Here is a 60,948-nt window from a genome sequence, read left to right as displayed (position 1 = left end):
GATTTTACCCGTTTAAATATAATGCACTAAAAACGGGGCGGGACCTCCGTTGTAACGCGTTTCAATGTCAAACTCTCCATCTTCGGCTCCTCAGCCGTCGTTCTACATTTTTCCTGCTCGCTCCCCCTTTGCGCGTTCTCGCAATTAGCGGGCATGTCCATGTGAATCGGGCGGGTGGGCGGGACGACCATAAGGTTCTGTTGGGGAGGCTCGGCCATATGGAACCAATGAGACACCCTGTAATATATAAATATTTACGTAGTAGACTCCATTTGCGCATGCGCACGGAGGTTTGGCAGAGCCAGCCATTCATGTCGTAAACTGGGAAGCCATAAATATTTATAAATTACCGTTTTTCTAACTAAATCTATAATACCTATAATTTTTCAGCTTCCAGAGGAGACAAGATGTAAACATATGATAAATTTATGACTTAACACAAACAAACAAAAAAAACATTCCCAGTTTTGTCATGTTTTTCTTTTTTTATTTGAGGTGCAACTGTCTAGTGCAATTGTAACGTCACATTTGTGATGGGCTGAGGAACATGCACAAAACATCAACATACTTCTGCTGCTGGGCATTTTCCTTTTCTTTCTTTTTTTTAAGCCAGATGTCTCATTATTGTGTTCAGCGCTCCAGTTGCACTGAGCAACTCAAACACTTGGCTGTACAAAAAAAATAATAATAATAATAAAAAAAAATGCTAAGATTTATTTAAAAAAAACAACAACAAAAAAACAAAAAAACTAAAACTACACACGTCTCCAAATGGTTAAAGAGTCCAGATCATTTGAGCGAGTGAGTCTGAAGCAACGGCAGATACAGTACAAGGCCGTGTGTCACCACAGGAGAGACAGCATCTTAGTGTGGAGGTAAAAGGTCCTCTTCTGTTGCCACCCTGAGTAATGACATCACAGGTAGATCAGAGAAAAACCTGGCCATACCATAGATATATATACACAAAAGAGTAGAACAACAACAACAACAACAAAAAGGCTTCTATATATGTATCTATGGTTGGAAACCAGGCACTTGGCAGAGTTGAACTGGAAAATTTTCACCTATACAAAGATCACTAGCTAGAAACAGTCATGTCCTATCGAACTGCCTTCCTGCCATTTATTTTTACAGATCACTTGGACATTATTACATTAACAAGAGCAAAAACAAAACAAAACAAAATTAATAGGACAGACAAAACAAGCTTCTCCCAGCCCTCCTTAAAAAAAACCCAAAAAACATTGATCCCCTGCATAAATCTTTAATGCGCTGTCTGAGAAAGAACAGGGAGGGGGTGTCAAGGGTGGGCAACGTGGACCTCAAACTCAGTTCTCAAAGTGAACAATGAGAAGCAGCTGATATTTAATTCATAGATTTTATGACCATCCTCCCCTTGAAGAATGTCAAGACTGGTGATCCTCAGAGACCTGGGACTTTCCCGGATTGAGGGTGGGTTGTATGAATCTTCTGTCATCCGTTAAAAGTCCGCTTGGAAAAAAAAAAGTGCAACAGGAAAACAGGAAGATGTTGAATTAAAAAAAACAAAACAAAAAAAAAAAAACACTGTGCGCTGATGGACAGTCAGGGTGCGGTAAGGCAGGGTAGGGGGCGATGGCACACGTTTTCAGTGGGGAGGGGGTCACACCGCAACGTATTCAACAGCCTGCTTCTTTGATTGGCCGGGCCCTTGGTTAACTCCTCCCGCCCTCCTTTTTTTTTTTTTAGTGGCCCTTAAGATGGCGGCAGGGTCGGTTCCTGTTAGCTCTGTCCCTTTCCCCGCATTGTTGTTGTCACCATGATGATGATTACAACAACAACCAGCATGACAATGAGGATTGTCTGAAGCGGGTGGTTAAAAGTCAGAAACGAGGCAAAGACACGCACACAGACGCACACACACTTACACATCGGTGTGACTCCAAAGTCAGTTAAATAAAATGTGCAACAAAAGAGAGTGGTTCATCCTCCGGTTGAGCCCGAGTGTGTGCTCCTCCAAACACTGGCAGAGTCTTAATGCTAGAGTCTGTTCACAGTATGACGAGACTCCTTTCTCCTCCTCCTCATCTTCTTTCTTCCATCCCCCCAGTCTCTCATCGTCAAAGGGCTCTCCAATGTCTGGGTTACGCAGATGTGCCGGAGCTCTGCGTGGAGGGGCCAGCCGGGACCGGAGGTTGGGCAGTGCCGGTCGGGGAGCCACCAGTCTGGACTTGAGCCTGGAACTGAGCCATCTGCTCGGGGCTGGCCAGGGTCTTGAGCAGATTGTTCTCCTGCTCCAGCTGAGTGTTGCGCTCGATCAGCTCTTTGATCTGCTCCTTCAACACCTCCACCTCCTCGCGCACGGCGTACATCAGGTGGCTCTTCACCAGATCCTGGAGGAAGAAGGTGGGGGATAAAAAATGAGTAAATAATACAGCGGCACTGGGCTCCTTACACAACAACGACAACAATTACAAATGTGCTTCTTTCAACTTTATATTTCCAGTCAGAAGTGAAATTATTGAATGTTTACTGGCTGGTTGTTCAACAGAGAGCTAAGCTAGCAACAATTATCGTCATTTTAAGCTAAATTAAAACTCAAACTGTACTATTTGAGGCTCCTTAACCCCTTTCAAAATCATGTGTTACACACAGTTTGAGACTTCTACATCAGTGTGATACGGATGTGTCAGAGGTGCACGGCCACAATAAACTGAATAATTTGCACAATACAGTTTGAAGCAATAGATTGCAAAAAAATGGATGTAACAAATATGACAAATTAAAATCCATATATGTAAATTAATATTTAATTAATGAAAATAAACTGTCAGAAGGTTCAGTAAACAAATTTTCTGGCAATTATTTTTCAGGCTTTAAATGGTTAAATTTTGATTTTCCCTACAGTCAGGTTTCGTATTTTTGCTGACATTTTATAAAACATACTAAAAGAAGAAACCCATGAGGGGACTACAAATGTAAAGTTTTTCCTCCATGCACCTGCCACGAGTCTGCAGCTGTACTTCAGGTCATTACTTGCACTAAATAGAAGCGTAAGTAATGCACAAGTGTTTACATTGAGACATTTAGTGGCTTGGGGTGGCTATTTTGGTGAATTGCAGCTTCACCATTTCATTTTTTCCCCCTGTTCTGTAAGCAAACACATTGAACACATTTGTAGGATTTGGCATTTCCAATATGACTAAACGCCATTTTCCTCTACTTTACATCACTGTGAGGTAAATATTTATGCATGTTTTGTTCAATATTTAAGACTTTTTATAAGCAAAAGGGTTAGAAATTAGTCGGCATGCTTGCACAATGCACTTGTTTTAATGTAATTTGAGTAATTCCTGCAGAATAAAAACAAGCAGACATTGGCAGGCTGCTGGGGGAAATGTGTAACACAGCAAAGGCTAAATTCGCATGAGCCTTGCAGGGGCATGCCAGCTGTCTCAGCAGCATGAGGAAAACAAGGGCGACATGAACTCCTGCAGAAACAGCTTCACAGATTATTCCCATGACGACGATGACGGTGATGATGAAGGCAGAACAGAGCTAAAGGGGGATTTGGGTTTAATAATCTGAGCATCCTTGGTGGACCTTCCTTCCTCCTCCTCCCTGCCCTGATATGTAGCAACTAGGGAACAAAATGTTCCTGCACCGGAGTGGGAGGAGCCAATCAGCGGCCGAGTTATTTATACCGCGCGGAGGGGAGGCTCCTGCTTGCCTAGCAACACTTGGAAACTAGAGAAAGAAGGGGCGTATGTAGACGTATGGGGGGGGGCGCGTGTGAATCCTTCGACTGACTCAAACTGAGCTACCAGAGAGCTCCAGGGTCATCGGGACAAATCGCCACAGAGCAGAAAGCTTCCCCGCAAACCCGCAGGTGCACTAGTGCGCAAAAAACAAAACAAAACAAAAAAACCTTCCGACGCATATGCAGCTTAATTTCTAGAAAGCTCTTTCCAGTTTCCAGTGCTCTGTGCACACTACACTGCATGCAGTGCAAGAAAACGCGAAAATAAAAAGGCAGGAGGGGCACAGTTTACCACTGTAGGTGCTCGGGTTACATAACACCACAGGGCTGCAAGTACGTGCTGAAAGCATACTGCAGATGGCTTAAAAATAAATACATTTTTTTAAAGGGGTACAAAGTGTCACCTACCATTGCTTGCTCGATCTTGTTGTCGATGGCCACCACACTTGCACCCGAGGAGCTGCAAGACAGAGAGAGGAAAACCTGTTTGATGATGATGATGCAACATTAGCTGTGACCACTGCGGCTGTTGTTTTTCTCCTTCTCCCTTTAAAGACAGCGCTGAGAGGGATTTTAAGAAGTCTGCAAAGGCACCTCCCCCCCCCCTTCTAATCTTCTGCTTACAGCCTCAAAGACAGAGTGCTGACATTTACCTATTGTCAACCCTGACTGATGCACTCTCCTTCCCAAGCGCAGAGGACAGAAACGAAATCGAGAAATTCCTCAGTTGACAAACGCCAAGGTCCATCGCCACCGGGTAGCACTGGGAGCTCATGCTATCCCGTCCATTAAAAGCCCCGCAGGCGACGCATCGTGTGTACAAAGTTGGACTCCGGCGGTATAAAAGTAGAAAAAACAGCGCATTATTGAGAGCCGGGTGCTGCCATAGCTCTCCGGGCGACCGGCCGGGAGAGAGCACACAAAGACTGAAAGCGGCGGGCTGCAGCTCCGCTCCCTCTCTCCCTGATGCATGCGGGAAAACAGCTCCAGCACCCCTCTGATTGGAGGACGAGATAGCTCATTTGCATAACACATGCGGCTGGCTGGCGCCTGATTGGCGGAGAGGAAGCTGCTTATAACAATATATGCGACATATTTATTATTATTATTATTTTTTTTAGCCATCTCAGGGGGTGTCAAACATGAGGCCCGGGGGCCCAGAATCGGCCCGACAAAGACTCCAATACGGCCTAACGGATGGTTTTGGATAACGTGAAGTAGGACAGACATATTTGGACTTTTAATGTTTTTTGTTTTGTATTGTTGTTGTTGTTTTTTTACAGCTTCTCTTGCTGATAAAGACCTCCCCCATGGCTATTTATGCTACGACAGAGTAATTACTTAATATATTAAAAAACATAATGACAGAAAATTACTGCGTCCCCCACCCCCACTATTTACAGTAGAAATGTAGATGGGACATTTTTCTGTCCTTTTAAAACAAAAACCTTGTGTTTTATAATTTAAAAAAAATAGTCCATCAGAACCTTTTCTCTAATTTTACCCATATCTTACAATATAAGCCCAGAGTCACGCTGACTCATGTCTCCTATTTACTCCAGCAGAATTTCTTTATCATATTAAAAAACTGGGGCGTGATGTTTAAACTGCACTACTTTATCTTACATTGAGATATCTTGGAGATTAAATGTGTAATTGAATGTTTGTACACTGACAGTTCTTTTTTTTTCTTTTTTTTTTTTACTGGTCCGGCTCCCATTGATATCAAACTGGGCTGTATGTGGCTCACTAAATAAAACAAGAACATCCCTGTTTTACCTGTCACACCTCAGAGTTATTACAGTTGTGTTTTCTAATTAGCTTTTATTTTTTATTTTACTTTGACTGATTATGACTTCTTATTGTACGGAAGAAATATGTCCCACGTAAGTTTTAGGAAAATCAGCGCAAATATTACAATAAAAACAAACTTCTTGAAAGCAGTTGACTCAGTAAAGCAGACATCCAAATTGTTATTAATCATGTTTGTCAATCATCAGGCAAGTTGTAACATTTTTTTTTTTAAACAGACTAACAAATACTAAAACGAGTATTTCATCCATATTTTGTTTTATTTTCGTTAGTTTTCCAAGTTCACAAAATCATTTTAGTAAATGTAACTTGACCAGTTCAACTTAGTTTTTCTACATGATAAAGAAACACTGTTATATTTAATGGCAGAAGTGTGTCAGCATGACTCTTGGCTTAAACTGAAGGAAATAAATATTTTAAAATGACAGTAAAGGCTCTGTTAGCTTATTGTGCAGACTGTCCTGTGATCATAAAATACATAAAATAATAAAAAAAAAACTGAAAAAACCCATGCATTTTTACAATAGATGAAAAATTTAGTGGAAAAAAGTGTAGAGAAAAAGCAAAAACTTTCCATCATCTACTTGTTTATCTACTTAGTTGTTATTTATGTACTTTATTTTCTTTAGTGTAGTATGACTGACCATGGGGAAGGTCTTTATCAGTAGTAAAAGCTGCAAAAGTTGTAAAAATACAGTTAAAGATCCAAGATTTATGCCCCTTCTTCACATTTTCCAAAACTGACCAGTGGGCCAGATTGGAGTCACTAGTGGGCAGATTCTTGCACCGGAGCCTTATGTTTGCCACCGCTAAAAGAGGGTCACACAATAGGGCAGCTTTTCAGACACAACCTTTTTTTTTGCTTTCTCACATCATACACAGGATAAAAATGTAATGCAGGTATGGCAAACCTTCAGAAGCTGTTATGTAAAACACTGTCGCCCCCTATTGGGTGTAAGTCGTGTATTAAAGCCACTCATACATCTGAATGCATTACTGGCCCTACCATGGGCTTTGAGCAAATGTTATCAAACTGACCAGGAGTTGACCCTAAAAGCAGGTAAAAGCCAACCTTGGCACTGGCCAGATGTCAAAGATAAATATAAACACAAACACTGAAAGTCTGCCGAGTGGTTTTCATGTTTCATACCAAACAGTGCAGCAGCTTTTTCTCCTCTCCAGGCCTGTTTGATATGTGGATGCACTCTGCTGTACAGTCACACTGGACCACCCTCTCTTCTTTGTTAGCGAGGAGGCGTTGTTGCAGATTATTTATAAACTCCCTCTTGCTCTTCTTTAGCCAGAACAACAATTCAGCTGGAGGAAAGCTCAGCACTGAATTTCATTAACTGTTAATCATTAAACAGAAACGAATGGGTGTTAACCCAAATTCGGCACTTTGCTGTTTGTTGGTGCCACAGATTTTCTAATTTTTTTTTCTTCATAGAGCCAAGACAAGATTTCAGGTCATTGTCTTAAAAATTTGACTTATTTCTTTGTTTTGTTTTTTTAATTTGTTTAGGGTTTTTTTTTCCAGTGGCGGAAACAAACTTCCATAGTTTTCTGATTAATTTCGTTCTAATTTCATTTAAACAACTGGATGGTTTGATTTTTTTTTAAACACATTTTTTATGTAATTATTGGGAAATACAATGTGTAATCACATTAAATATATATTATTCCAGTTTAAATTAATAAAGCAACTCTACCTGAAACATGTCAATTACAACTGTGTAATACTACTACTATTACGAGTAAAACAAAACATTAAATGAGGCATAGGAAAACTACAAAGCTGACGTCTTTTCTCTCATTAATTAAGGAGTTATTTATTTTTGTCCAGCCCCCAGATTTACTTTTTTAAATTATAAATTAATTAACCATTATTTGCTTTCAGCACTGGTGGAACAAGATTAGTGGAAAAAAATGGCAATGACTCTCAAATTAACCCTCCATACATCATCATCTATATATGATGATGGATTTTTTTTTCCTTTAAAAAAAACCCAAAAAAACAAACCACCATACTGTCATAATTATATTTCAGATCACTACAAAAGCACAAACCTCTCCAATAGGATCAATATTTTCCTTAAATGGTCAATCAGATTATTTAACCGTGTGATTTTTACGGTATGGAGGAGTGGACATAAAATAAAGGAAGTAAATTTACTGGAAACAAAGCATGAAAAAAAGAAGCCGTTACTGTCCTGGCGTTCGTGTTGTGGTTTTCGGTTTGAGCTTTCATTGACTGACTGCACGCATGTAAGAGACTAATCAGAGCATGGAACAATCTGCACCTTTTAAGCACTTTAGTTGGGTTATATCTGTCCCTGGCTGGGATATTCATTAAAAAAATAGCCGTGTTTAAACAAGGGAGTGTTGAGGGTTGGAGATCAGACACCTCTCTGGAGAGGAGGACGACGACGACAAGGCCTGTGGCCTGCTAATATCTTTGTGTTTCACTTCCTCTGGCTCCAGCATTGACTGTGGTGGCTCTGATGAAGGAACTTTGATAGGATCTAGTGATATTAGAGAAGTGGAAAAATAACATCTCCAGTTAATTCTGCTTTCCCCCCTTTAGCACACTTCACATCCAAAGAAGCATCATCACATGCTGCGGTGATATCTGCTTATAAAAAGAAAACAATGGGGAGGTGATGGGGCTGCACGCCCACTATAAAAAGTAAGGCAATTTATCTACTAAAAAAGATTGTTATGCAAATATTTTATTGGGGTCTGATCGTGTTGAGTGGCTCATTAGAGTGACTTTAACACAGTGCTTATCACTGACAGTTTGGACTGGAGGGAAAAATGACAAAGACAAAGCAGCTACAGCCAGTCACGCCCTCGTGCTCTCACAGTCGAGGGGAACGTGCACATGTAGAAGCAAGACCGCGTTGTCACTGAACAAATTGGCAGCTGGAGTTTAAGCGGCCTTTGCTGCAGGTAGAGGTGGGAAACACATTCACACGCTGATGCACGTTTATACTGGAAACTGCACCACAAGATCAACAAGAGCACACAGACACATCGCCGCACAGCCCCACTGCCATCTGCCTGGATTTAACCCCACCTAGCCGCTGCAAGTCCCCTGACAACGTGACAAAACCACAGCCATCGTTACCTCTTCAGATGCTTCTCCAGCTCCCAGAAGAGCAGCTTCAGGGCCATGCCGTCCCTGTCCTGCTCTGCTGCTCCTGCCCTGGCCAGCCCCTTGTCTCTCATTGATGCAAACCTGCTTCCCCACCAAAGTGTCCCCAAAACAAACACCACTGCCACCAACACTACAACCGCACCCCCTCCTCTGTCCTCCTGACCTATGTCCTTTGGGCCCGACCCCCTCACTCCCTTCAGCTGTGGGAGCTTCACATAGGGGCGTCTGACCAGCAGCGGAGACTAGGAGAGGAGTGTGTGCGCGTACACAACAGGAGTGCACCTTAGTGTGTTACGTCCTCCTGATTTGCCTCCTAACTAGGCCTGAATTACAAGTAGAGGCTGAGATGATTGGGTACGTGGAGCAAAAGCATAGGAGGGTGGGCACTGATGTCACTGCGTAAGGAGTCACGTCACCTCCTCTTCTGTTGTTATGTAAACTGTCAGCAGAGATCAGGGTGATCCGTCCAATAGGATGAGCCACTTTTGACCACACACCCCCCATCAGCACTCTCCTGGCTGCCTTTAAATCACTCCCTTTGCCCTACACCTCGTCTCCCTTTCATCTTTTCTGTAACAGCCTGTCTTTGATGATAAGAGAGGTAAGCCCTGAATACACCAGGCACTTCCCCGCACACCGCAAAGACTCTTCAACTCATTTCGCGGAGAACGTGCACATTTTTAGCCATGCTGCCACCTCTCATCAGTGGTCGCACACGTGCCCTGAGTGTGGGTCTCAGCTACAGCACGCCTCACGTGTACCTCCATACTAGCAAAATTTAAAAAAAAAAAAAAAAAAAAAAGAGATGGGGAAATACTTCAACAAACACAAGCACATACAAAGTCTACACTAGTGTCTGAACAAAGGCCACAATAACAACAAACAGAGCTGATTCGTCGTTGCCAACATCGTCAATCAGGTCAATCAGCAGTACAGAGAGCAGCATCGGTTGCTGACTTGAAGAAAAGTAGAGAACAAAGAGGGAAAAGGGCAACTCTGTAGAGTGAAGATGGCGAGGAGCCGTGGGCGCCACAAAATGGCGGAAAAAGGGCACACTTGGGGAGTTTGTTGGTGGGATTCAACTCGATGCACGCAGTGAAATTATTAACCCCATTAGGTGGAAGTCACATCATCTTTTCTTTCCTCAACTGCCAGTGCCACTAATCCTAGTAACAGCTGGAAGTTGGCTGGTATCGGAAATAATCAGTGCAATTACTTTTGACTTGAAGCACCGATGCAAGACGGCCAGCGTTACTGCTCACGCTGTATATCTGTACATTGTGTGCTCGCAGGTCTGGGGTCAGTGTACGCATGCTCGCTTGGAACAAAAGGTCTGAGTTAAGCCTTCACTGATGTTCAGGCAGTTTTACTTTCAGCCAATCGCTGGTGCCGCAACAGACTTGGCTCAGCCAATCGTGGCAGACCTTGACGTCATGACATCGCATATGGGCTGCTTTCATTCATTATGCATCCAAGTCCTTCTAAAGCTTCTGTATGTGGCCTGTACAAAAGTCTGACCTGTATGTTACTGTAGATATTGGACCCTGAAGACTACAGCCTATAAGAACTAATGTAGTAACACTGATGTGACCCTGATGTTTCAGGGACTTTAATAGCAAATTAAAATCCTCTTAGTTTTGGCGGTGATACCTTGTTGTGAAACTGCATCAAGCTATGAGACTGACTTAGTTAGGTAACGTCCCAAACGCTGCACAAAACAACAAGCAGGAGGCGGTGCTCAATTTAACGCTTTAGCAGCGCACCTTTGCAACAGCTTCACCCTTCTCTTCATTCAATACAAGCAGAACTGGACCAACACTGTTGTCCACCTTTTTGTACAGCTCCGAGCAGAAGGCAAAACAGTGGTGGGGTACATCGTTTGCCACACCCTGTGGAGCTTACATAAGAGTGGATGCGCTGCCACAATGTGGTAGCAGATGATGCAGGGTTTATGTTGTTCACCTAGTTAAATATATTAGTCTAAATATAATGTTTTGCTTCTTTTGGGGGGGTTAAATTAATTTGAATGCATTTTCTCCCATTTTTATTTTCATTTAGTTCCCACACTGGGTTTGATTATTTCAATTTACATGTAGTTTAAAAAGTATTTCGTTTTAAATAGTTACATTTTTCATGTTACCATCTCACGCCTACACTCTGTATTGCTTCAGTTACTTAATATATTTCTCTTAGCCCTAGTTTAAATTCATATTTCAGTTAACTAAAATGTTTTGTTTTACACCTTGCTTCAGTTTGATTGTTAACGCACCCAGTTTGTGGCTCCTAGCTTCAGAATTGAGTGTTAGGGCTTTTCTGTTCAACACTGGGAACTGCACAGTCAGGCAGTATCAATTTAATCTGCAGGATAGGGACCATTAAAAATAAAAATCGTGGACCGTTAAATATTCTGTAAATCTAGAGGAGCAGCACTGTTCTGTGTCTGAAGAGTGTACAGGAATAGGAAGAGAGAAATGGAGATAAATGCCAAAACAAGCGAAGCAGAGGATGTCTTTAGGCTTTAGTAGCTTTATGCTGTAGAAAAGTGAGAAACCAACTGCACCAACAGCAATGTAAATGCCCTTTAGTGTATTTTACTTCCGTTTATCTATGTTCTGCCTCATAAAAGCATCCAGCTGAGAGTAACTAGCACTTCCACCTCATTTTTATTATGTGGTTTGAGAGGAAGCAGAGCTGGGCGACCAAACACCAGGGCTTTAGAGTGTGACCAATTTGGTCGCATATGCAAAAAAAAAAAAAAAAAAAGAAAAAAAGGTCTCCGCAACTCTGGAAGTCTCTGCGTTATCAACAACAGACACATTATGCCCATATCACGATCTAAACCAATCAGAGATAGTCAGGGCCAGGACCTCTCTGACTGGTCGTGGTCCAGATATTCTTGTAGTCCTTCCCGTGTGTACATTTGAAAGTGCAGGTGGATAGAGAGAGGTGAGTAGCTTGAATAACGCGATATCAATTCATTAAATCCTGAATCGACTTTTAAATGTAATTGTATTTTGTCAGAAACCCCAGAATCTCAGGTTAAACCTCACAAAACTATTTCAACAACCACCAAGTAACTAAAACAGTAAATGAGAGCAGATAAACGGATTCCACACAAAGATGTAAACGCAGGGCGCGAACCTGGCGCATCAGAATCGTTGAGATGTCGGCTTTCTCACCCGACGGCACGTACACGAACACGCAATCGGTGCTGAAAGCCGACAGCTCACAGATTCTGATGCATCAGCTCCGCGCCCTGCGTTTACGTCTTTTTTTGTGCTATATTCTGAGCTGCAGGTTTTGTCTCTCTCCAACCAAAATTGACTGAACCAGCAGCAAAAGAAGATCAAAACTAAGCTTCACATTTAGCTTCACATAAACATCGTCATGAATTTCCTCTAACTTGTGCTGTTTTGCTTCCACCACGATAAAAATCACACTTGCTGCACAGCTCTTTCTCTCAATGTTCTTCAAGAACAGTTTTCTATCTCAAATCTCTGTTTTCTGCATTATTCATTCGCTTATTATGCACAAGTCATGTACAGTGCTGTCGGCCACTGTTTTCTTTGTTGTTGGTTTTTTTTTTTGGGGGGGGGGTCTCAAAAATGACCAGAGAGAGCAGCAGCATTCAGGAAAGCTCAAATTGAATTATTCACACACTTCGGTATTCAGCTTATCCCTTAAGTAAGATTCCTCTGCTTCCATTGTTTTCCTTACATCCCTCTCTTTATCTCTCCCGTCCTCCAAGCTGCACATCACTTCTTCTTGAGCATTTGGTAGGCGTGAGCTTGTGTGTGTCTCCCTGGGCATGTGCATCATGTTTGTGTGTGCATCTGAGGTCATGTATGCAGACTGGCAGAATCCAGTTTGGGAGGCTTTAACTCTGTCCTTTACTCAGCAACAGATGACATCTCAGATAATTTTTCCAAATGTGGAAAAAACAAAGGTGTGTTTGAACTGAATTTGGAATGACAACAGTCATTTTAGTATTTTGAAGGGTGGAACACCTGACTGGGCAGAGGTAGCGATGAAAGCCACCATTCTACCCGTCTGCAGCACAGGATAATCTGCCTTGATCTATGCCCAAACACAGACAAAACTCCAATAAGTCTCATGGCATCAGACCTTCAGGGCTGAAGCTCAGTGAAGCGAAAGAGAATCGCTCACTGCCGTGCACGCAATGCCTTACATAACCAGCCTCAGTGCCATATGGTCCAGGAAAGGGAGGGAAGACAGCGAGATGTAGACTGAGTGACTAGTTAGTAATGGTGCAGATGTGCCCTCTTCTCCTCATAAAAAAAAGAGAGATATCATTATCTGCCATCTGACAGATAATGATCTGCCATATCATCTGCCATAAAGCTGGGAGGAGTAAGTGCAACAATAAATAATTGCCAAAAAAGGAGACAATCAGAAACAGCCAAGGGAGGAGACTGTAAGACCAAATGTGATACACATAACTGTAATCTACAGATTTGACCTCCTTGAATGAGGTTATGTGGTTAGCTCGTTTTTTTGTGTTTGTGGGCAATAGGTGGCCTCGGTCACACAAGCCTACCTACCAGTCAGAAAACCCCTGACAGTCACTAGGGCGAAAAAGGTGTATTCTCCAACTGGTTGGAAATGTTTGCTAATTAAAATCAGCTGCCAAGAGGGTGCCGCACCAAAAGCCTCCCTGTGATTACTAGTTGTAACTTAAAGTTGTAACTAACATGCTTCAAATGGCATGACTAATTTTAATGATAAAAGTTTGTTACCAGTTTGTGTCGCACTCTTCAACATAAAGTTACATAAAGTTTCATTAATGTAGCGCCAACTCACAACACAAGGTGCTTTATAGCGTAAAAATTCTACAATAATACAAAAAACACCAACAATCAAATGGCTCACTATGAGCAAGCACTTGGCAACAGTGGAAAGGAAAAACTCCCTTTTAACAGGAAAAAACCTCCAGCAGGACCAGGCTCAGGGAGAGGCGGCCATCTGCTGTGATCGGTTAGAGGTGAAGGGAGGAAGACGGGACAAAAGACACACAGTGGAAGAGAGCCAGAGATTACTAATAACTAATGATTAAGACTTCGCAAGCAGTTAGCAAGCAGTTCCAGACAAGTCCGTGTCTTCAATGCAAACTAGGAGATGGCAAGATTTTTGACCATTGACCAGTGGTTGCCAGGGGATCATTGACTTGTTGATAGGCCTCTATGACTATCCATTCATAATACTGGAGGTGGGACTACGAGCAAACTTAGAAGTGATCTTATAAACTTGTCAATCCAGATTCTATACCACTGGACACAGTGAAGAAGAAGAAAAAAAAGACATTTTGCAATAAATCTTACCCGCATCAAACAAATAGAAATAAGGAAAATATGGGAGATGTCACTTTAATGTTTTAAAAATTTCTCAAATTACATTGAATGACAAGACTCGATGAGGGAATTTAGGCATCACTCTTGTAATCATGTGGTCGACAGAATGTCTGTAAATTTAGTTACACTCAAAATAAGGTGATAATCTGTTGCCAAAACAGTGTAGTTCCCAACAAACGGAGCTCAAATTGAACAATTAAATAATCAATTGTCAATCATCAGTTTACCACTAAAGCTTGTGAAGGTAGGAGGTCTATAACAACGCCTGTAATTCTAGGAGGTGTTGCAATACTTTTTTGTTAAACACCTTGAATTTCAAGCGCACTGTGGTGGTTGAGTATACAAGAAATACCTGAAATTATGCCAGTGTTTAAATATTATGAGCCTGACTATATTTCTGTAGTACTAAAAAGCTTTTCCAAGCTTTTCCAAGGACCCAGAATGATGCTTCCCCTGCACACTTTACTCACTATAATCCATGGGTTAAAATGATTATACATCCAAATATTACACAACCTTGGACACAATTACAATATAGAGGAAGTTATGTTGCCAAGCCTCGGTCACATGGGTAAGTGTTTTGTTTTAAGTTCGAGCACTCGGTGGAAACACAGCGAGCTTGCTTGTCACTACAGTAACCGTAAAGATCTTCTCACCAGCAGTTGAGAAACTTTGCTTGCAGCTCTCCGTGGTCAGCAGGCATCACGTAGTGCATTTAATGTGTTTGAACAATGAGAACCGCAGAGGCTTCACACACAATTACGATTTTACCGCTTCACTTTCAGGGGGAAATGTTTTTCTTGGATGGGTGCTACAATTCTCATGTTCTTGTCATGTGAGAGTGAAAGATGTTCAAAAACAGACCAGAGAAACTGGAAAGGAGAAGCTCAGGAGAGCAGGTGTAGGGTAATGACTGCACAGAGTCCCCCTGAAGAAACACAGCCATATCAAACTACAGCACACGGGTTCACCATGAAGTTTATTTTGGGACAGAAACTCCTCAGCACTGAAACTGAAACCACAATGCAAACATCACCAATATCATATTACCTTACTATCACCAAAACACCCATGTAGAGTTGCTAATGCTGCCTTAAAGCATGCTAGTCTGTAATCAATGAACTAGAAATGCATAACAATAACGGAGTTTATTTTCTGTTAATGATCCAATCAAGATCAAGTGATCAGACTGTGATTAAACCCCCCCAATCAAACAAAAAAACCTAGGTGTGTAAGCTCAGGTCTTATAGCTTAAAGCATTAAAAAAAAAAAAAAAAAAAAAAAAAAAAAAAAAAATGCGCCTAATTTCTATACTTTGTTACTATTACTTTTTCACTATAACACAGAATCTATTTGCCTGTTTGATTGTTCAAATACAAAAACTTGGCACAGAGGTACAGCTTAGCTCTCTGAAGGATGCTAATATTATGATGCCATCACATTACCTGGCAACCAGCTATCAAAAGGCTGAAAAAAGCCCGATTTTAGCCTCGATGCTGCTACAACACCTTATCAAAGCATCTTATTGTTTCAATTTCACAATGACAATGAATGTATGTATTCACAAAGGTTACACACCAACCTGGCAACAGGCTAAAATGACCCACTTTTAGCATATAAACCAAATCCAACACCATGTCTTTAGTCTCTCCGTGTGATTTAGTGTGTCAGTTTACCAACACCACAAACAGGCCAAACAATAAGGCAGCATGGCCATGTGCTAGTATCCAATAATCTAGAATCATATCTGTGGTTATTCTCATTTATTTAGTGTTGATGAGTTAAAAAAAATAAAAGATAAAAACAATAATTAATTATAGATAAATAGTAATCAAACATGTGCCACAGAGGTTTTCTTGCTTGGGCCTCTTGTCTCAGACATTTTCATACATTAGCTTTACAAACACTGGATTTATATACCCATTAATATACTGTTTGCTATATGATAAAGTGGCTTTTAAATTTTTTTTTTTAAAGCCAATATGACCGACTCGCAAAATAATAACTAAGGACAGTCAGAAATCCCATGTACATCTAGAGGGATATATTTGAGGCTTTGTAAACATGTACTGATTAGTTACACTCCTTACAGAGTTTACTTTGTGAAGCTGTAAGGATCAGCCTTTCAAATAATTTAAAAAGCCAGGCATTATGAGCATACTACGCTATGATTTTCAAAGTTCCACATTCTGAAATGTTTTGTTTCAGATGGTTTTCACTACTCAGAGACTTTGTCATCTCATGCACACCAGTCCCACGCACCTGCTGTTCAAACGTTCTGTTTGTGAAGGGCAGCCAATCAGAAAAAGGATGGAATAAAGGGAAAGGAATTAAGTTAATGAGGATTTTTATTCCCCATAACGGTTATCTTTAAAAGAAAATTCCAAGAAGATGCATTAGGCTATAGAAGATGAATTCAGAAATGTGCCATGTGCTTTGGGTTGTCAGAAGAATAGTTATTTTGGACGGTTTAGTAGAGAATTTTTTTCCCTGGAGATCAGCTTTAATTAAACTTAAAGAATGTAGTGAGAGCATGTGGAAACTAGATCCTCTTTACATCTGCAAAAACAAAACTTTCAGTAGTACAAGCAGTCTCCCACTTCCTAGCTACGCAGAGGATATGAAATTACTATATGCTCAGTTACCTACCATAAATACATGGATTCATGTTCAATATCATCACATTTCTTACTTCTTAGGTCAGTGTGAGAAAAGCCAGAGAATAAAAAAAAAAAAAAAAGAAGAAAATAACACCACAGTTATTGTGACACAGCCAGTTAAAATCATAAACGCACCTCCTCCTCCCTGCTTATGTTTTCCCTTCAGTACAAAAGCCTGGAGGAAAACAGCAGCTCACTCATTCCAATAAACTCCCTCTCCTGTAAACAGCTACAACTTCACACATACACGCACCATAAACCATGCCAGCAGCTCAAGCCATAAACACGCTTCTACATGCATGGACCCACATTATGATCTCACTGGTGTGGGACTTTCTTTAGGAGCAGCTCTGCATGAAGGCACAAGGCGGAGAAACGTGACACTCGTCTGCCCTAAAACCCCAACACATGCTGCCCAAAACAGAACCCGTCAGAGCCAGCGGACACTCTGATCTTGATCTCAGGACACGCAGGCACGCACACACGCACGCACGCACAAAGATGCACTTTCAGAGATGATAGCACAGTCTCAAACATGACAGAAAATCAAATGTGCATGTAGAAAGCAGACATTTGCGTGCAAAACAAAAGCATGTTCTTGCAGGTTACACCGCATATAAATCCCCAATGACCTTGAAATTAATGTGCAGAATGAAGGTTTGTCGCCACACAGAAAAATTACACTGTGCCATGACAAATTCATCTACTGCCTTTCAAATGCAACTATATACAAAATGTTTCTACACTGAGGCAAAGGGGATGCATATTTATGCCACAAGTTGATGCAAATATGCTTATAGGAGCAAATCCATCCCAGAAATAACCTCCAGTGCATTTCAAACCCTTCCCCGGGATAAATCATAACAACCCCTGCATGCAGCAACCGTCCAAACAGTTATTAGATGCCGATTTCTGACAGCAAGCACAGAGAAGACCCTAAACTGCTCATTTTGTTTGTGCACCGCATGCAGGAGGGATGTGTCCGCTTAGCTGTAAGGAATATTTTAGGTCAGTGACTCTACAAGCATATTACAGTTAGATAAACAACCACGTTTCAATGCTGTGATCATTTATGAGCCCACACTGCCACCTCGTGGTTCAGCAGCAGCACAACACAGCTGAGTCAACGTCTCTACTGAAGCGTAACGTGATGTTAAAACTAATTACCGGAGAAACAACTTAACAGCCCTCAGGTGTGACTTATCGCTCATGACAGATAGGAGATGCCGCCCAGTAAACCTGAAGCAGAGCTAAACCATCCATGACAACTCAAAGGGAAACCTGCTGAGCTCTTGCGGCAGTTCACAGTTCAAATAATACACCTGTGATGAGCGTGCTTGGAGAGGTGCCTGCAGGAAAGGGTTTAAGCTGGCCAACTCAAGACAAATTCTGCTGCAGGATTTCACAAAACTTCACAGACATATTTGTATAGAGACAACAACTTGTGCTTGTGAACTCATTGAGTTTGACCTCATGAAAGACTTTGTGTTCCCTCAAAGAAATGACCCCAAATACCATTGAAAACATTTGATTCCACTTGCAAAACAAAGCCATCTTTTGCCAGAAAACATCTGTGATTTCATAGGTTTGTCTTGATCAAAGCAAACATTTCACATGGGAAAAACTGAAGCTTGGTTTATCAAGAAAAGTGGTTCCCATGTGGAAACCATATGGATGAAATTTACATAATTATATTAGTGCACATCAAACAGTTCTGACTGATGGTAAGGAGAACAATAAAACGTGTGTATGGGGGGGATGTGATTATTGCCTTATGCGTTTTACTGGGGTGGGTATCATTCAGATTTTATTGATTTACTCAATAACACTTATCAATACTATTATCAGTGCTGCTATCCATATGTGGGTGTAAAGTAATGACATAAAAGTAGTTAATGCTAGCTTTGACAGACCTTGTTACCAGTGAAACTTTACATCTTTCTATCTTAACCTTCAATATTATGCACCTCTGCTGCCAGCATCTGAGGCATCTCTCTCTTGTTGAAAATATTTACAGCTGTGAGCAATTAATTTTTATAAGGTGTATTATCTGAAATGATCAGGAAAGCTTCAAGCAGGCCAACCTGCGAGGAGCTTGCTGGTGTTAACCTGCTTAACCGAAACCACCTCTTCACACGCATTGTCTTTAATTAAACTGCATTCTCATTAAATGCTATGAAATTAGCTGCTGCTTTCTAACGGTCAATACTTTGGTATTGGCAAAACTTCTACCATAACCAATGAAATACTGGCTCTCAGGTGCCATTGAAGCTTTACTACCCTTTTTCAATGAAATCCAAATGCTTGCAGTCAAACTACAAAACAATGTCGCTAATATAAAGCTGCGAATGTGCAAGTTTTATAGGCAGTAAATCACTTGATTGAGAATTCATTCATAAAGAAATATCCCCATAATATTTGCTGTAAGCAAACTGAAAGCTCAGGTAACTTTGACATTCAGTCAGCTGAAAGCCTAAAATAAGTACATGACAGACATTTACATAACAGCATTGTATATAAAGGAAGTATTTCTGCATTCATGTTGTGCAAATGATATAAATTTACACAGGCAAGCATCCACACACCGAATCAAAACTACCATCCTTTGGTACCCATCCATAAGCTAACAATTAACTACCAGTGCAGATAACTCACCACCTAAAATAAAGAGATATAACACTATCAGCAGAAACTATAGTGAAAGCTACTATTTTGTGGCTTCAATGAACTTTAGCAAATGCTACCATAGTGCTATACAAAGCTGAAGAGGCACCTGGAAGCCAAACATCCTTTCTAAGAAAAACCTGGTCAATCTCATAAAAAGCTGGATCAGAATGCTTGTTGAAGTTGAGGAGAAGCGTCTGATGAGGTGATGGAAGAAAGTTATGTACTGGTGGGGCTTACTGCAAAACCTTCATCTGATGGGAACGTAAAAGGAACTGAGCACATTTCAGATCTTTTTTTGGGTGGCATGCCCTCCTCAGAAAATGAGGACCACCCCACAGCTTAAAAATTTTAATCAGTACTGGGGTAATTTTGAAGAACTGTGCTGGGAATTAACTTTTTTCCCCATGTGATAAACAAGACAATAACTGAATAAAAACTACCCCTCAGTGTTCTCGTAGACAAATCTAAGGTATCAATTACAAAATCTGATCAGAAGTCTGCTCCATGTCTCTCCGTGTGCAGTAAGGTTAAATGTGTACTTTGTATCTCCCCCTGAGAAACTTTCCGAAATCAAAACACAATTACACAGCCCTGAATTCACATCACATTTTTCACCTGGTTGTTTGCCTGCCCCACAGTTTGAGAACCACTGGCATTGAGACAGTTTGCCACAGGTGTGTCTGTCGGTTTGCCTTAACCACAAAAAAAGAAATAAATGTAAAAGTCACTCACCTCGAGCACACTGCTCCAACAGGTACAACTGGCATGAAACCATAAATGCTACTGAACAGCCTAAAGGCTGTATGTGGAAAGGTACCTCAAAAGGTTTCATTTAGGAACTAGTATCACTGAAAGCTTTAAATCCAACACCCAGATGCAAAAATAGAATAAAACATTCCTGGACACCTGAGAGTCTGATGCTGTCAGGCTTAAGTTTCTATTTTACTCTTTAATTTGTTGTCTCAGCTTGTTTGTGGTAGTCATGGTGCAAAAATGTGTGCTGCACTATGACTGTTTTAAAGATTAATACCATTGCCATTAACAGAACAGTATGAGGTTTTTTGGTAACATTTGCTTTTCCCAGGTAATTTTTTTTTTTTTTTTTTTAAAGCAGCATATTACTTGCTTTGGACTTGTTAAACCTTCTCCTGATAACTGTGGGAGTGCTCAGCTGGATTTCCCTGAAATAAAAGGGCACCCAGAGCAACTTCTCTTTGATGCCAGCTACAGTCAAGTTTAATCTTAGCCGTCGGGGACTTCCTCTGCTTTGTCAAAGCTTAGCTATGAATGACAAGTCAGTTAAAAGCAGGTGTGCCAATATTAGCAAACATGAATCATGAGGCTGAGCCAGTATAACTACAAATACAGCTTGACAGGTGGCTTATTATCTCTATGACCTGAAAAGGTTTTAAGAAGCCGAACATCTCAAATTCATATGGCCCTTTTCTGCTAAAATATCTAAAAGGGAGTCATTTAAACAGGAAGGAAGAGCTACACTCTGATGCTCATGAATCAGATCAGATCAAGACTCTTAAAATGATCAATAACAATAGTGGAATTAATCCAACGCTGAACAAATGTTTTAACTGCTGCCAAGGATTTGGACTTCATTGAAAAGGGTTGTAAAACACAGAAGAAAGCTTCAAGATGAGACACAATGCTGCTAATCTAAAGCTGAAAAAAGAAGCTGTGTAAAAGTTTACAGGCCATAAATCACTAGATCACACCTCTAGCTTTTACAGCTGAGGATGAAGTCATATGGGTAAATATCCATGCAAAATGTGCTGCAAGCAAACCGAAAGCTCAGGTAACTTTGACATTCAGTCAGCTGAAAGTCTAAAAGAGCACATGACAGATATTTACATAACGGCATCATACATAAAGGAAGTAAAAGGAATAAATTTGCACAGGAGACCATGTACACTCTGAGTTGAAACTACCTGCAGAGTAGGGCTGCCACGATTAGTCGACTAGTCACGATTACGTCGACTATCAAAATCGTCGACGACTGATTTAATAGTCGACGCATCGTTTGAAGCTTTGTAAGATCCTGAAAGACGCAGGAATAAGTAGTAGGATTTAAGAGTGTAATAACGGACTGAAACAGAAGATGGCAGCACTGCATGTACAAGGATGCCAGCTGCCGTTAAACCCCGAAGAAGAAGAAGCTGTGTCCCAGAATTCACAGCGCGGCTCAGCGCAGTTGTCAACAATGGCGGCAGCTAGTTAGTTTTAATATTACTCTTATTATTCTTTCTGGGTCACAAAATAAACGTTTAACATATTTTCAGGCGAGAATGTAGCTGTGTAAACCTCAAATATCTGCTCATTTTATCAAGACACCACATATTTTCAAAAGCGCTCCGACGTTTTCGGAGACGTCTGTTACCCACTAGCTCGATAGCTAACTGGGGGCGAGGCTCACTAGGGCCCGTGAGAACACCGGACTCCCAGCAAATCGTTTTCAAACCCACCGCCGTCTTTCGCTACTCAGGTTAAACATACATAAGTCACTTAGATAACTTAAAAATGTTATTGTTTGGCTTTTTTTTAGTATTTTATTTGTTCCTGAGTAAATCGGTTTGGCTGAGATTAAAGTTATAGTTTTTACACAGCTGAATAAACGTCAAGCAGACAACTGATTATCAGAAGTGTGAGATGCTCGAGAATATACTCCGGTGTCCTGTTATATTTTAGATAGCAAGGAGTTTATTAAACTTCACCGAAGCAATCTGCAAATTTCATTAAAATTCAATAAACTATCATCTTGTCTTTATTTTTAGTTAGCACATACCTTAAACACTTAAAGCTGTAAGCTAATGATAGTTATATAAGAGCAGATGCTGCTGGTGCAATAAGCTGTACGTTTTACGTCTAATGGATGCATGATCTGATTAGTCGACTAATCGCAAAAATAATCGGTGACTAGTCGACTATCAAAATAATCGTTTGTGGCAGCCCTACTGCAGAGGTTGAAAAGGAGGCTACTCCTAAGGTCAGTTTCTCTGCAGATTCGCACTTCTACGCAGTGTTGTTGACAGAAATGGAGAAACGTGTGTGGAGGACACAGACGGCAGGTGCACGGTCACCTAGAAGTGTGTTTGTGTGAGAAGGTCATGAGTGTTTTCCTTCTACTCTGATATCCCAAAGTCCAATTACAGCAAGCTGACATTCTGCCCTAGGGAGGAGGACCCTGGTCTTGCTCTGATATTACTAATTAACATCACAGGGGCAGATATAAAAAAAAAAAACAAGAGCAGGATCCTTTGCAGACACACCCTTGCGTCTTTGTTTCAGAACTTGGCAGTGTCCGTGTCCGCAGCTGTGCTAGATCAAGCGTTTTCGACCTCCTGACAGCTGTAACGTGACGGCTTTTAAAGACCCAATCTGGACTCTGACACACAGCAGCAACAATATTGAGTGTGAACAGGGCTGATTGGGCTCAACAGGAAACCAATCACCCAGGATAATGAGTTAGTGTTGATTCAGAGGTGGAAGTGGAAAGAGACCTCCGAAACTCTTTGGAAATTATTTTTCCTCAGCGATACCCACTGACATGTTTCCAATAAGAAAACAGCCACAGACAACAATTTCCACCCTATTTTTCGTGAAAAGCTACACCTACAACTGGATGTGTACAAATGTTAGTCATCATTAAGGTCACAACCTGTAGAGAAGAAAGGAGCATCTTAAGAGTGGAAAGACAAAAGCCCTGGTGTCTAAGAGAAGAGAGATCACCTCAGACGCTTTCACAAAGAAAGGAAACAGAAAGAAAAGAGACGGTGACAGAGGGGGTGGAACGAAAGCTGTGACAGTAACAGAAACACACAGCCTGATCGCAGCATGACAGGACAATGACTATAAACAAAGATGATACACACACACAGCAAGACTGTCTGCTGCTGCAGGACAGTGGCTGATTCATGGCAAGAAAAGAAGCTGACTGACAGATAGAAACGCACTTGCACACGGCCTTGATGGGGTGCCACGAACTGCTGACAAAAGCCTCCACAAGCGAACACTGTCCTGCTCTGTCTGTGGCTCAGCGTTACTGAGATTACGTCAACATTAAGCCAGCAATCATTTGTTTCTCTGTTTCTTAAACTCGAACACCAAGAAGACGACTGAAATCATGACGTGATAACTGAATTCAGCTTTAAATATTCTCTCTTTTGCTGCTAACAATTTGGAAGCAAACAAAACAAAACAAAAAAAGTCTATTTGTTGCCAACAGCTGGTTACAAAAACACCACAACATCCACAGAATATGTTGTCCTTTTCTCCTAGTGGTCTTCAGTGGAGCCTAGTGGCAGTCAATCAAATGCCCTCTACACTCTGGGGGGGGGGGGTTAACTGCACTCACAACATGGATCTCCTGCTTAACCAGCTCACAGGGCAGCACTATGGTAACAGGAGAACGCTTCCATGACACTGTTCTGTTTCTGTCGCCAGTTTTTAGATTTATGCAACACAACTTTACAGTGTAGACGCAAATGGGTCAAGTCCCCCCCGAAGCAACTAAATTTAAACAAAGCTTGCTTTTTTTTTTTTTTTTTTTTTTTTTTAGAAACTACTAACTCTAGAAAATGAGCATTTGGTATGTGTGCATATAAATAAACTGCTGCACAGTTCTCCATATCATGGCACATATCAACAGAGCTGGTGTCTAGTAAAAGTATAAATCTAAGGGGAGAGTGAAGGGAAAGGAAACTCAGACTAAAAAACTGGACAAGTGTCCAGTAGATGGTGGTGGATGGAAATGGGGGGCGGGGGGGATGAACAGGCTACAGCATCTGCTGAGTCACAAGCACCCTCAGTGAGTCAGCAGCTCCGCAGCCACTGATGTTTTACAGCAGCAGTGTCCAGTCGGCTTTTTTTTTCCTGATGTCTGGTGTGTTGATAGATGTCAGGGGGACCTCAAGGGACACAGGATCAAGCACATGTGACACTGAACTTCTAGTTCTGATTTAAACAACAAGACCAGAGTGTGTACCACTGATGTGGGGGGGAAAAAAAGAAATTACAGGAATGGGAAAGACTTATTTTGTTTGTACCTCAGCTTTGCCTACAATGTACCAAGAATAGCTTTTTGTTTAATTAAAGACCTTCACAGTTTACATTAGAATCAAACAGTTTCGGTAGCACAAGCCATTCATCCTCACCTGTCCTCCTCTCCTTCACCATGATGAGTTCTCAGGCCTGCAGCCACCATGAAGGCACTGGCCTCAGCTGACATCCCCATGTGGGCCAGAGTTCCAGCAGCACTGCCAGCTTCTGCGACACCGTCTCCACCTGCTGCAGCCCCCAGCCTGGGCAGCCCGAGCAGACCTTGGTGCTGGAGCAGAAGCTTCTGGGCGTCCTCCAGCTGGGACGCTGTTATGGCACTCCCCCCAGCAGGAACATGGGTGAAGGTCGTGCCTGGCGTGAGGATGGGCTGAAGATCAGCTTGCAGCGCAGTCAGAGGCATGTAGGGGGTCCCGTGGGTGGGTGCTATGGTGATGGTGCCAGCAGAATGGGGTTGGGTTTGTGGCTGTGGATGAGGCTGGGGTTGAGGTGGAGCTGGGAGGGTCTGGGGCTGTCCTGCGGCAATGGTTGCTGTAGCAGATGGGGCAACCTGACCATGATGGGGCAGCTGCTGGGTAATGCTTACAGGCTGCTGCACCGTGACCCCTGGCAGTGGCGTCACAGAGACTATAGCCGTGGCATGCGGCAGTGGAGGTTGGACTTGTGTCTGGAAAGGTGCGGTGGGCTGAATAAAGTCTGGCTGTCTGACCCCCGTTTGGAGCTGAGGTGCAGGATACCCTCCCTGTGGCTGAGGATGGTGAGGATCCACAGAATAGGGCTGCTGGGGTTTTACTAGTGGAGGCTGGCTTACACCAGTCTGTGGTGTCACCTGTGGTGATGCTGGAGGGATACTGACAGGAACCGCTGGCTTCCCTACAACAACCTCCTGAGGTGAAACATAGGTTACAGGTGTGGTTTGTGCCAGTCCCTGCAGTGGACTCTGCATGGCTTGTGGACTAGTGAAGTCCTGGCTTGGTGGCTGATAGGGCTGCACAGTGTGAGGCAGCTGTACGGCAGCTACACCTAGACTGATCCCAGCATTACCTGCTTCAGGGTCTGCAACCACCTCTGCACCTTTTGCTGCCTCCGCCGTAGGAGGATGAGGAACCTCCTTTTCGTAATACTCTGTGCAAGTCCATCTCCCTTTGCGGAACGGCTCCGAGTTTGTGTCTAGTTTGACCACCCTGAAGCGAGAGCCGGTGGCTGTCTGAGTTTGGGTGTGGTGAGTCTGAGTGCTGGGAGGAGGAGCAGTAGCAGCAGATGGACCAGTTCCTCCACCAACAGGAGCCACCTGCCCACCCATGTTAGTGTTATCAAAACCTGGAGCAGCAGCAACAACAGACACAGTAGAAATGTTCACACTGCCTTGTACAAGTGGATCAGTGGCTGCCCCACCAACAACAGAGGCTGCAGGCTGGCTTGCCCCCCCTGCAGTTTTAGTGTTATCAAACACTGCTGGTGGCCTCTGAGGCTGGTTAAGACCAACTTTGGAAGCTATAGATGGGCTGGAGCTTGCCAAAGGAGCAATGGGAAGTGTTGGCAGTGATGCTTCACCTCCTCCTAAGCTGTCAGAGTGATGATGGTGGGCCTGGCTGTGCTGCTGAGGGTAGTACTGATGATGCACAGTCCCATTTACCATAGAGGGGTGATGCTGAGACCCCTGTGGGATAGAATGAGGCTGGAGAGGCTCATTGGGTGACACCAGTCCAGGCGTGTCGACTCCATGGAGGCTGTTCAAAGTCTCATCAGAGGAGCTCCTCTCCGGCACACCCGTATCAGTGGCCTTTGACACGGACACATCCAGCATGTCAGAGGAGGACAGGTCCTCAGTGTGGGACTCATCCATGTCGTCGTAGCTCTCAGTATCATCTGCCAAGCTGTTGTTGCCGCTAACGTTTATCTGAGCGGAAGTGACACTTGTGATCTGGAAGCCGCTTTTCTTCTTCACCTGAGCTCCAGCCACTTGGGACTGAGGCTGATGGTGGAGTCCAGGAGAGGAGGATCCAACCTGGGTTGGATTGTCGTCCACTGCGCTGACACCGGCAGCGGAGGAGGCTGGGGGCGCCCCGCTGCTGCCTCTCCTGTAGTGGTAAGCGATTTTCCGGCTCCCGGTCCCGGACTGGTCTCCGGGGAAGTCTTGGTGGTGCATTTTTATGCTGAAAGAGTTTCTCGAGGCCAAAAAGCTGCGCTGCCTACTAGCTAGCGCAAATAGCGAGCCATAAGTGAAAAAGTCACGTGATTAACGTGCCTTAAAAAACAAACAAACACACATACACACACACAAGCCAAACGCTCCCAGCTGCAGTCAGGCTAAAACCCAAGCTTGCAGGCGGTGTTCCTCTTCCTAACTCTGCAGGAGCTAAGCTGCATGACAATAAAAACAACACAATAATCGATTACAAAATAAATAAACAGAATGCGAAATCCAGGTAGCTGCTGGCTAGCTAAAGCTGCGCTGGGTCGATTAGATACGCTCCTCTGGAACTTCGTGTATCCTTTCACCCCCCGATTACGATTGTATTTTTGAGGATATTGCTGCCACTTTAAGCACGGAGAAATAACTCAAACCGTGAGCAAATTCAGCTGCACTCAACCGCTCCTCAACGCGAATCTGCAAGCCTCTTAGCTGGCCGGTGCGTGTCGCAGGAAATCAGCCGTCGCATCCATTCCTTCTCCCGGACGTCGAGTCTCGTTTTACACCTCAGAGACCAAAAAATGAGTCAGAGACACCTTCTGCTCTTAATGGACGACGGTGTTAAATAATATCCGTCTTTGTAGTGGTAAAAAGTACTTGTTAAGTCCATCTCAGGTTGTCGTATCGCGTCCGTGTTTGCTGTCTCATTGCCGGTGAGCAGCAGCAGCTAACGGGCTGTCAGTCTCAGAGGAAGGAGGAGGAACGCAAACATAGCCACTGCGCATGCGTATCCGGGTCCGTTTCTTCACACTAGTGCAACGTTCATGTTCGATTGTTGGAACGGATTTTCCCAAACACTAGAACACTGTCGCGTAATAGAACGGGTTTTGAGCTTAATAATGAATTGAATTTTTTGATGACCCAACTTCTGGACCATGGGTGTAACAGATTTGGCTTCAGGAATTTCAAAAACAGTAAAAACATCATATGCGACATAGATAGAATATGTTTCACAAATTGACCTGATTGCACATGAAAGGCAGCATCAGTGTTGTGTTTGTTTTTTTCTAGGAAGCCACTGTTTTGAAAGAACTACTAAACTGTTAAAATAAACAGCACTGATTGATGTCTTTAAGCCTGTTTCAAGCATGGGTCTTACCCCTGTTTTTATTTCCTTATTGTGAGTTATTACTTCAAACAATCACATCTATACATATGCAAGAAATTGATGTATTCTTTTTTTATGGGCAGGGTTTCAACCCTTTTATTGCTGACAACAGGCCATAACTATAATGCTGACACAAACTAACCACCTCATCAGATAGGATCGCCTTGTTCTGCCTGTTGGGACCTATTCAACCAACGAGGATCCCCTTTTTCAGATATTGTACCTGCCTGCTGTGCCTGCCTTCTAGCAATAGATTCTCATGTTTTTCTCATGTTTAACACCTGGCTGTAGCTCAGGTGGTAGAGCAGCTCATCCACTGGTCGGAAGGTTGATGGTTCGATTCTTGGCTTCCCCTAGTCTACGTGCCAAATATCCTTGGGCAAGATACTAACCCCAAATTGCTCTCCGATGCATCCATCGGAGTATGAATGTGTGTGAATGTTAGCTATAAAGCACTTAGAAAAATGTGCTTGTGCGAATGGGTGTGAAAGGGTGAATGCACAAGTTGTGTAAAGCGCTTTGAGTGCTCAGATGAGTAGAAAAGCACTATATAAGAACCAGTCCATTTAACATATTGAATCAGGACTGCAGGTAGAATTAGTGCCATCTAATTAAAAGGAGATAAAAAGAGAAATTAAAGATCTGAGCAGGGCCTGTCAAGTCTTTTCCAGGATGTCAGTACTACAGAGATCAAACATGTCATGTACACCTGGAGGGGAGGGTGTGCTCTGGGAAAGTTCCACTGTGAAGTCCGTTTCCAAAGATTGCATAATATTGATGCCGCAGAAAGTAAACAGTGAGATGCAAGTCATGCTTTCTGTAAACGATCAACTGGATCATGAACACCGTTCCTGGACAGCCTCAGGAGTTTACACTGTGTTTACATCGGACTGACACAGGCAATTTCAAATAATAACTAATTGAACTACACAAAACAATCAAGCTCATAAATACAGGGTGCTGTGATTTAACTCTTCAAATCATATTGTAACATAATATGACAAATAACAATCATCTAATGAGCAAATGTTAAAAAAGGTCAAAAGCACCATCCAAACCACAGGTGGTTAGATGAACATTTTTATGCTAACTTGTTTTTAAGGTTTATTCGAAATCTTCGTCCATGCAGAAATTATGTGATTGTGAAGCCAGAGTGTCTTCTTATTAACTACTACAGGCTAATGTTTCTTATATTTTTTCGACAAACACGTTTAATAAAATAAGTAAAGTAAGTACCACTGCAGCTTTCTAAATTTAAAGAGCATGAAGCAATGAAAGCATGTTATGACAGAAGTAGTAGAGCACACCCTAGGAGAAAAAAATACTCAAGGTGGAATGATTTCAGTATAAAACCACCAACATTTATTTTTTGCACTTTATAAATAGCTTTCATTTTAGTGCTATTTATAAAGCTGCAATAATATATCATATAATTCAAATTCTAATTTAGGAAAAGTATAAAATTACACTACCGGTCAACAGTTTTAGAACACCCCAATTTTTCCAGTTATTTTTTTTGCAGTTCAAGTCATTCAAGTCCAATAAATAGCTTGAAATGGTACAAAGGTAAGTGGTGAACTGCCTGAGGTTAAAAAAAAAGATAAGGTTACCCAAAACTGAAAAATAATGTAAACTTCAGAATTATGCAAAAAGGCCTTTTCCAGGAAACACAAAATGGGTTAACAGTTTAAAGCTGTTCTGCAGCAATGGAGGTTGATCAAGCCTTGAAAGCTGGTGCTACTAATTCATACAGGTGTTCCAAAAAAAGCTGTCCATGCTGAAAGAAACATAAAATAAATTCCCTTGGATTAACTGTAAACAAATCCAGTTTTTCCTCATTTTCATCACTTTCACAATATGTCTAGAACCTCCATCAACTTTGGCGTCTTCTCTCCTAATTGGGTTTCAGTAAAAGTACTGTTCAAGATTTATCAGCTTGGACATCAGTCTGGCATGAGCTTCTCAAGTTCAGTCTTAATAGCAGAGCAGTGCACACACATCAGCACACGGGTATGAGGAGATTCAGCATAGTACTAAATGGTAAATGGTAAATGGCCTGTATTTGTATAGCGCTTTTACTAGTCCCCCCTAGGGACCCCAAAGCGCTTTACACACCCAGTCATCCACCCATTCACACACACATTCACACACTAAATGCTACTGTTCACTGTTCCTTTGGCCACCTGAACATGCCATTGCATCAGGGCAGAAAAACTGATTTTAAACCTGAAAAATAGGGAAGCAACCTGTTGTGGGGAACTTCTACACTGTTGTTTAGCTCTTCCGGACTCACACTGAAAGCAAAATATTAGTCTTAGTCTTCGTTCACAGGATCCCCTAGAACAGTGTTTCTCAAACTTTTCACAATAAGTACCACCTCATAAAAAATATGGCTCTTGAAGTACCACCCTTATGACTGACATTAAAGTACAGTAGTATAGGCCTATTTAACACCACATACAGTTTACACAAGACAATTTTATTTCTTATATGAATGTTCTTTATTTTAACTGTCATAAACAGGATGTGACAAGTGATAATAATAGCAACTGTACTGCATTAAAACATTCACAGCAGGTGGGATATTCAATCTTTATGTGATGACGTGATGAACCCTGCTTCCGGGTCCAAACTACTCTGCATTTATTAAGGCTGTTGTGTTTTTAACATGTTTTAATGTTTTTGTTCTATTTAATCTGAACAAGCCCCTAAGGCGCGGAGGGCTACGGGCTAAGCTAAAGCTAACACCACACCGGCTGCCTTTACCCAGTATTTTCCTCGTCAATGTCCGTTCTCTGGCAAACAAAATGGATGAGATACGGCTTTCCATCACTAACAACAGACGGATTATGGACTCAAATGTCATGTTTTTCACCGAAACATGGTTGAACAACAGCTGCCCGGACAATGCTATCGAGTTAGCAGGACGCCACACACACCGAGCCGACAGGCTAGCAGATGACTCCGGCAAGACCAGAGGTGGAGGTTTGTGCATTTATATTAACAATGCTTGGTGCATGAACTCCACTACTACTGAGAGTCACTGCTCACCTAATGCGGAGTTTTTAATGGTCAAATGCAGACCTTATTATCTCCCCAGAGAACTCACTTCGATCATACTCACTGCCGTGTATATACCCCCCGACGCTAATGCTAGGTTGGCCATGAAAGAACTTTCTGCAGCCATTAACAAACACCAGAATAAACACCCCGAGGCTGCTTTTATTGTTGCTGGCGACTTCAACCACACCAACTTAAAGACAGTCCTCCCCAGATTCCACCAACATGTCTCCTGCCACACCAGAGGAGACAAGACTTTAGACCATGTGTATTCCAACCTGGCTGGAGCCTACAAAGCCACACCCCTCCCCCACATTGGACAATCGGACCATCTCTCCCTGTTCCTCACACCTCGGTATTCACCACTCATCCAACGTGTGAAACCTGCTGTGAGGACAATTAAAGTGTGGCCAGAGGGGACAGACGCAGTGCTCCAGGACACATTTAAAAACACAGACTGGAATACGTTCACCCACACAGACCTGGACCAGTACGCCTCATCTGTACTGGATTACATCTCCAAAACCACAGACAGTGTCACCACCCAGAAACGGATCACCATGTACCCCAACCAGAAGCCTTGGATGAACCGGGATGTTCGTCTCCTCCTGAAGGCCCACAACACCGCCTTTAGGTCAGGAGATGCAGACGCCTACAGCACAGCCAGGGCTAATCTAAAGAAGGGCATCAAAAAAGCCAAACACCATTACAAAAAGAAGGTAGAAGAACACTTCTCCAACTCCAACCCCCGACGCATGTGGCAAGGACTCCAGACCATCACAGACTACAGGACCACCAAACCCTCCCCCGCATCCTCTGATGTCTCCTTCCTCAACGAGCTCAACAACTTTTATGCTCGTTTTGAGCAAGGGAACCCCACAACCACAACCAAAGCAGACGTGACGCCAGACCACCAACCTCTGACTCTCTCCCCCACCGATGTAGGAGCGGTGCTGAGCAGGATCAATGTCCACAAGGCTGCAGGCCCTGATGGCATACCCGGGCGTGTTCTCAGAGCGTGTTCTGGGGAGTTCGCAGGAGTGCTGACAGACATATTCAACCTGTCCTTGGCCCACGCTGTGGTACCGGCCTGCTTCAAATCCACCTCCATCGTCCCGATACCCAAAAACTCCAACCCATCTTGCCTCAATGACTACCGCCCAGTAGCACTCACCCCCATCATCACTAAGTGCTTAGAGCAGCTGGTCCTAGCACACTTCAAATCCTGTCTCCCCCCCACCCTGGACCCCCACCAATTCGCATACCGCCAGAACAGGAGCACAGAGGATGCAGTCTCCATCGCACTGCACTCTGTCCTCTCACACCTGGACAACAACAACACCTACGCCAGAATGCTGTTTATAGACTTCAGTTCAGCGTTCAATACAATCCACCCCTCACAACTCATCAGGAAACTGACAGACCTGGGCATCAGTTCCCTCATCTGCAAATGGTTACTGGACTTCCTGACCAACCGCCCCCAACATGTCCGGCTGGATAACCACTGCTCATCTACCATCACAATGAACACCGGTGTACCACAAGGCTGTGTGATGAGCCCCTTCCTCTACTCCCTCTTCACCCACGACTGCAGACCTGCTGATGGTTCCAACACCATCATTAAGTTTGCAGATGACACCACGGTGATTGGCCTCATCAGTGACAACGATGAGGCCGCCTACAGGGAGGAGGTGGATCGTCTGGCTGAGTGGTGCGACACAAACAACCTGCTGCTTAACACCGAGAAGACCAAGGAGCTCATCGTGGACTACAGGAGGAATGCTGACCCACATCCACCCATCCACATTAAGGGGACGGCTGTGGAGCGTGTGAGCAGCTTCAAGTTCCTGGGAGTCCACATCTCCGAGGATCTCACCTGGACGACCAACTGCTCCAAGCTGGTCAAGAAGGCTCACCAGCGCCTCTTCTTCTTGAGGACTCTGAGGAAGAACCACCTGTCCTCAGACATCCTGGTGAACTTCTATCGTTGCACCATCGAGAGCATCCTGACCAACTGTATAACAGTCTGGCACGGGAACTGCTCTGCCTCGGACCGGAAGGCGTTGCAGAGGGTCGTGAAAACTGCCCAGCGCATCGCCGGAGCACCACTTCCTGCCATAAAAGACATCTACAGGAAGCGGTGTCTGAAAAGGGCTGGGAAAATCATCAGAGACCCCAGTCACCCATCACATGGACTCTTCACCCTCCTGCCCTCTGGGAGGCGCTACAGGAGCCTCCGGACTAAGACCACCAGGTACCGGAACAGCTTCTTCCCCACAGCTGTCAGACTCCTGAACTCTGCCTCCTGACATCTGACCCACGTTAACACATGTTAACACATGGACTGAACATACACACACCCACAATGGACAACTGTACCCTCAAACACACAATAATAACATGGACTGAACCACCACTCACAACCACTAGCACTTTATATAGATACTGTAGAAATTATCCACATATCTAATTTATCTTAACTGCACTACTGTATAGCTCTGTAAATAATCATTCTGTACATACGATAATTTTTAACCCTACAACTGTTTACAACTTGCATAGTTCCCATTTCTGTATAACTGTATATCTCAGATTTCTGTAAAGTTATTTATTTCATATTCTGTATAGTTTTTCATATTTATATCCTGTTCATAGCCTGTACATAGCTTGTACTCACTACAGCCTGTACATACCTATAGTTATAGAATATTCACAACATACTTCATACCGTGTACATTATAACATACCATAATAGACCCATTTCTGTAATATACTTACATATCTATATTATTGCTAATATATATTGTAATACATCTATATCACTAAAGCACTTCTGGATGGATGCAAACTGCATTTCGTTGCCCTGTACCTGTGCATGTGCAATGACAATAAAGTTGAATTCTATTCTAAAAAAGGCAGTGATCACTGTAGGCCTCTCTCGGTTTTACTCATCACTATTCATTTGAAAGCTCAGTTTTTAAAACTGAGCTTTAAAATACAGCCAGCCCATGCAGCAGTATATTAATGACTACCTTATATTGCAGTTGTTCTCCTCACTGAAGTTTGGTCCGTTTACATCATCCCGACATGCGATTGCCTTTGTCCCTAACCTTCAGGGACCCTCACATTAACTTTTATTGAGAGAAAAAGGTTAGCGTTCACCCTCCAGCTTCACTGTGTTTATATTATGCTAACCATAGCTGTGTAGCTAGCCACCACCAGTGTTGGGTAAGTTACTTTAAATTAGTAACTTAGTTACATTACTAGTTACTTCTATCAAAAGTAACTCAGTTACTTCAAGTTACTCGTTACTTTCAGAGTAACTAGTTACTAGGGAAAGTAACTTGTTAATGTGTTGCTTCCATAACTGGATACCCAGCAAGATTGCCAGTCTTCTAGCTTTCTTACTTGCCACACGTGCATTGTGCCACCTACCAATAGAAAAAAAAAAATAATGTGCCCATTTCCACGAGAGAAATCCCACACCTGGACCGTCGTTGACCGCTGCATGATTCTAGCCTGCTCGTCGTGGTGCTTTGACTGTACTCAGAACTCGGAAATTCTGCCTTCTGAATAGGAAGATGTAGGTAACACCAGACTGCAGATGAGCTGCATACAGAGCTGGACTGGGACAAAAAAATCGTCCTGGGGATTTTGACTAGAGACTGGCTCACCATTATAGGAAATATCATAAAGCCTCTGAATGAAAATAAACACTGTTGTGACAGTGATGTACACTGTTCTGATGGTATATATGTATCAATCTATCAATTGTTTGTTGTAAGACTCATATAATTATTTTTTTTAAAAGCGAGACATTTTAAATGAGAATAAGAAAGAAAAGTATTTCCTTGTGCCCCCCTTTCCTTGTTAATGCCCTACATGGACCCCTGGCAACACTTTGCTAGACCCGCCCCTGCACAGTTACCAGCTGTCAGCTACTTAGAAAAGGATCCTGGTGTTATTTATCTCTTAGAAACAGTTCATAACTTCCCTTCAACTCATTCATGTCACCTAAAAGGTAAACCTTTTTCTCCATCAACTGCTCAGCTCTGATGATGAATAAATTCTAACAACAGCTGATCAAGCTTAAACGTGCTGCTGTTGTTTAGCGCGACATCCGCTGGTTTCCTCTTTCTAGCGGAAAGTGGGCGATAAATAAACGAGAGACGATCAGCTGATCATTGATCAGTTTCACGATTGAAGTAGAAACAGGAGAGGGAGGGGGGAGAATGAGAGCAGAAGAGGCAGCTGTGCAGCGCAAACACAGAATAACTCCAGCTTTGTGTCTTTTTCATTGTAGATGTCCGGGACAAACTGTTCCTTTTCACCTCAATACCAAACGCCTAATATTTTCTCTTAATTCGAGACGATTCCGTTTTTTACGGGACGGTTGGCAACTCTAATAATTAACCGTATGAACAAAATAAAGTTCAACAGTAACATAGCACCCACCCAGCTGTATAGAAACTCCGTCATGCTAGCTAGTACGCGGTACGAAAAAGTATAACGAAAATAAACTCCACCTAAACTTGGTTCATATCTGACCCAGATAGACTGCAGTCATAACTTCTTACTTGAAGAAGTTGTACCTGACACTCTCGGACTGGCGGCCGCTCCGTCTCTCCTCTTGCCTCCCTTTTCCTTCATCCACCTGCTGGCCTCCACCACTTGCTAATGTTATTGAATCTGTGGAAGCTCCGCGATAGCCACCACACGAAGTAACGAATAACGAGCCTATCTAAATCCCAGTAATGAGTAACGCGTTCCTGGTTTTGGCATAATAACTAGTTACCGTGCTCGTTACCACAATAATAACGTAGTTACTGTAACGCGTTACTTAATAACGCGTTAGTCCCAACACTGGCCACCACACAGAACATCATTAAATATACCAGCTAGCCCAACTTCAGACAGTAACCCTACAAAAGCTACTGCTGAGCTTTAGTTTTCTGTCTTCATTTATATCAGAAGTAATAGCAGAGCTGTACATTTTAATCTTTGCTGTGGTGGTTAAGCTGCCGGATTTTTGGCTTCACTACCCTCCTTCGTAGCTCATGTACGTCGAAGCTCCGTTTGCTCTTCGTGGCGTTTCAGCAGACGAGCCAAAATGTGGTGGCCTTGCTGGATCTGCTGTCCACCCGCCATGTGATGACCCGCCTCCAGGATCCCCCCAGCCAAAGGAAATACACTGCTCTCAATACACTGCTGCTGCAGCGGTACTCCCTCTCTCACATAGAGTGGGCCATGAAACTCCTCTCTCTCTTGGGCATGGGTGATGGTACCGCTCTCGAGCTCATGGAGAGCATGCTGTCCTTCCTAGGAATGGATGACAGTCGATTCCTCTTCACTCATGTCTTCCTCCAACAGTTGCCAGTGCAAGGTCGCCTCGCCAACTCAATGCTGCTGGCCGCAAAGGATTACCGCCCTCTCGCAGAAGAAGCGGATCACATTGTCCTGGCTACCAGGAGCTTCGGCATCCAGGCGATAGTTCCCAGCTCACAGATGGTATCTCTCACGCCCCCACCGAGTTTCCCGGGAGCCTCCGACTCATCAATGGTGGCTGGGATTGGGGCAACGCAGAAAAGGGCAGTGTCTTTACCATCAGCGTGGCAGCGCCGTGGCGCCTTTGCCGTTTTAAGCCCCAGGGAAACGAACCTGCCAGCGCTCTGTAGTGGCCGCGACCGCTGGTGATAAGGAAAGGCTGCACTTCATAGAGGACTCACGCTCGGGGACACGTTTTCTGGTTTACTCCGGCTCCCAGAAGAGGCTCGGGAACTCTTGTGTTGTCTTTACATACCTCAGCAATGGTATATTATTTAATCTTAAAAAAAAATTGGAGATTTCCTGCGTACCAGCAGAGAGAGCCCAAGTACCACTAGTGGTACGCGTACCACCGTTTGAGAAAGACTGCCCTAGAACAAGACAAAAATAGCCCCCTTACTGTAACCCCCGCCAGCAGTCTCGAACTCTTTTTTTCTCTCTCGCTCTATCTTTATTTCAAGAGGAGCAGTAACAACAAATATAATGCATGGAGGAGACAACAATGTAAAAAATAAACAGGTAAGATGTACAGCAGGGCGATATGACCAAAGATATTTATCATGATATACATTTGAAAATTTGCGATAACGATATAACTGACGATATAATTGACACTAGACAAAATACTTTACAACTCCACAACTTTATTAGTGCAAAAAAAAAAAATCTATGTATTTTCACTTAAACAAGCAGCTGTTTTTTATGTGCATTAAAGTTATATAAAAATTTAACAGTGCAAATGCAAGGACATATCCTCAGCATAACCATGTATAATATCCACAAAACGTAAAAAGAGGTTATACACACACAATACGGTAATATTATGTTGAAGCACAGTACGTATCACTCCGCAAGGCTCCTGCCTACGATAGCCGTAATGCTCCGACAATCCATCAAGCGGGTTCGTAGCTTACGAAAGTCGTACTAAAACATCTGACAGATTTTCGAGCATCGTGTACGACATAAAATCGTTTCGAGGTCAGTAAACACAACCAGAATTCATACATAAGGCACACGGGATTATAAGGGGCACTGTCGATTTTCAGAAAAATCAAAGAATTGATTTTAAGTGTGCTGTATTTTCCAAACAACACGGTAATAACGACGGCCCGCTAGCATGCTGTACCAAAAATAGCGCTTTGTTGTGTATCTGACGGACGAAAGCTAAACCAGTTCCACACCACTAAAGTTGCAGCATTTTTACAAACCAATTCTGGTTCATCCGTTTCATTCAGCAATCCGCTTTCACCCTTCTCATTCTCCATCGCCGCCATGCTTTTTCCGCCATGTGCATATGAAAACAGAGGCACTGCGCGTACGCGTTTTACCCATATTCTATCGTGATATTTCATTTTCCTATCGTTGCCCAACATTATACCGGTATTACCGTGAATGGTATGATATGGCCCAGCCCTAGTAAGATGGATCCCAAAATTAAAAGGGGGAAGAAAAAAAGATACAGTGACATTAAATAATTAAACAAGGACATTAAACATATTACAAATATTTACAGTTTTTAAAGCTTTTTTGTTGTGAGAGGAACAAATTATATTCACATAGAGTTCAATTTCTTTCTTAAAGGTGAAAAAGTGAGGTTTCTTGCTCAAGAACTTACATTTATGGATATGGTATTTGGCAAGGAGTAAAATCAGATTAATGAGGTAAAGAGCATTCGAGTCTTTCCAACTAAAGTCAGTATAACCAAATAACACATTTTGGTAAAAAAGCACAAAATTTGATAATATTTTCTTAGAGATAAAACTAGCGATGTCTTTCCACAAAATCTGTGTAAAGGCACAAGACCAGAATAGGTGCGAGCAGGTCTCTGGGATGATCTTACAGAAGGACCAAAAAGTATCTATATCCCTCTTATATTTTTGAAGTAATCATTTAACAGGGTAGAATCTATGAATTAGCTTAAATGAAATTTCCTTCACTTTGTTAGTAAGGAGGAATTTTTGCGGCAAAGACCAAACATTTTTTCCAGTCAGTGTCCTTGACAAAATTAGACCAGAAAGAAATGGAAGGAGGAATAGAGATAAGTGACTCTTGGAAAAGAGACTTAATCTTTGCATTCACACCTTTACAAGAGGAGAAACAAATCTGACCTAAAGGAGTGTCTCTCAGGATAGGGCGGGACATGAACAGGTGTGGGGAGGCAGTGGTATTTCTAAACAACATGGACAGACCAGGCGGTATGGCATCAAAAACAATACAAAACTGCTTTGGGGATACTGGGATGTTATATCTGGATAGGAATTCTGAGTAATTGTATAATAAGCCTGCGTTATTGAATAGTTGACTTACCAGAAGAATACCATTATTAAACCAGTTTTCAAAGAACAGTGACTTATTCTTGTAAAGAATGTTACAGTTGTTCCAAATATAATATCTTTGTGGAGAAAAGTTATGTTTATAGATCAAGGACCATGCCAAAAGAGCTTGTTGATGAAAGTTTGAGAGTTTAATTGGGATTTTCTGAATATTGTAGTTGCAGAGAAGAATAAAGTCCAAGCCACCCAAATGTGAAAAGATATGATGAGAGATGAAGTTCCAGATGGAGTTAAGGGTTTTTGAGATATTTTTTAATCCAATTTATTTTGAAAGTATAATTTAGGGAGCTGAAATCTATAAAATTTAAGCCACCATTGTTATAATTGTTCATAACTACGGATTTGTGAATGTAGTGAATTTTGTTTTTCCACAGAAAATTAAATAACAATTTATCAACAGATTTGCATGTAGAGTTATCGACATGTAAAGATTGAGCAGCATAGGTCAGGCGAGACAAACCCTCAGCCTTGGTGAGCAGCGTTCTACCCTTTAGGGACAAATCTCTTTGCAACCAATTGTTGAGGACATTTGAGTTTTATTGATGATAGGGTTAAAGTTTAGAGCGTTCCTAGAATTCTTATCCTTGGTAATAAGGATTCCCGAATATGTTACACAACTTTTCACTGGAATACTGGAAACACAGGACACAGTACACTTGTTCACTGGTAGCAGTTCACACTTATTGAGGTTAAGGGAGAGGCCAGATGCTCTGGAGAAAGTCTGTGTGAGGTTTTTAAGATAAAATTTGATATTAATTTTGTAAATTTGTATTTGGGCCTGATTGCTGGCTTGGTCCGGGGAGGGGACACAAAGCTCTTACAAGCGCTATTAGCGGCCAGCAAAAAATCAATAACCAGAAAGTGGCTAAATCCAACTCCGCCAACACTTGAGGATTGGTTTAATGTGGTTTTTGAAATATTTAAAATGGAAAAATTTACATTCTCCTTAAAAATTAGAAAAGACAAATTCTACAAAATATGGAATAAATGGATTAGCTTTGTGTGTCCCCCTCTGCCTTGAATTTGGGTAAGAGCAGCCGTGAATTGGTGTATCTCCCATGTATTGTACAATGTCAGGTCGACCCTCTACTTCATAATATGTATTGAATGTACTTTATGTAAATAAGTTAAACATGCTGCATTATGTATACACTGTCAAGCCACCGAGTTCACTTTTATTATTTGAATGTAAAACAAAAGGACTAAGAAAAAGTCTTTTTTTTTTTTGTCTTTTTTTTTGACTAAATAATATCAATGCACTTTATTGTAACAAGTCCTTTTTAAATAAAAATATAATATATAAAAACAAAACAAAACAAAACATCAGGACCTGGGGATTTATTACATTTTAGCTGACTTGCTGCATCTGAAACTTCTTTCAAAGAGACTGGTCTGTCACAGAAATCACTGTCCTCTTTGGACAGCTGGTTCACATTAGGGATGGAGTCAAAGAACTGAGAAGCCGACTTCTGACAAATGTTGGAAGTGTAGAGATTACTGTAAAACTTTGAGCAGAAGTTGGCTATTTTCTTTGGCTCATCGGTGATTGAGCCATCAAATTTTAAATACTGAAGTGAACTGTTTTGACTGCTGCCTTCTTCAAGCCATCGCCTGCGTGACCTGACAAAGGCTCTTTCAGCTCTTCGTTTGTAAATCTCATCAAGCCTGTTCTGCTGCACAACAAGCTCTGATTTTTCAGACTCATTGAGAGTGTCTGGAAGTTTTGAAGTCAGTAGGGAGATCTTGCTTATTACTTCATGCTCTTCTTCTTTTTTCATTTTGGCTAAATCACTACAGTACTTCCTTAGAAATGTTGCAATTTCATATTTTAACAGTTCACAGTTAAGACCAAAGGTATTTTCGTTTATTGCTTTGTTCCAATACTTTCTGATCATGCTTTCAATCTCTGAACATACAGTAGAGTGTTTAAGGATACTGCTGTTAAGTTGCTTAAGAGAAAGGGGAGAAGATACTACAGGAATAAAAATGCGAATAGATTTGTGATCGGATAGAGGCGATGGTAAGATGTCTGCAGCTGCATTACTCAGATCTTTAGAGACGAGCCAATAGTCCCCCCCTTTTTTGGTGGTCCTCCTCGGGTCCTCGTACTCTGAGGCCTCTGGATGTCTGGGGCCTGGATCTCCTCCATACCTGCTTCATGCCCTGGGGGACGGGGCTATGGCTCCCCACACTCCCTAGCAGATCGTTACATGGAGAAACCTTTGGAATACAAGCATGCTGATCCACACAGGTGTGCACACAGGTGTACACACGGGTGTTCACAGACGCGGACTACACCTTTCTTGGCTGCTGCTTCAAAGCACATTGTGCGCTGTCTTTCTTGCGTGCTGCACAATAGCGTTTAATATTTAGTATCTACTGTTATCTACTGCTAGCTAGTTTATTGTGATGGTGCTGTATTTATTATGTTGCTCTTTTTTTGTTTGCTTTCTCTTCTGTTTTTTTTTCTCCATACAGGTGATCCAGGTGTTTTGTTTGTTTTTCTTTCTTTCTTCCCCCCTTTCTCACCGTCTCTTCTCCCCTCTGTTTTTCTTTCTCTCCCTCTCTTTCTTTCATTCTTTCTCCCTGTCCTATCCCCCAGTCACGTCTGTCCCGTTTGTAGCAACCGAAAATAAAATAAATACATAATTATAATAAAGGTCAATCAAATGGACCAATATGGCAAGGCCATGATGATCCACTTGGTAAAATAAATCTGCTTGGCATCTTTCTTGGCCTTAAGACAACAATTCTGATGGCTAAAGATCCAAACGGGACAAAAAAAAAAAAAAAGATGAGCCAATAGTCAATTTGAGACTGGCTTGATAATGATTTGTTACACCATGTGTATTCTTTCTGGGTGCGTGTCCCTCCAAGTATCAGTTAAATAAAATCTGCTCATAAACAATTTTAGATGTAAACTTTGCAAGTCAGAACTTTTAGGAGGCCACCTGTCAAGACGGTTATTTAGTACAGCGTTAAAGTCCCCGCCACAAATAATGTGAGAATTAGGGAGTTTAGCTAACCAGTGAAGCATGAGTTCTTCTAACCTGCCAATAAGTGCAGTGTCTGAAACCATAGACATTTACAATTATGAAAGTCAGGTTAGCAATCTCAAGCACTAATAGAATATAATGACCATCCTTGTAACAATCGGAAAACAGGACTTTTTCCTTTAAAACGATTTTTAAGAATGCAAACGCCTGCTAAGCGTTCTGAACCATGAGACATCCATAACTTGAAGCACCACTGTGACCTCCAGAGGATAACAACACATGGGATTCTCATATAAAACAGAAATCAGTACCATACTGTTTAAATTATAGGAATATGGCATTTTGTTTTGTGCGGTCTCTTAAACCTCTCACATTAAGGGAAATAAAAGAAAGGGACACAAGGGCAAATAAAACAAAATAAACAAAAAACTAAGTAAGAAAGGGGATAGCCTAAAGGCTGAAGAGCTGTCAAAGAGAAAACTTAGAGGCCTTGGTACGTGAACCCATGTGAACCATGGGAGGGGGGACTGCAAACCTAACTTCACTTAACTTTAGGAACTTTAACATGGGATGGAACAAAGTACAGTTCTGAGAACAGATGGGCACAGAACAGTGCATTAAAATGAAAATAATTCTCTCTAAATTTTACCAGTAAGAGATAAAAAGGGTCAAAAAGAGAGTCAGAGTAAAATAGTTCTGAAGGTGATATGCATATTAAGGTGTATCTGGAGTGCATAAGAGGAACATAACTAGTGTCTACAGCAGGCCACAGTATCTTTCTTCTCTCTCTCAGCATAAATTCATTCATGAGGGGGAAATTACAGTGAGAACATGTGGAGGCTGTTAGAGGGATAACATAGTGAGTTCAGTGCATTGATGTGACATTGTCCTGAAGGATTTAGTTATTCTTTATGGTTAAAGAAATTGCAATAATTTATTCATATTTATTATAAATAATCCTAATTATACATCTTGCTTCCATGTTTGTATCCTGTGTCACTAAAAATACATTTTATTTTAGTTTTATACATTTATTAATGACCTGCAGAATCTCCTTATCATATTAAGTGATTCATAATTGTCACTTTATGCTTTCTCCATCTTGAAAGTGATTACATCCTTGCATTACATACTTTAGGTTCATTTTCTGCAGGCGGGTTTCTGCGGGAGAACAGGCAGATTTAGAATATAACATGCAGCATTCTATAGATGGATGCATAAAAAATGAAAAATTATATGTATGTGCTAACTTTCTAAACACTTTGTTACATTTATGATAAAGTAGATAAAACACATTTATGTCGGCCTTGGCTCATAGTTCTTGTCTTTAAATGAACTTTGTGTGTGTTTCAGGTCCTGCACTCTTAAAGACTGACTGAACCAGCATTGCAGCCATGGGTCACTGCGCATCACAGGGAAGGTTGAAGCCGCCCACTGCACCTGTATGGCTGGAGTCGTGGAGACCTGCACCCATGTCCCTGCTCTTCTGTTTAAAGTAGAAGCAACAGTGTTGATCTGTGGCACAAGGACTGTTACAGATGAACCTGCAATACTGGGTTTTGCTGGGTAATATGACCAAGATACAGCCAGAGGTTGGCCATAAGATAGACTTCTCCTCTTCAGCTGCCCAAAAAAAGGCTCTCAATCAAAACATAAACAGACCATCTGTATTGAAAGGTCAAAGTAGCCGTCCTCAAAAAAGAAAAATCCCACCTGCTACTGTGGAGGAGTTGTCACTGCTATTGGATACTTTGCTGGCACACATAAAAGCTGTGGGTTGTGGGATGACCCATAATGTTTTATCTAGGGGTCTAGATTTATGCCTGAAGTGCACTGCCATGTAAATAATTTGCATTTACTGAATATGTACTGACTGAGTCCCACTCTGTTCAAAAATTGAATAAAGAAACAAACTAATTTTTGCCTCTTTTTTTTTTTTAAATTAAAACCACTTTATAGAACATCACATCAGTTACAGTGTAGAATCCATGTCATTTATAGTTTACAAATGACAAAATGTTTACACAAAATCATGACAGTTTACATGATATCACCCACTACTAACATTACTTTATTTACTGTATCTTTTGAAAAAAATACCGCTATTTATACAGCACAAGACTTAAGAATATTTAACAGGAGCAAATTTCATTGTCCCCTGGTTTTACTACCACACTGTTCACCAAACCTTCGCCATCTTATCCAGAAGGGTCACCTCTTCACCCTCACATGGAAGAAGTAATCTGATTGGCATGGTGGTATGTTTGAAGCAGGTCCCTTGTGTAGCGCTGGAACCCAGTCACGATGTGTTTCATCCATTTCATAGGCTGGTTTGCTGCAATAATGCCAAATAATTAGCAACTCTATAAATAGAAGGTAGTTCTGCAAAATCACTCAGTAGGATGTTTGTTCTAATTTGTTATGACCTCAGAGTGCATCGAAAATAAAACTAATAGGCTATAAAGAGTGATATAAACATATTTAGCACTTACCGGAATGAAAATGTCTGGAGCACCAACAGATATTTGGAGATGGAAGAGAACTGGATATCAGCTCGTCTCACAGCTGTTATCCAGGCTAGATGCCTTCGTTTGGTAACATCCGATACACGAGCTCCCTCATGTTGCTTCCAGGTGGGGAAAGAATGAAAAGATAAACCATTTTCAAGCTTATTCTCTTGCCGGTCGTGCGATCAAACATTGCAGCCGACCACACAGCAAATACGAACCATGGCTGTTGTGTGTGCCTTCGCTCCCTTTTCGCTTGCACTTTGTTTTGACCCCGAAAATGGCGGATCAGGCGAAAATCCTTTCCACGCCCACCCCCATGACATCACGCTCCAAAGCCCTATAACATCTCTAATTTGATATATTTTGTCATATTTTCACAGAACGTTATTCCACGGTAATCTAATGGGTATTTATGAAGACAGTTTTGTGTGACTGGTAAACTTACCTTTGTATGGACAACGGTCTTATGTTCTACTCTGAACATCTCAAGGTCCTGTACCCATGCGTCAGTAAACTGGACCTGGGCTTGTCGCAGGCATCTGAAGTTACTAAACACTTCATGAGTGTATGCACTCAAACTTAGGACCATATAATTATAAATATGAGCATGATTTAAGTTGGGCAGCGCGCTAACGTCTTTAGTCCACTCTGTATGCTCGTATGGGTCTAACCCTTTCATTCCTTTGATTTTTTTTCCTCGTACCTTTTTTTTTGCCTTTTCGTCAAGTCTGTCTTTGTACGGACCTGCCGTGTTCTCCCTCATTTTGTACATAACTGTTTTTGGGGCAAATAAAATGCAAGTAGGTATTAAAACCGCAGAATGAATGGTTACCAGTGCTGGAAATGCTAGCGCTTGAAGCAGTGTTTTGATTTTGCTGCAACTCGTACCTACAATGCAACGCGCACAAGTCACGTGGTCTGTCGATCTCTATACTATACTGCTATGGTAGCCAACGTTTCAAATGCAGGTTTGACCTTTTTGTGAGTGTGCACGTTATCCAAAACGTAGTGAGGGTTTACTCACGTTTACAACTGGATGGCTGTAGCTCAGGCGGTAGCGCAGGTCACCTACTGATCGCAAGGTTAGTGGTTTGATCCCTGGCTCCCCCGATCTACATGTCAAGAGTATGAATGTACAGGGAGTGCAGAATTATCAGGCAAGTTGTATTTTTGAGGAATAATTTTATTATTGAACAACAACCATGTTCTCAATGAACCCAAAAAACTCATTAATATCAAAGCTGAATGTTTTTGGAAGTAGTTTTTAGTTTGTTTTTAGTTTTAGCTATTTTAGGGGGATATCTGTGTGTGCAGGTGACTATTACTGTGCATAATTATTAGGCAACTTAACAAAAAACAAATATATACCCATTTCAATTATTTATTTTTACCAGTGAAACCAATATAACATCTCCACATTCACAAATATACATTTCTGACATTCAAAGACAAAACAAAAATAAATCAGCGACCAATATAGCCACCTTTCTTTGCAAGGACACTCAAAAGCCTGCCATCCATGGGTTCTGTCAGTGTTTTGATCTGTTCACCATCAACATTGCGTGCAGCAGCAACCACAGCCTCCCAGACACTGTTCAGAGAGGTGTACTGTTTTCCCTCCTTGTAAATCTCACATTTGATGATGGACCACAGGTTCTCAATGGGGTCCAGATCAGGTGAACAAGGTGGCCATGTCATTAGTTTTTCTTCTTTTATACCCTTTCTTGCCAGCCACGCTGTGGAGTACTTGGACGCGTGTGATGGAGCATTGTCCTGCATGAAAATCATGTTTTTCTTGAAGGATGCAGACATCTTCCTGTACCACTGCTTGAATTCAATTCAATTCAATTCAATTCAATTTTATTTATATAGCGCCAAATCACAACAAAAGTCGCCTCAAGGCGCTTCATAGATACAGAGAAAAACCCAACAATCATATGACCCCCTATGAGCAAGCACTTTGGCGACAGTGGGAAGGAAAAACTCCCTTTTAACAGGAAGAAACCTCCGGCAGAACCAGGCTCAGGGAGGGGCGGCCATCTGCTGCGACCGGTTGGGGTGAGAGAAGGAAGACAGGATAAAAGACATGCTGTGGAAGAGAGACAGAGGTTAATAACAGATATGATTCAATGCAGAGAGGTCTATTAATACATAGTGAGTGAGAAAGGTGACTGGAAAGGAAAAACTCAATGCATCATGGGAATCCCCCGGCAGCCTACGTCTATTGCAGCATAACTAAGGGAGGATTCAGGGTCACCTGGTCCAGCCCTAACTATATGCTTTAGCAAAAAGGAAAGTTTTAAGCCTAATCTTAAAAGTAGAGATAGTTTCTGTCTCCCGAATCCAAACTGGAAGCTGGTTCCACAGAAGAGGGGCCTGAAAACTGAAGGCTCTGCCTCCCATTCTACTTTTAAATACTCTAGGAACAACAAGTAAGCCTGCAGAGCGAGAGCGAAGTGCTCTAATAGGGTGATATGGTACTACAAGGTCATTAAGATAAGATGGGGCCTGATTATTTAAGACCTTGTATGTGAGGAGCAGGATTTTGAATTCAATTCTGGATTTAACAGGAAGCCAATGAAGGGAAGCCAAAACAGGAGAAATATGCTCTCTCCTTCTAGTCCCTGTCAGTACTCTTGCTGCAGCATTTTGGATTAGCTGAAGGCTTTTCAGTGAGTTTTTTGGACATCCTGATAATAATGAATTACAGTAGTCCAGCCTGGAAGTAATAAATGCATGAACTAGTTTTTCAGCGTCACTCTGAGACAGGATATTTCTAATTTTAGAGATGTTGCGCAAATGGAAGAAAGCAGTCTTACATATTTGTTTAATATGTGCGTTGAAGGACATGTCCTGGTCAAAAATGACTCCAAGGTTCCTCACAGCGTTACTGGAGGCCAAGGTAATGCCATCCAGAGTATGAATCTGGTTAGATACCATATTTCTAAGATTTTCAGGGCCGAGTTCAATAACCTCAGTTTTATCTGAATTAAGAAGCAGAAAGTTAGCGGCCATCCAGGTCTTTATGTCTTTAAGACATTCCTGCAGTTTAACTAATTGGTGTGTGTTATCTGGCTTCATGGACAGATAGAGCTGGGTGTCATCTGCATAGCAGTGAAAATGTATGCTATGTCTTCTAATGATGCTGCCTAAGGGAAGCATGTATAATGTAAACAGAATTGGTCCTAGCACTGAACCCTGTGGAACTCCATAATTAACCTCAGTGGGTGAAGAGGACTCTCCATTTACATGCACAAATTGGAGTCTATTAGATAGATATGATACAAACCACTGCAGTGCAGTACCTGTAATACCTACAGCATGTTCTAATCGCTCTAATAGGATATTATGGTCGACAGTATCGAACGCTGCACTGAGGTCTAGCAGGACAAGCACAGAGATGAGTCCACTGTCAGAGGCCATAAGAAGATCATTTGTAACCTTCACTAAAGCTGTTTCTGTGCTGTGATGAGCTCTGAAACCTGACTGAAACTCTTCAAATAAACCATTCCTCTGCAGATGATCTGTTAGCTGTTTGACAACTACTCTTTCAAGGATTTTTGATATGAAAGGAAGGTTGGAGATTGGCCTATAATTAGCTAAGACTGCTGGGTCTAGAGATGGCTTTTTGAGTAAAGGTTTAACCACAGCCAGCTTGAAGGCCTGTGGTACATAGCCGACCATTAGAGATAGGTTGATCATATTTAAGATCGAAGAATTAATCAATGGCAGGACTTCTTTGAGCAGTTTTGTAGGAATGGGGTCTAAAAGACACGTTGATGGTTTGGAGGAAGTAATTATTGAAGTTAACTCAGAAAGATCAATTGGAGAAAAAGAGTCTAACTTAACATCAATGGTACTAAGAGTAGCTGTAGATAATATTACATCTGTGGGATGATTACTGGTAATTTTTTCTCTAATGATAAAAATTTTATTTGTGAAGAAGTTCATGAAGTCATTACTAGTTAACGTTAAAGGGATGGTTGGCTCAAAAGAGCTCTGACTCTTTGTCAGCCTGGCTACAGTGCTGAAGAGAAACCTGGGGTTGTTCTTATTTTCTTCAATCAGTGATGAATAGTAAGATGTTCTGGCTTTGCGGAGGGCTTTCTTATGAAGCAGCAAACTATTTCTCCAGGCTAAATGATGATCCTCTAAATTTGTGACACGCCATTTCCTCTCCAGATTACGAGTCATCTGCTTTAGGGTACGTGTTTGAGAATTATACCACGGAGTCAGGTACTTCTGATTAGAGACCTTAGTTTTCACTGGAGCTACAGTATCCAGAGTCGTACGTAGTGAGGAGGTGAAATTATTAACAAGATAATCAACCTCTGTTGGGGTAGCGTTCAGATAGCTGCTCTGCTCTGTGTTGGTACAGGGCATTGAAGATGATAACAGTGGGTGGATTATATTCTTAAACTTAGTTACAGCGCTTTCAGAAAGACATCTACTTTGATAAAGTCTCCTCTCCACCGCTGTGTAATCAATTATTGTAAATGTAAATGTTATCAGGAAATGATCAGACAGGAGAGGGTTTTCAGGAAACACTGTTAAATGTTCAGTTTCTATGCCATATGTTAAAACAAGATCTAGAGTGTGATTAAAGTGGTGGGTGGGTTCTTTTACATTTTGAGAGAAGCCAATTGAGTCTAATAACAGACTAAATGCCATGTTGAGGCTGTCATTTTTAGCATCTACATGGATGTTAAAATCACCCACAATAATTATTTTATTTGAGCTCAGAACTAGATTAGATATAAAGTCTGAGAAATCAGACAGAAACTCTGTGTAAGGCCCAGGTGGACGATAGATGATAACAAGTAAGACTGGTTTCTGAGTTTCACAGCTGGGGTGGACAATGTTAAGCATCAGGCTTTCAAATGAATTAAAAGTCTGTCTTGGTCTTTCATTAATTAATAGGCTGGTGTGAAAAATTGCTGCCACACCGCCCCCTCGGCCTGTGCTTCGAGGTTTCTGGTAGTTAGAATGACTCGGGGGTGTTGATTCATTTAAACTAACATAATCATCCTGCTGCAACCAGGTTTCTGTAAGGCAGAGTAAATCAATTTGTTGATCAATTATTAAGTCATGTACTAACAGAGACTTGGAGGAGAGAGACCTAATATTTAATAATCCACATTTCACTGTTTTACTCTTTGGTTCAGATGTGGATACTGTATTGTTCTTTCTTTTTGATTGTTTATGTTTAAGTTGTTTGTTGCTGGTTTTTAGTTAGTTTGTCTTTTTGGAAGCTGACACAGTCTCTATGGAGATGGGTTTTTGGGGGGGTAGCAGGAGGAGAGAAGCTGCAGAGAGGCGTGTAAGACTGCAACTCTGCTTCCTGGTCCCAACTCTGGATAGTCATATTTTGGGGGGTTTAATAAATTTGTCCATATTTCTAGAATATCAAATAGAAGGTGTCTTCCAGAAACTGGCAGTAGGACTGGGAGTTGAGCTTGACTCCATCCTCAACCCGAAAAGGCCCCACAAGCTCATCTTTGATGATACCAGCCCAAACCAGTACTCCACCTCCACCTTGCTGGCGTCTGAGTCGGACTGGAGCTCTCTGCCCTTTACCAATTCAGCCACGGGCCCATCTATCTGGCCCATCAAGACTCACTCTCATTTCATCAGTCCATAAAACCTTAGAAAAATCAGTCTTGAGATATTTCTTGGCCCAGTCTTGACGTTTCAGCTTGTGTGTCTTGTTCAGTGGTGGTCGTCTTTCAGCCTTTCTTACCTTGGCCATGTCTCTGAGTATTGCACACCTTGTGCTTTTGGGCACTCCAGTGATGTTGCAGCTCTGAAATATGGCCAAACTGGTGACAAGTGGCATGTTGGCAGCTGCACGCTTGACTTTTCTCAGTTCATGGGCAGTTATTTTGCGCCTTGGTTTTTCCACACGCTTCTTGCGACCCTGTTGACTATTTTGAATGAAACGCTTGATTGTTCGATGATCACGCTTCAGAAGCTTTGCAATTTTGAGACTGCTGCATCCCTCTGCAAGATATCTCACTATTTTTGACTTTTCTGAGCCTGTCAAGTCCTTCTTTTGACCCATTTTGCCAAAGGAAAGGAAGTTGCCTAATAATTATGCACACCTGATATAGGGTGTTGATGTCATTAGACCACACCCCTTCTCATTACAGAGATGCACATCACCTAATATGCTTAATTGGTAGTAGGCTTTCGAGCCTATACAGCTTGGAGTAAGACAACATGCATGAAGAGGATGATGTGGACAAAATACTCATTTGCCTAATAATTCTGCACTCCCTGTAGTTGGCAAGCACTCAGTTTAGAGAAAGTGTGTGCGAAGGTAGCATTGTTGTATAGAGCTCAGGGTTATGGTGAAATTTAAGTTGTTCTTTCGTGTGATTGCACACTGCCCATCACAGGACCCCTTCGTAAGCTGTACAGCACAAGTTTCATTTCACTTTTATCTATATATCACCAAATTACAACATCAGTCACCTGCTAGTGAGACTGTTAGTCACACAAATGGTGGACAGAAAGTAATTTCTGGACTTAGAAAAAATAAAATGACTCAATTAACATTTATGGTTTTAATTATTATTATTACACCTTTTTTCAGTCCTCTTATATCTATGACAAAGTGTGTATGGACTGTATCGGGGACCGTACCTTAACTGTTAAGCTCACCTTTTTAACATATATCTGTGTGCATTACTTACATAATATCAGTATGGCAAGGAGTTTATGACTTATCTGTTTTTCTTTTCTCAAAGAAAAGACAGAAAACTTCAATATATCATATATCACAATATGTGAAGTTACAGCACAGTTTCACCCAATGTGTGCTTCTTTTTCAGTCAGGGTGCTTTTAGAGCATCTACATTAGCTCATGTAATAAAAGTACAATCAGCAAGTGTACTTTAACATTTGAGGTTCCGATTGAGTCTTGCTTAGATGATGTGAACTATTTCATGGACCTTTTTTTGTACTATGCATCAAACCTATTCAAATCAGTTGTAATTTATTTAAACAAATCTAGGGAGAAGCAACTCCTTTTTAGCTTTTGTGATGCATTTATTTCTTACACCTTAAACTAGATGTTAGTGTTCTCAAAGTTACCTTGTCTCATGTTGCCATCTTGTATTTCTAAAACCCAGCCTCAGTCTATGCCCTGTAGACTCTCAGATGGAAACACCAATGAACTTAGATATTCACAAATTTCATCAGGCCATCTTTAACATGTTAAGTTTTTGTTGTTTTCATGTTTTACACAAAAAAACTTCATATTTTTATAGTTTCAAATGAAAGCAAAGTGACGTGGAAAGATATTTTTCTTTAGTGATGTTGCTACAGGAATCTCAAATACTAATTATTCTGGGATTTTTATGGTCAAACTACATGATTTTCCACATGTGTGGAGTAAAATGACCTTTCTCTCATGATGCAAATGTTGTGACCAAGAATCATGCAGGATTAACAACACAAACTGTCTCACTAGCAAAAACAATCATTCTTATAGTTCTCACACGTTACCACTAGTTTTACAAACACATTCTTTTTCATATCTGTTTATGTGGTTTTTATGAAACTGATTTTCAATAGCGAGACAAGTAGCATCTAACTTTTCTTTGCTCTCCAGTATAAAGGCAAGAATTTGCAGGCTTTATTGAAACTGTTACAATTTAACACTCAATGCCAAAAACAGGGTTGATCCATGTTTCTGTTGACACTGCTTCATATATCACCAGCTCTGAAAATCCCTGCCCTTTTAAGCAATGTAAAACATAATCTCTCTCACTCTCTGTGTAGACACAGAGAGTGTGTCCCCCCCCTTACTCTATAAAGGTCTGTGTGTGAGGAATGCTCCTCAGATCAGCCTTTAGAATAGGACTCCATAGGATGATCTCCAGATGCATCTGTACTTTATTTACTTCCAGCGCAAATACAGATGTCTGATTTTGGAAGTAAAAGTCTCCGCCTGATTGCTACCATAAAGTCGGCGTACTTCAACATAACCTAACTGAACTCCATCGTATCGCTGCAAGGCAGTACCGCCGCAAGGCAGATACAATGGAGTGCTGCAAAGGGGCTGAAAGGAACCAGTTACAAGCGAGATGAGGTGGTACTTGGTGGTCCCACGGGCCCTGCAGGAGAAGGTGCTTCGTGCAGTGCATGGAGCTTCAGGGTCTGGCCACTTTGGTGTCACCAAAGCAATCCGCTGTCTCCAGCAGGGGTTCTATTGGGCCTGACATAGGCGGGTGAGGATCTGATGAGGATCTACCAGGTCTTGTCTATGCGAGGAAGCTCCAGGGTCGCATGGAGTCTGCTCATGACATTGCTAGGAGGAAACTGATAAGTGCAGGGGTGCGGCAGATATGGAATTAAGACATCCATTCCAGAGGCCAACATTTTGACCTCGGAGAACTGGTCTGGGTGTACAACCCCCAGAGGAAAAAGGGCGAATGCTCCAAGCTGGACAGTGACTGGGTTGGACCCTGTGGGTTCTGGAACGCCTGGGACAAATGGTGTACAGGGTACAACTACCCCCAAGGGGACGGAGGGTCACCCTGCACCCAAGGGGACGAACTGGCCCCCTATCGGTGCCCGGCCACTTTACTGGGACCACAGGGTGGGCCACGGACAGACCTGGACTCCAACCGTAAAAAACTCTTCCACCACCATTGGGACTTCCACTGCTGTGAGCCCTGGGCCTTAGGTCACTTGGGTTATGGCCTCTTCCCCACCTCCCGCCAGACGCCGTTGCCCAAGGAGGCACCATAGACCACCAGGTCACCTGAGAGACATAGTGGGTGAGGGACTTTGAGGGGTCGGGGTAGGTCTAAGTGATGACTAATATGAATAACAGTGGGTGAACAAGCCTCAAGAGGACAACCCCAGAAGGGATTAAATACCTGACAGTCTCCATCAATCACTGCAGGCCTGAACAAGCCTCTTGGATGAGGATTGAAAAGTCTTCACGTACCGTGAAAGTAATCCAGTTACCATCTTTGCAAGACCTCAAGACTACCGTGACCGAGAACCTACATAGACATCTGATCTCGTTACCTGTGACCGAGAACCTACACAGACATCTGATCTCGTGAATCCACCTCTAAATTCTGGGACGCTGCTATCTGCACCCACAAGCGAGAGCCCGCCATGTGATCTTGTGGAAATCTTAATGCCGTCTAGCCGTGACCGAGAACAAACTTAATGCCCCCCAAGACCCCCACGCATAAAGGAACTGTGTATTGGCCGGGAATCGAACCCTGGCCTCCCGCGTGGCAGACGAGAATTCTACCACTGAACCACCAATGCTCACAGACGTGCCAGTTTTCCCACCGAATTCGCGCCATTGCCCAAGCGCTCCTCTCGAGGCGCAACGGAAAATGTAGCCCGATACAGCCACGCGTCACTCATCAAGACAGCTCTGTCGCAGCTCCCTGATGGTCTAGTGGACAGTGTTTTGACCCAGCTCCGGCTTATCCGAAAGGGACAAGCGGTAGACAATGGATGGGTTGCCTTTGCCACGTACTGTGTATCAAGCGAGGCTCAAGGCATCATCTCCCCCCAAAACGGACCATTCCTTGAAGCCGTCAACAAATGAAGCAGAGTTGCCAGTTCTTCAAGTCCAGGATGGGCTGCCGTCTTGGAGGTGAAGTGTGTGACAGGAGATCCTAAAATGTGTGGCCGAACTGCGCATCAAAACATGCCTCACGTGAGAATAGAGCTCAACACCTCCAGTTTTTGAGACTTACGCATGGCAGGCGACAATTCTACAGCTGAGCTAACAACCCTTGCACGTCCGCCAATTGTCCCGCTGAATTCACGCCACTCTCCAAAGTCTCCTCTCAAGACGCTTAAAATGGATGCACAAACTCTGTCACGTACTGTGCATCAAAGCACATCGCTTGCGTGAGGCTACAAGTCACTACCTTCTGATTTCGAGATTCACGGGTGGCAGGCGACAGTTCTACTGCTTAGCCACCAGCCCTTACAAATCTGCCAATTGTCCCGCCAAATTCGCGCCACTGTCCAAAGTCTACTCTCAAGACGCTTGAAATGGATGCACAAACTCTGTTACGCACTGTGCATCAAAGCACATCGCTTGCGTGAGGCTACAAGTCACTACCTTCTGATTTCGAGATTCACGGGTGGCAGGCGACAGTTCTACTGCAGAGCCACCAGCCCTTACAAGTCTGCCAATTGTCCCGCCGAATTCGCGCCACTGTCCAAAGTCTCCTCTCAACAACATCTTGACTTCATGCAGATACGATATCCAACCCAAGTTTGGTTTGCACAGGCTTCTTGTTCCAAATCATGATGCCGCCTGGCCGTGACCGAGAACAAACTTAATGCCCCCCAAGACCCCACGCATAAAGGAACTGTGCATTGGCCGAGAATCGAACCCAGGTCTCCCGAGTGGCAGGCGAGAATTCTACCACTGAAAAGCTCCTAAAAGCAGTCGGTGATCACTGTTGGCCTCCCTCTGCTTTTATCACCACTAATCATTTGAAAGCTCAGTTTTTAAAACCTTACGATGTAGCTACAGCCCAGCCCATGCAGCAGTATATGAATGACTAATCCTATTCATCCTTGTGGATGAATTATCTCAGTTGTTCTCCTGGCTGAAGTTTGGTCCGTTTACAGCAACCTGCCATGAGATTATATTTGTTCCAGACCACCGAGAATCCTCACAATAACTTTTATCAAGTGGAAAAAGTTAGCCTGTTTATATTATGCTAACATAGCTGTGTCGCTAGCGGTCACGTAGCACATCGTTATATACCAGCTAGCCAACCTTCAGTAACCCTAGAAAACGTCACTGCTGTTTAGTTTTCTGTCTTCATTTATGTTGGAAGTGATAGCAGAGCTGTACATTTGAATTTGTTTCCAAAATCCCTCATTTAGATGGAAGCTAGCGAGCTAACTTCCTGCTAATTTCTAACTCTGTTAAATGTCATAAATTCCGTTTCGTTTTCATGGTTGCCTGGATGATAAACTCAATTGTTACACATGGTAGAGCAGAACGCTAATCATTTTATTACAGATGAAAGACTTTAGATAGTTTTTCAACTCTCAGTGATTTATGGACCTGCAGCAGCGTTTGAGCCCATGCTAGTGACGTCAGACTTAAAGACCGGATAAAGACTGATATGAACATATCTATAACTTACCGGAATGAAAATGTCTGGAGCACACCAACAGATATTTGGAGATGGAAGAGAACTGGATATCAGCTCGTCTCAAAGCTGCTATCCAGACTAGACGCCTTCTTTTGGTAACATCCGATACAAGAGCTGCCTCATGTTGCTTCCAGGTGGGGAAAGAATGAAAAGATAAACCATTTTCAACCTTATTCCCTTGCCGGTCGTGCAATCTGAGTTTACAACCGACTGCACAGCAAGTACGAACCATAGCTGGTGTTATCCGTGTACTTTCGCTCCTCTTTCGCTAGCGCTTTGTTTGGCCCAGAAACAGAGACTCAGCTCGGGAGCTGCTGATAACCAATTATCAGCCCTTGTTCATCCGCTTCCAATGCAAAGGCATTCCTAACCCTACCTGGACAAAGTGTCCAAGAAGAAATAACAGGTAGGAGTCATTTGGGAGCCAACGTGTGGTGCCCCGCAATTCTGACCTGAGAAAAGAAAGAGGAATTGTGGTGAAAGTTGGATGAAGTGGTTCCAGAGGGCCGGCACGCATCCATAGGGGAGGATCGCCTGCCACGTGTGAGTCTTGAAATCAAACAGATGGGAAGGCTTTCCACGGGCAATGGCAGAAACAAATGACATATCCCTCACTTTTAGTGCTGTTATTCCGATTGCTGGTATTTAAACAGTAAAGACAGTTGACAGAGATATCTCCTCGTTAGTATAGTGGTTAGTATCCCCGCCTGTCACGCGGGAGACCGGGGTTCGATTCCCCGACGGGGAGTGTATAAATTTTTGTTTTTTTTTTCTTAATAAGATAAACCTTTACTATCCCCACACGTGAGAAATTTATTGGGTGACGGCTGAAAAGACCGTGCAAAGTTTCAAGCAGCAAAAATTAAGTAAAACAATGGAACTGAATAAAGTAAAAAGAATAACATACTATATAAAGGGTTCATAAACCTTTTTCACGGTCATATCCAATCCACACATGGGGGGTGCTGGAAGTAATAGTTGAATATACAACAAAATAAGCATATGCATAACCATTTGCAAAAACAAGAAATGTGTGTGTCAAAAGAAGCTGCCCCGTGTGAGGCTCGAACTCACGACCTTCAGATTATGAGACTGACGCGCTGCCTACTGCGCCAACGAGGCCTATGATGCAACACACCAATGGACCAACAAAAGTCATATTACCAAGAAATTGTCGATATCTAAAACCGGGAAGCAAGTTGAAAAAGTACGGATTTGAAAATGTAGGGCTGATAAGTATTTTTGTCTCTTTTATTGATGCCTTCAAACAAACAAGTACAATTAGGGTCAGTAATATTGACAGTTAAGCCAAAATAAAAGCAACATAAAAAATAAAAGCAAATGCTTCTGTGTACTCAAAGAACATAGGGAACATAGAAATTAATTTATCGACTAAAAAAATTAAAAGAATCGCTGCATTGGCCGGGAATCGAACCCGGGCCTCCCGCGTGGCAGGCGAGAATTCTACCACTGAACCACCAATGCTCACAGATGCCCTGCATCTAATTGCTGAATTAACATGCATACATCAACAATGTCTCTGTGTTTCAGTGGTTTCCCACTGAAAATGACATGTAAACTTTCTAGGGTCCAAACACTGGACATCAAAATTACAAAAGAAGACAAACAGGAAGCGGGGCAAATGAGGAAAAGATTACCGCCCAACGTGGGGCTCGAACCCACGACCCTGAGATTAAGAGTCTCATGCTCTACCGACTGAGCTAGCCGGGCTTACAGCTTTAACCTTAACCCCTAGTGTTTCAAAATTCACACTTACGCTTTAGCATAGTTTTACATGGAAGAAAGACTATTACTAAAATTGATATCCAATCCAAGCAAACTAAAAATTTTAAACTACAAGACACAGTAGATGTGAAATTCATTCATCTCTAAAACATATCTCTAAAATGTACTCAAAGTGCCATAAAGTCGATATTTTATTCTATTTTATACTACTGTATATAGTATTTTATTATATTCTGTACAGTTGTGTACTGTATTTATTCTTATTGTATTCTAATTTTTGCTTCATAACTTTTGCACTGTCCACTTCCTGCTGTGACAAAACAAATTTCCCACGTGTGGGACTAATAAAGGTTATCTTATCTTATTCTGTTCATATGGATGTAAACAAAATATTCTGCCCCGTGTGAGGCTCGAACTCACGACCTTCAGATTATGAGACTGACGCGCTGCCTACTGCGCCAACGAGGCTTGCCACTACAGTTAACAAGAAGGTTTTTTACACACAGCGGAGCTAAAGCTACTATGGCACTGTCATAAATAGGTAAAATTTGATACTGGAATTTCGTGAAGATCACTTGGCAACAAGTGTTGCCAATTATAAAATGTTGCCTTATAAAATAAATAAACAAACAAACAAAAATCATTTAGAAAACATTAACATTTTCAAAATTAGAATAGAGCACAAATGGCATTACTGTGAAGCACTTTCTATATATTTCTGGTTTTTAAATGTGCTATATAAATAAAGTTGTACTGTATTGCATTGTATTGTATTGCATTGGCACGTGTAGTTCTATTTATTTTCCAAAGGGGTGAAGTAGAACCTTCTTACTTCATAAAAGCATTATGCATAAACTGCATACCAACATTTTAGTGCATTTTTATTATAAAAATATGAACATGCAGTGCATATTTACCCAGCTGACTGTGCACTGTGCTTCTGGCACGCCACAGTGACAGTTAAGAAGTTGGCAACTACCTTCAAACTTAAAAAATGTTAAACCTGCTGACAGCTAGCACACCCAACAAAACTCTTTCACATATGTTTATTAAAACAGTCATATTCAGCAGCTTAAAAAGAAGCAAATTTGCACTGGTGTTAATAACCAAGTAACTGTAGTTTAGGCGTCATGCTGATGCTAATGAGCAGGTAGTAGGTAGGCTAGTATTAGTGGCTAGTTGTTCGCTAGTCGCCACCTCAAGCTAACAATATCTGCACAAAAACACGTTATTTTAAACTTAACAGAGGAAATTCACAAAAAACAATACAAGCGTCCTCATTCTAGCCCTACAGTGCCTCACCTTGTGTCATGTAGTTAACATCGTCTGCGCTTTTTTTCCTCGACGCACATGTCCGAAGTCCGTGCAGTCACCCGCTAGTAAACTCCTCTCCAGACTCTATTTCCACTGAGGTTTGCTTTAACAGTATAAATAGAAATAACTAGTTTTTATGCTTCTCTAGGCAACCTAAATTCATATGGTTATATAGTGTTAGTCTTGCTATGGTGTGTCCGAGTAAAAACCCGCATCACGACCAGTTCGAGCAGCAAATGGAGGACGCTCGAGTCAAGTCATGAGCACGTGGTGTGAAAAAGTACAAGGCGTGCCCGAACATGAAGTTTTGCTGCATAGCGCTTAAAAACAGAAGTAACTACCGTATCAAAGTCCATTATTTTATCTTACAAACTTAGTTATTTCACTTTTTTACTATTTATTTTTTATTGATTCATTTATTTTTTTAAAACACTGATGTCTAAAACCACCATGTATTATTTAATTTAGAAAATTATGGAGCAAAATTTAAAAAGAAAATGCTTTAAAATAGTTTAGACATTTTGGAAGTCTTAAAAATGTTGTTTAGCCACACTATACAATATTGTCTCAGTGTTAAAATATGTTAATAAACATTTATTGGTTTTTGAAAATTAAAATTATACTAAAAGAAATATTGAACTTAAGAGGGAGGTTTTGTTTCCAGGTCTTGTCACTGCTCATAACACAGATACAGCAAACTGGTTACGTTCCAGGGAAATTCAAAAAGTCATCAGAAATTCTGTATAAAGGGATCTGTTACATTAATTCAACAGCATTGTTACAGAATGTGGTATAACAATTATTACATTATTACAAACAACCATTGTTGTCAAAGGTTTGTTAAAAGTAAGTCAGAGCTGCACTTGATTTAATTAATTATACTACAATTAGTAGTTTATTAGCCCAACTATGGATAAGGATTGAAAATGAAAAAAAAAAAAAACCTTTAAAATATCTGTGCAGCAGTTTCATGCTCCGTATCATTACCATGTTAAACTGCAATGTCCCCATTAAATCAAATGAATACTTGACTATTTTCTTTCTATCAGCTCAAAACAGTCTAGCTATTCCCCTATGACCGCTATCATCTGTCATCACCCAGAGAACTGCTAATCCCTGGATATTTTCTCTTTTTCAAACCACCGGTTGTGTGGGAAGATCACAGTAGATGAGCAGTTTGTGAAACACTCAGACCAACTTGGCCTTAAATCACCTTTCTTCCCCATTATGGTGCTCAGTTTGAACTTCAGCAGGTCTTCTTGGACGCATCCATACTCAAATGGATTAAAACACAAAATTCAGACGACCAACTTAAAGTCATATTTAATAATTTAACTTCACCATGCATAAACCATATAGAAAATACTTTACAGCAAGGACAATAAAAAAAACCCCCAAAAAACCCAAAACAAAACCAAAAAAACCCAACACATTTTAATCATGATGCTAAAAAAGCAGCTGTCACAGATCACTGAAGGGTCACAAGTTTTCATCAGGTTAGTCTGATAAGAGTTAGTCTATGGTTAGACAATGTAAATAAAGAAAACAGATAACATGAAAACATAATCCATTAGAAAAATGCTGATGCTATTTTTATGTTACATCAATTTGATTTACACCCAGCAACTGTCCTTGCTTTACAAAAAAAGAAACCAAACCAAAAAAAAAGCCAAAAAGGTCTTCAAGCCGGGTGGGTCTTCACTACTCAGTGAACCCCCCGACAAAAATGGGGGGAGGAATGAGTAAAGGTGAGTTGTAGCAGGTGGGGGTACATGCAGAAAGCCTTCATTTTACACCTCCACCCTTTCAAATGGCACTAGTTTAACAACAAATAAAAAAGCATGGACAGATGATTTCTATCATGGACACTGCTTTTATGGCATCAAAACATTACAGCAAACTCAAAAACCTCTGTAATCTGTCACCTGCTCTAGTCAGGGAAAAATCTCATCTTCACTGCAGAAGGCAGACGTTAAGATATGAAATACAGACTGGCCTTTGGGCTTGAAATTATCATCACTTCCTCCAGTTTCACAGTTAGATTAAGTGGCATCAACACAAGTGACAGATACATGACTTCCAAACATGTTTACAGAAGGAGAGGCAAAGCACCGATGCAAAGCAATTGGGATTCGATTTGATATTAAAACTTGCCCAATTATCCCACTCAGGCCAATAACAGAGATGGGCCTTGAAATTATCAGTGTGCTTCATTTTGTTGAATTGCAGTCGGGCGAGTGATGATGAATTTCAATTAGTATTTTCATTGCAAAAATCTCCTTCATAACAAAACACTGCTTAATTACAGCACCGCTTTATACAAATGACAAACCAAAGCAAAAACAGTACTGGCCTCACGTATTTGCGTTTCAAGCTAAAGCTGCCTGACAATTACTGGTAAATACTGTGTGTTCATGTCTGACAGATGGTCTGGCACAATATTTCTTGCTCTATGTTTGTAAGTTGTGTCGGAAGCAAAATTTTCACTTGGAAAGATGCTCTTTCAGGAACTG

The 60,948-nt window shown here is 41.9% G+C and overlaps 2 protein-coding genes and 6 non-coding genes across 9 annotated transcripts in view; 1 reads left to right on the top strand and 7 right to left on the bottom strand.

Annotated features, from left to right (window-relative positions):
• Nucleotides 1–464: 464 nt before the first annotated feature.
• Nucleotides 465–27,373, bottom strand: LOC146361090 (TSC22 domain family protein 1). Its single transcript, XM_084921049.1, has 3 exons — nt 24,567–27,373; nt 4,148–4,199; nt 465–2,372 (listed from the first exon to the last, which is right to left on the bottom strand). Exons 1-3 carry the CDS (start codon nt 26,615–26,617, stop codon nt 2,124–2,126), a joined length of 2,352 nt encoding a protein of 783 aa, XP_084777175.1. The 5' UTR covers nt 26,618–27,373; the 3' UTR covers nt 465–2,123.
• A 26,063-nt stretch (nt 27,374–53,436) lies between these two features.
• On the bottom strand, nt 53,437–53,507 carry trnag-gcc (transfer RNA glycine (anticodon GCC)). The gene has a single exon. It is a non-coding gene; the product is annotated as a tRNA-Gly (tRNA).
• Nucleotides 53,508–56,051: 2,544 nt separating this feature from the next.
• Nucleotides 56,052–56,123, top strand: trnad-guc (transfer RNA aspartic acid (anticodon GUC)). Its single transcript has one exon. It is a non-coding gene; the product is annotated as a tRNA-Asp (tRNA).
• A 301-nt stretch (nt 56,124–56,424) lies between these two features.
• Nucleotides 56,425–56,497, bottom strand: trnam-cau (transfer RNA methionine (anticodon CAU)). The gene has a single exon. It is a non-coding gene; the product is annotated as a tRNA-Met (tRNA).
• A 292-nt stretch (nt 56,498–56,789) lies between these two features.
• Nucleotides 56,790–56,860, bottom strand: trnag-gcc (transfer RNA glycine (anticodon GCC)). Its single transcript has one exon. It is a non-coding gene; the product is annotated as a tRNA-Gly (tRNA).
• A 173-nt stretch (nt 56,861–57,033) lies between these two features.
• Nucleotides 57,034–57,106, bottom strand: trnak-cuu (transfer RNA lysine (anticodon CUU)). The gene has a single exon. It is a non-coding gene; the product is annotated as a tRNA-Lys (tRNA).
• A 410-nt stretch (nt 57,107–57,516) lies between these two features.
• trnam-cau (transfer RNA methionine (anticodon CAU)) lies at nt 57,517–57,589 on the bottom strand. The gene has a single exon. It is a non-coding gene; the product is annotated as a tRNA-Met (tRNA).
• Nucleotides 57,590–59,732: 2,143 nt separating this feature from the next.
• Nucleotides 59,733–60,948, bottom strand: part of LOC146361083 (N-chimaerin) — a 30,531-nt gene continuing 29,315 nt past the window's right edge. For both annotated transcript variants that reach the window (XM_084921524.1, XM_084921525.1), the window contains exon 15: nt 59,733–60,948. This exon is cut by the window's right edge and continues 1,169 nt beyond it. The gene's annotated coding sequence lies outside the window, so the exon portion shown is untranslated.

This window comes from Perissodus microlepis, chromosome 23 (genome assembly GCF_051167445.1).
Source record: "Perissodus microlepis isolate ML-2025 ecotype Zambia chromosome 23, ASM5116744v1, whole genome shotgun sequence".
Taxonomy (NCBI): Eukaryota; Metazoa; Chordata; class Actinopteri; order Cichliformes; family Cichlidae; genus Perissodus; species Perissodus microlepis.
Note: the sequence above shows the minus strand (reverse complement) of the source record. Positions and strands in the feature narration are given on the sequence as shown.

Excerpts from the sequence above, each read along its gene's own strand:
- LOC146361090 (XM_084921049.1), bottom strand. The coding sequence starts at position 26,617 with ATGCACCACCAAGACTTCCCCGGAGACCAGTCCGGGACCGGGAGCCGG. Across the intron at positions 4,200-24,566 it reads GGTGAAGGAGAGGAGGACAG|CTCCTCGGGTGCAAGTGTGG; the intron begins GTGAGGATGAAT and ends TCTGTCTTGCAG. Across the intron at positions 2,373-4,147 it reads ACAAGATCGAGCAAGCAATG|GATCTGGTGAAGAGCCACCT; the intron begins GTAGGTGACACT and ends TTCTTCCTCCAG.